The sequence below is a fragment of the Nuphar pumila genome, chromosome 8 (genome assembly GCF_984573655.1).
Source record: "Nuphar pumila chromosome 8, dmNupPumi1.hap1.1, whole genome shotgun sequence".
Taxonomy (NCBI): domain Eukaryota; kingdom Viridiplantae; phylum Streptophyta; class Magnoliopsida; order Nymphaeales; family Nymphaeaceae; genus Nuphar; species Nuphar pumila.
In genome coordinates this window covers 116,029,394-116,101,482 of record NC_143256.1, presented here as the reverse complement: position 1 = coordinate 116,101,482, position 72,089 = coordinate 116,029,394, and the positions used below count along the sequence as shown (strand labels likewise).

Genomic DNA, 72,089 nt, shown 5'->3' with positions numbered 1-72,089 from the left:
TAAAAACCCTTTTTTGACATTTTTATGCTAATTGTTTTCCTTATTTTATGTGTATTTCCTGTATCTATTCCATTTTTTTCCAAGAATTTTCCTTTGAAAAATCACATGTTCCGACATATGAAGAGATTTTTCCCGATAATGTGGTTTGTGGCAAAGGTTTTACTATATGAACTTTTTTTTAGTGGAAACGCCTTTATGTGTTCCTTTTATATAAAACCATGACTGAGAATTATAAGCGGCGGTTTCCTATTGATTTTATACATTTTAAGCATCTCTCTCTCTCTCTCTCTCTCTCTCTATATATATATATATATATATATATATATATATGAACCTTACACTTTCACACAACTCACATTGGATGCGTTTATTTCATTCAACAGTGGATGATAACCTGACTAGTCGGCAATGCAGAAATTCTCTAGTTTTTTTTGTGTGGTTAATTTTCTACTTTTTATTACAAAACACTCATGCGAGAAATTCTTTCCCCAGATATGTTATGAAGAAAATTCCCCTAGCAAGGCAGACGGAGAAGTGTAGACGTACTGCGCATCAAGAGGTATTTCATTCCTCAACTAAATGATAAAATGTATACTTGAATTGTTTGAAGTAAATCTCAACAATATGTAATAATTTGAAATCATTGGGTTGAAAACCATCCTTTCTTTTCAGGGAAAATTTTATTAGAGATCCACCTTTTGCTTAATATTCCAAAAGGAGTCATTTTTTAGTAGATGTTTCAGGACTCAACTTTTCATTGAAACTGCCAACCGGATGCCTGGAATTAATTTTTATGGCTTTTTTTTAATGATGAGAAAACCTGCTAGTGTAACTGCTCTAGGTGGGTTTGTAGTTTCTATCCAGTTGGATCGGCCCCCTTAGGTAATAGCCTTCTTAGTTCTTATCTACTGACAGGGAATCAATCGTGAGATGTCCAAAAGAGCATGGACCAATGTTGTCAGTATAGGTGCGAATCGGCCAGAAATCAATACGATACAAAGTTGATTCGGCTTCTAAAACTTTCCAAAAATGGTTGCAATAATTTTTAATATTTCAAATGTTATTTTAATAGTTTGTGACACGTGTTATTTTTTGGTTGAAATTGGCTGATTCATTTTGATTCAGATGTGAATCCGAATTCATCTGAATCGTTTTCAAAATGATTCAAGGCCCGATACGAAATTGTCAACATTAGCATGGACAATTACGTATGATGCTATGTAAGCTGGTGGTGGGCGAAGTTAATTTCATGGCCAAGCTCCATATAAAACATCATTTTATAATTTTTGGGTTGAAATTATATGGTAATATTTGCAGTTTAGGAATTTTATTATGCATACCTGACGCTTGGGTTACTCCAACTAAGGTCTCTATTTCAATTTCAGCAAAAATTGGGATCTCAAATGTCCTTTTAGAAAAATATGAGACTCGTTTTTTAGTATCAGGCAAAAATGAAGGGATACTAAATTGAAATTTGGGTTGTTTTGGGGCAATATAAATGTTAGAAAGCTTCATTTCTGAAACAAATGAAAAAAAAGAACTGCTATGGAGGATGACATGTTCAATCGTTGAATAAAACTCGGCTTTGATATTAGTCACTATTTTGTACGATTCTGCAAAATAAATCTAATTTTGGACATTTTAACTTTCCAAAATGGTATAGAACTCATATGGCTGGATGGTAGTTTGTAAATTCCGAGGAAAGTTCAGGTGCAACGTAATTGCACACTTTTGGTGTACTGCCGCACCTGACCACCCTCCATCTGCTGGGCCCACACCTGTCAGGCTTATCTAAAAGATGAAGGGTGATTAGTTGCAGCAGCACAATAAAAGTGTGCAATCGCATATTGCATCTGATCCTTTGGCAAATTCCATGTAGTCCTTCTATGTGACCAACTCTATTTATAAGCACGCTTTCGTTGATTAATTTTTTTTTATTCTGTTGTCAGATGGAACTGATTTCGAGGCTAAAGCATCCTTACATTGTGGAGTATAAGGAAGCATGGGTGGAAAAGGTAGGGCCCATTTGCATGTTAGGAAAATGGGATTTTCTGCGAAAATACCTAGGCACCCGTGCCATTTCTGTAGACCTCGCAATGCAACACAAACATGGGAGTTCCTTTCCTTGAGGAAAGTGGCTCCCATTTTTACATGCTTGGACCCCTTTCCACAGATTCAGTTCCCCGAGGCGGGGGAGGGGGATGTCCATATTATATCCGGTGGCGACCAATGTTATCAGTACCGGTGCATATTGGCCAATACACATTGTATCGGTCACATCTTATCGGCAGATAGTCAATACTATTGAATCGGCTATTTTTTAATAAATGCAAAAAATACTAAAAATAAAATTTTTAATATTATTTTAATAGTTTTAACACGTTTCATGTTATGATTGACAAGTAATACATTTTTATCATTTTTGGCTAATACAGAATGATTCACTGGAGTATCGGTATCGGCCTATACAGCTGAATCGGTAGCCAAACTATTCACGGCCGATACCGATACTGACAACATTGGCCGCACCCCTTCTTCTGTGACATGCGAACACCCCCTTAAGGCTCACTTGAAGCTCTGGAAATATCAGTTGATTTTTCAAAAGTCAAGATCGGGCTTGTAGACCAAACAGCCCACTTTACTTGGGAAGGGTCCATGATTCTCTAGTCTTGTTAGTCTGCGTTTGGATGGAGGGGAAAGGTGACTGCTGTTTCCATGAACATGTAGAAGAAAGTTCATGTTTGGAAATGAATTTTCCTACTGAAGCAATTGCAGGGTAACTAGGCCCAATTAGTTAGAATCATTCAAGTTTGTTTGTTTATCTGAACTATTACGTCGGTCGTTTTTAATGGTTTGTCCCAATTGGTTTGGTCTATAGCCGAGATAGCCAAAAAAAATGACCCCCTAACAGTGTCTCCTTTATTCTGCCAACTTGGGTCACTTGATTCTCAAGGTGTTACACTAATGAGCTGACACCTTTTTCTGTTTGTCACCAGGGTTGCTGCATATGCATAGTGACGGGCTACTGCGAAGGGGGTGATATGTGCGTTCCATTTTATGCTTTACGTTATAATATGCTTCATATGCTTTCTTTACAAACATCTCCTTAATTAGGTTCAAACGACACTTCAATTTTCCTGTTTAGGGTTTAGAGTTTAGGGTTTAGGACAATGAGTTCATGAACTTGCTAACGTTGAGCAGTGCCCAAGAGTTCATGAATCCCCAAGATCAATGATATAGCCGTGAATGAATTCAGGAGCATGTAATTTTTTCCATCATCCCACTGTTTTCAAATCGAAGATATCAAACTTTTAGGTAAAATGAGCGAGGTCACACAATATTAGGTAATTGAACCAGCTTAACATGTCATAATTTTTTTTTTTTTTTTGGGGTTTCAGGGCTGAAATGATAAAGAGAGCAAGGGGAAATCTGTTTCCTGAAGAGGTACGTATTCAGAGAATGTCACAAACGAATCTCTTATTGATGTTATCTGTCCTTTCCAACTAAGTAGATGAGCCTGTTTGCATGACCCCCACTTGAGCCCTAGTTAGGGGAAAACATATTCTCAGGGCAGAGTGAAACGGGCTTGAGTTTGGGAGCGTTTTGCTGTTCCAGACCTAGTTAGGGTTTAGGGTTTAAATGTTCTGAGGTCTTTTGTTTGACAAAATAATTGAAAAGATTTAATGGTAAACGTAACAGGTAACAGCTACACTGTTATCGTTTAGAGGGCCTATGGGCAGCGTTTACTTGAATGATTGGATGGGCAGCTTTTACTTGAGACCAAATTCATATAATGATTGGATTTACATTGCAGCTGAATGTTAAAGCCTCTCTCTCAATCATGCAAGCACATGAAAAATAGAAAAGAAACACATAAAAAACAATATGAAGCGAAGGTGCAAGTAAATAAGAAATAACATGAACACAAGTATAAAACGACACAAACCAACATACAAGCTTGTTGTAAATAGATTATTATTTTTTAATATTGAAAAATAAGAAGTGAGGACAAAGCGAGTGAGAAGTGATAAGAAGTAGAGAGAAACTTTAAACCAAAGAGAATTGATTTAGAAAATGAGGAAGCGAACTTCCGTTGAAGGGAATCGAGTTTCCAGGTATCCCAAAGCTTCTTCCCTTCCTATCTAAGAAGCGAAGAATTTTTCCGTTTCTTAAGCAAGCTTCCTCATGTAACAAGAAGCCTTAGGTAACTACGGTCTAATGTTTCGTTGCTGCTTTGATCACCAGAAGCTCTGCAAGTGGTTGGCGCAATTGCTGCTTGCGGTGGATTACTTGCATTCCAACCACGTCCTGCATCGAGACCTGAAGGTAAATCTTTTCGAAGTGTCGCACTCAAATCATTGCTTGTTGAGCTTGCAAGAAAAATGGCCAACGGTGGTCCATGGGAGCCATGTTGGTATGAATGAACCATGGGGCATCTGATGACCTGGAAGGACCACCAACCGCATGCAGTGTTTGGTAGGGTAGGTAGGAAGCCCCCCAATCGGCCAGAAAGAAGCAATTCATGCTTAGTTTCCTGTCCAGTGCTTTTGCATTCCTTAAAGCAACAGCATCAACAGCATACTCAAGTTCAATCGACACCTAACATATCTTTTGGTCAATGCAGTGCTCTAACGTATTCCTCACAAAGGACAATGACATCCGGCTCGGTGAGTGGTTTGATCTCCAAGAAATTATTCCTATTACCCAGTTGGGACTCGTGTTTAGGTGCTCGGACAGGGCTCTTATGGGGCGTTTGATTGCCACGGGTCTCCAAAGAGATCCACGCACATGTGGATCAAGGTGTGGGGCCCACACCTTTTTCTGCTGACCCATCTTCATATCCCTCTTAAATCTTATGATGCAAGTTGTTTTAATCAAATCTGAACTTATTGATAGAAGTCGATTTAATAAGAATAAACTATTTTTATATGTTTTTTAAATCACAAAATTTTTGTGTTTTGTCAACCATTGATTTTTTAAATCACCAAAAAGTCCTGCATACAAGTCAGGTTTCAGCAATTTAAATGTCAAATCTTCACTAAATGAATGACGTGTATTACATCTATGGAGTCCAATTTGATCAAAAGAACTTGTATCAATGAAATCCCAGGGAGGAGTATGAAGATAGGGATCCCATGGGGGATGAGTGGAACCGATTTGTTCAAAAAAAAGATCTCAGATGGGAGGATCTCCTCATTTTAGGCAATTTGTGCCCCTAATCCATGGATGTCTAGTTCCATTGGGGGGAGGGTGGGTGTCGGTTCACACTAGAGATCCTCGGATCTCTGGTATGAGATGCCTAGAACCTCGGATACGAAGGATTCAATTGCACCCTTTGGCTAGAAGGGATCGCTTAAGTGATCTGTTATATGCCATCAACCAATCACATGACAGCAGTCCATGGGCCCCACAACAATAGAATGCAGGGCCACTCAAAATGCCGTCATGCAGTTAAGCAATCCTGTGATCTCAAGTGACCCTTTGGCAGCGGGACGGATCAAGGCCATTTTTGTGTGGGGCACACAGGATCCAACCTTCCTCCAAACTAAAGGGTGCTAGATCCTCATATCTGAGATTCTGGTTAATTTTCATATGATGGCAAACAACCTAAATTGTGATGAGGACATCACCTCTACCTGAATAACCTAATTTGGTTGATCACTTTGACTGATTATAACCGCACTTTATTCTCTCATAAAACAGGTGATTTTGGCCTTGCAAAGTCTCTCGTTGCAGATCGCCTCGCATCCTCTGTACGTGTATCTTGTTGAGTTTTCAAACTCAATTGTTTTCTATATAACGGATGCTCTTCCAGTGGGAAGATTACATCTAGTATCAAGTCTCAAGTGGTTTTACCAAGTGGATCCGATAATCCAATTGTTTCGAAACAGTTTCGGTTTGACAGAGAACAAACTTGGTTCAGCGAGTGAGTCAAGTGATCAGTCAAGATTTGGATTTGACACTGGGACTGACTTGCGGGCCTCGGCCAAGCATTTTTCCTTATAGCAGCTGGAAACTCATGGAGCATAACCATGGCTCCTCTTAACCAACATCCAGTATCTCAAGTTTTAGTTTTAGTTGATGCCTATTCAGTTAAAACACCGCCAGGCCAAGTTTATAAAATTTCCATTCTTACTGCTAACAGAATTGTTCATGGTTATATTTATGTAGGTTGTGGGCACTCCCAACTACATGTGTCCAGAACTGCTTGCAGATATTCCTTATGGTTTTAAATCAGACATTTGGTCACTGGGTGAGTACCTTTTGGTGGACTTTTCTGACGTGTGATGTTTACTATTTGCATGTTATTAGCAAAACCTTAGTATTTAGGAGAAGGGTTAGTATTTGGTGCTATTGAAGGCCAAAACTATTGAATATAAATCACTTCTTTTCAAATTTTTAGGTTTCTTTTGTAGATTGAACCTTAGCGATGTGATCTACAAGGTTTATTTAGTAGAAAATGAGTTTTGAATCATGTGATTGTGGCATGTAAGCAGGTTTTTTAAGGGTTTCAAACATCAACAGCTCACAATTTACTGAAATTTCACAACTCAAAACTAATATTTTTAGATGGAAATAATATAATCCAAGTTTTGGTCCTTAGCAAACAAACCATACCGAACACGTCTATGTGGTTATACTGAGTGAGTTGATAAAGCTTGAGCCTGTGATTTCCAGCTCAATAGTCCCGTGCCTTCAATAACACCAAATATTAACCCTTAAGAGAACACATTTGCAATTGCATCATTCTTTTTCCTTAAATCTCAGGCTGTTGCATGTTCGAGATGGCCGCACATCAATCCCCATTTAAAGCTTCAGTAAGTAACTGCAGACAAATCTTTTTGATGTTCTTTGGCTGGTCAGACCATTCTCTTTCATTTGAAATTGAGCAAACCTCTGCTCTATATCAAAGTTTGCAGTTCAGATTTAGGAAGCATCTTTAGCATTTTGGGCAATGATCTAATCTCATGTTTTTGATTTGCGAAGAAACCATGGTCACACAGAATCAGAAATGTAATAAAATCTGACACAACATATTACAGTGCATAACTGATTCTGTTATACTCTTTGACTAAGCTGGGTCTCTTGCATGACTCCAGTCGGTTCACTAGTTATTTAGGCTTAGTTTCATTCTATCCGTCCTCAAATACATTTCTTTTGGTGGTAACAGGATATGGCTGGGCTACTGAGCAAGATAAACAGATGCTCCATTGCTCCACTCCCCAACATGTATTCTTCTTCCCTGTAAGTGTTCACATGTTAATAGAAAATGTCTTAAAAGTTCAGCTGTTTCTATAAAAACTGTCTGGGACTAATAACTGGTCCGACTCCATTAGGGCCTGAGCACAAGTTTCTACCTTTCAGTGTGTTTGATTGTGGCCCTACTGAAAGACTTAACTGGTTGATTTTGAGTTTCAGGAAGAAACTGATAAAGAGCACGCTGAGAAAGAATCCTGATCAGAGACCAACAGTAAGCTTACATTGTCCTGCCATCCTATAGATGCACTTAAGATCCAATATTCTTATACTTGGAAAATTATAGGCTGGAGAACTACTGAGACACCCTCATCTGCAACCATACATCTCCAAGTACTGTTGTCCACTCCCTCCCTCCCTTCCCAAGACAAAAAATGCCAACAATTTGCAACGAAGACTAGCTGGAGGTAGTTCCAGCAGCTACTCAAGCAGTGGCAGAGACAGTACCGGTCGTCACTGCGAAGGCGAGGACGTGGAGCCGAATGATGATGCTTCATCCCTTATGGTCACAGTTCACAAACAAAGAGAAGATGAGACCTCAATAGAAGCAGCAGCACTTGGCACACCTTGTGGTCACCTTGGCAGTGAAGCTGCTGGTACTAGCATCCATAGCCAAGCAAAGAAGCTTAACACAGAGGATCCTACAGGTGCAACTGTGGGCGACACAGCAGTACTACGTCTCTGTGGCTCACAAAGAAGGATGAATGCTTATATTGAAGGAATTGATATGCCTGCTTATGACAGGTCATCCTGGAAGAGTTCACTGAACAATATGAAGTCAGAAGCACATAGCGTGGGTACACCCAATGGTGACATGTTGGGCTTTCACAGAAGAGGAGAGGAAGAAGCCAAAGAAGAAGAAGAGACAAGTGTTAGTGGCACATATGAAAGCTTCTATCAGCAAAGGGCTGATGCTTTGGAGTATCTGCTTGAGGTGTGTGCAGAGCTGTTTGAACAAGAGAGACTTGAAGAGCTTGCTGGCATTCTGAGACCGTTCGGCCCAGATGTTGTCTCGTCTAGAGAAACAGCACTCTGGTTGACGAAGAGCATCCGAAAGACAGGGGACGGCATTCATCAGTAGCACCACATCTAGAGATATATCACCAAGGGGAAGTCGATCCAACTCACCTTGAATCAAGCACAGGTGCAACTCCATATCTGCTGTGCTCAGATGGATGAGTTGAGAGTTGCGTAGGCTTGCCTGTCAATCAAATATGGGCAGACTGAATTGCTGCAATTTCGAATTCCAATACAAGAATATGATATGAGTTAAGCAAGGCACTTCCTCTCTCTAGCAGATTTTGTATTGCGACCAATAAGAAGGTGATTTCCTTTTGTTGTGTACAGTAAGCACATGAAAAATGAAAAAAGCAAATATTGTTTTGGTGGAAATGATAATATTAAGCTCTTTGGCTTGATACTCCCCAACTGATCAACATTTTTTTTCTAGTCAAATAAATTTTGGACCCCAAATTTGGTACTTTTTAGGAAAACAATTGTAGTAGACACCTCTATGCAATTTGAAGACCAGAAAAGAGAAATATTTTCTTTCAAGGCCTTAAGCGTGTGCCCCAAGGGGTTTGTTGTAGTGGGATGGGGCATAGACCTACGCCACAGGCAGGTGGTTTAGGTTCAAATCGCATGAGTGTCACCCCTTGCGCAAGCTGAAGCCTGGTGACTCCTTAAGGGCAAGGATCTCATCCTTTGACATAGGATATAAGTGATCCTATGTCAATCCTAGCCCTCCACCTGTTGCATCTGGATGGCTAGGACCAGTCCACATCCAGGCAAAAATATGAACCAATCCTAACCACGACTAAGCTTGAGTGTAGGATGGAACTCATCCTAACAAATAATGGGGATCCGTATTCCGGTTCTAGCATGGTTTTAAAAGGATATAGTTTTGCTTTAAAAACTTAGTCCTTTAATCTCTCGGGGTATACCTCAAAAGCTTAAGCCTCTTTAGCAAGTAAGAGGCCTAAGCCCCAGAGAGCAGATCAGGTGATCCGTCAAATCACATCTTCACCGTCCATTGTTTCATCCCACGAGGATGCAATGTGGACGGTGAGGATGCCAAATAATTTTCCTTAAAGTGATTTGGCAGATCACCTGATCTGTTCTCTTGAGCCCCTAGAATTAAAAGTTAAAACCACTTAAAAAATGAGATTTTTATTTAAAGTCATACGCACTATAACTATTCTCAACGCTTCTTGTCTGCTGCAAATAAAGTAATTAAAAACATACAAAACATCTTAAAGCACAAATGTGATACTTCCCTTTTGTAACATGGCTAGAATGTACTAACTACAGTGAAGAAGCAAATATAATAATGGCTGGATTTTTAACTTGGGATCCATGGATCTCTCAAGTGATCCCTTGTGTGCCACAGCCAATCACATAACATTTTGAGTGGGGCCTGCATTCGCGGCCATGTTGATTGGTTGATGGCACACAAGGGATCACTTAAGAGATCCCAAGATCCTCTCTATGATTGCATAAAAATGTATAGCCGTTTAGCTTTATAACATTATTTAATTAAAAATAAAGAATTAACAACCTATAAGGGGACCATATTTGCTATAGTCGTTTGTAAGTACAAATGTTTTTTTATTTTTATTTTTTTCATGAAACTAACCTTACAGATCTACAGGTTTTTTGAGTGGGAATTGGTTTTTAAATTATCTAATTACTACACGTATGCAGGTTTTTATAATTCTTAAATCAATGGCCTACAATGTGTGATATTTTTTCGAAACATAAAATCATGTTTTTCATTGAAGAAACATGATTTAAAAGCCAACCCTCACTATTTTATACATGCTGAATCATCTGTGAGGTCCAATTGTATAAAAAAAACTTGCCCCATGGAGATCCATGTACTCATAAACGTCTGCAATAAACATTACTCCCATCTATAAGAAACCACTAGAAATGGGTCGAAGTTCCATGTAAAAATTCTTCTCAAATTGAATGACATACGATAATGTCTCTAGCAGTTCAATTTTTTAGTAGTATTTAGTTCCAAAACATTAAGGAATAGAAGTGTTACTCTTGTGGCTTTTTACGTTTATTGGGATTTATTTTAATGGTAAAAATATAAATTAAAAATAGCACCTAACTTTTTGGCACAATGCACTATTTCAGTTGATATTTTAATTTTTGAAAAAAACACCGATCATTTCGTTTTATTTTATTTTAATAGGCAAATTTGGGTAACCCTCCATGGGATTTGAACCCGAGACCTAGCTCTCAATTATGACAGTGTACCTAACCATAATCCAGCTATCTCACTCAATTGCCCCACGAAAATTTTGTTCATGTAGATCGAAGACAAACTTTTTTAGAAATTAAATGAACCTATGTTGGGTTAATACAAAAATATTACCATTAGAATATAATCTTGGTCTTATATGCTGGCATGGCATGTGTTAGGGTAGTTTATTATTTTGGTTTTGATTTGACATGTTTCCCCTTACTTTGGTTCTATCATTTTCTATTTATTTTAAAAAATGTGTGGATATCTAAATCATCTGAATTTAGGTCAGGTGCAGTTGGGACCCACAACTCACAGGCTATGTCTGAAAAAATGGATGGTGGTCAGGTGCAGTGACACATACATTTTGTGCAATGTGATTTCACCTGATCCAGCCTCAGATCGCCTCAACAAATTTTGTCCAATGGGTTAGCCCACAGAGTTTTACAGCAAGTAGAGCCAGTGCAGTGCGAAAGAATGAAAGAGAGAGAAAAGATCTCATGATAAGTTAAAAAAAATTGTTTCCACCAAATATAAAAAATATATATAAACTTCAAACTATAAAAGATATAAATGAAAAAAGTACTATCAATCATTGTTTACATTTAGAATGATGGCACAGTGCAAAATTTAGTGACCATTTTTTATCAACCTTGGATAAATTGGATCCAGATTCATCTCTACGCCGTTGGATTGTATTTGAAAATATGAAAAATTATGGGAAATTTAAAAGACACACACATATGAGCACTTAATGGATTGGCTTTTAAGTTGTTTGAATGTGATTGTATTTTTTGCAAGACATTTTTAAAGGGTCGGTAATATCTAAAACCGTCATTAATGGAGTTGATTTTTTTTTCTCTTTTATGACAGAGAAACTGCAACCGGGATTAGAGACCTAGCCGCACTGATCTTATAGCTTGCTATCCCAACTATCGCCTTCTTGGCAACCTAACTTTCTGTCAGCGTCCCCTCAACCAAGGGATGGGAATGGGTTTGATCTGGAACAACTAAATACATGGAAGAGTTGGATCTGGAACAGCAAAAAATTACAAAACCTCCATCCTGGATTCGACCCATTTGCAACCGTACCTCAATCCCTAAAGGGCTTTTAAAAATTACAAGTATGCTAGCTATGCAGGGGTGTCAACTGGTCCGGTTTGGTTCAGAGCTAGGTGGAACCAGACTTGGTCCCAATTTTTGGGATATGGTATTGGGTACAGACCCGAGTCTAATTGGACCCACCATAAGAAAAACCATACCCGATAAAACCATATATATTTTTTTTTACATTAAAATTTCACAAACTATACCCAGGCCCATGTATTAATCGGACCTTTGGGTCTGGACCTGGGTCTTAATCGTGTCTTCATATTTATCGCCGTAAAGGGTTTGGTTCAGGTCTTGTCTGGGTAACCCAGATCCATTGACACCCCTAGTAAGTTACAATTTAATTTTTAATATATACATGCCCAAACAAATAATTAATTACATTCATAGAACACATATCGATCTCATTTAAAGAATATAAAAACAAATTTTTTGGTACGGGCTACCCTTGTTTCTGCTTTTATATTATTTATATATGATTATGATTATGATTATGATTATGATTATGATTATGATTATTATCGGCTAGGCAGGTTGGCCTCCATGACATTCGCTTTTACCCATATATTGACTGGGCTCATTTACTTCAGATTCGGCTTGGATCCTGTCAGATCTGGTCTGAAATGCAAACAGTAGATCCAAATCTGGATCTGAATCTAGATCCGAGGATGTTAATATGAATCTGAATCCGAAATAAGTGTGGTAATACTGGATCCAGAAAAAATAGAACAAACAAACTATTTACATGGTAAAAATGCGTTTGGATCGGATTTTGATTAGGATCAACTTTAGATCTAACTTTAATTAAATGCTGATCCAAATATGACCCAAATCTGAAATAGATCATATTGAACAGACCAGAATTAATCCGTATCTGAAAAAACATGTCGGACTCAGATCAAAAGTTGCACATATAGGCCAAAATCTGGTACCCGAACCCATGTCCACCTGCATATACAGGTTAGAGTCCTTTTTTTTTCCGCTAGGTTAAGAAAATAACGTCCCCCAAAATCACTGTCCATAGATTGACATCCCTTCAGTTGGAAAAATTCTACCCTGCACACTGGGGAATACACTTAGCTTTGGACCTTGCTGTGAGAGACGCCCGCCCCCTGTGAGTTTCGAACCATGGCCGTCCCACGTTCGGTGACAAACCATGGGTGTCCCTAGCCAGGAAGGTGGAGTGCCTGAGTCATTAATTAAATTATAAAATAAACCACCGCGGGGTTGCTGGCTGGTCAGCAGAGTGGTTGCCAGGACTTTGAGATGAAGACACCGGATCAAACCCCGGGCACGAGTGTGTCCATAGCAGTAAGTCTGGGTGATCGTGGAGCTCCACCCGGAATTTTCCCTCGCTTAGGCAGGACAGGAGTTTCTCGTCAATATATATATATATATATATATATATATATATATATATATATATATATATATATATATATATATATATATATATATATATATATATATATATATATAAACTAAAGTGATAAACAAATGGAATTCTTAATCTAATAATGGGATACTCGAACAGAGCTTTATTGTTGCACCAGCATGAATGAAACAAACAGATCCAAGTTACAAATTGTTCACGTCCAAAACAAATCTTAAGGAAAAGGAGATGAAGAATTACATGACTCTTATTTCATCCTCAAGACCATTGTTTTTCTTTTTCTGTGCCTTCATCTTCACACTTCCTCCTCTTTGATGAGTGCTGTGAAGTTAAATTACTGCAGGTAGAACGCGAAGAAAGACAGGAGAGAGGCTCCTACTAGAGACCCCATGACAGGCGCAACATTCATCGATCCGCTGGTGGGTGACGGCGCCGGCGCGCTGACATCCCTGGCGAGCGCAGAGGTGGCCGCGGCAGCGGCGACGAGGAGGGCGCAAGAGATTTTCCTCATGTCCATGTTTGGGAGATGGGAAAAGCTCCTGCGCGGGGAAGAGAGAGGGTGTTAGAGAAATGAAAAGCTCTTTGTGATCTCTAGCAGGCCTGGAGGAAAAGGGAGCCGGTGAGGGGGTTTTATACAGGGAATGCATTCCAATTTCGGGTGGTTGTGACCGCAGAGGTGTCCTTACGTGCTTGCATGGCGCCAATCAAAACGCAACGGCGACCATGCAATATTGCACCATGACCGATTCTCTAGGAGGAGGGGGCTTCCCTTATTCCTGCAGATTGTCAACTTTTAAAACAATAGGTATCCGACTCTTCTTTTATCTCTCAAACCTATCTAATAAGAAACATTTATCAGTTTTTTGGTATTTTTTTAAATTTTAACCTTACAGATGTGATCTATGTGCTTGTTTTTATAAGAATCGGTTCTTGAAACATTTGATTCCATGCATGAATATGTTTTTATATGGTTTCAAAAAATCAACGGTCTACAATTTCATAATTTTTTGAGGCTCCAAATACCATTCTTTTCATCCAAAATGCATGATCCAAGTGCCAATTTCTAGTAAAATAAATCAATCATACTGAACACATAAGTAAGGTCAGAATTAAAAAAAAATACTGAAAATCCGATAAATGTTTCTTGTTGGGTAGGTTTGAGATGATTTGTTTTCATTTTCACACACACACATATATATAGGGCATTTTGTATGCAGCGATGCTGCTGCCACTGACAGCCATCCATCTCAACATTTCTCAAGACAGAGATCACGCCCATCTCGAGAAATGCCAAAACAGGGTGGCTGTGTGGGGCTATGCATGTTGCAGCATAGCTGCATATATATATATATATATATATATATATATATATATATATATATATATATATATATAGAGAGAGAGAGAGAGAGAGAGAGAGAGAGAGAGAGAGAGAGAGAGAGAGATTGGTCCCTCCTAATACCTTATGGTGCCGAGAAGAATAGAGTTTTAATTTTCAATGTTTTAACATATATATGTTTGAAAAATCAAATCCCAACAAATGCAATCTCGACAATTTATTTACTGTAAAACCATATGTTAGATTAGAGTCTTTTTCATTTATATATACTTATAAAGGAATCTAAAATCAACGATTCATATGGCATTTAAATTTTATAATAAAAACTTAAGCAAGTCACATTTTTTTGGCAGATTTTGTTAGGAAAGTTTTAAAATATTGAATCTTGATGATGTTGTTTACTACCAAAAGTGTTTTGAAAAAGTTTAGTCCTATATCTAAGAGAGAAAAGTTTTCAAGAGGTTTAAACAGAGAGTTTGTTATCTATTCTTTACTTTGGTAAGCCTTGAGTCTTTAGGTGGATTGCGGAACGTTCGCGCACACATGCACACACGCACGCGCGTGTGTGCGCAAGGGCGCAATGTGGTTTTTTGATGGCACACTTTGCACTTCGCACGCTCGCAGTGGTGCGAGGTGCAAATGTCCGTTTTGGATTTTCGGTTTTGAGATATCTGGCTGTTTGAAAGGTTTTAATAGCATTTATATTGAGTTTATGGCGTTTTGTGATTGTTGGACGGTTTTGAAGGCCTTTGATTGACCGTCAAAGGTGGGTGACCGTTCAAGGACCTTTTCGTCCTATTTTCAATCCATCTGGATTATGGCCATTAATCTCATTTATCTCAAAACGTTTTGGTTTTTCTCACAAGTCTATAAATCTCTTCCTTTTCCATCTTTTGAATTATCAAAATTTCTGACTCTTCAGTTTTCTTCTTTCTTTCTTCCTGATTTGGCTTGCAGAGTTCATGTGTGGGAGAGGTCATCTGTTCTTGCGAAGCAGTGACTCTCTTGAGGTTCAAGCCTAGTTGTATCCTGGGAACTCAGTCGTAACAAAACCCTTTTTCGCATCTTCGGAATTCCTGGAGTGGGGCGATAAAAGTTCTAAAGATAGCGATCTTAAGAACGTGCCTCTATGCTTGAGATCTCCTTTCTCAAATTCTTTTTCTTACAAGGTTGGAGTAACAATTTTAGAACTTCATTACGGCCTCTGGTTCAACATCCAACTCCATCAATCTGCTTAGCTGCGACCTTGAAAAACTAGATCAATTTGATGGGTCAAACTTCAAGCGGTGGCAATCAAAGGTCTCTTTCTTACTGTCCGAGCTGCATATTGACTATGTTCTAAAAAAGCCCTGTCCCACTGTCGCTGCTCAAGAAGTTGAGACAGAAGAACAGAAGAAAGAGCGAGAGAAGTGGCATACTGACAACTACCTATGCAAAAGGCATATCCTGAACACTTTAGTCAATTCTCTCTTTGACCTATATTCACCATTGGAGTCGGCTGGAGAGTTGTGGAATACTCTCGAGATCAAGTACAATGCAGAAGATGCTGGTAACAAAAGGTTTGTCGTAGATCAGTATGTTAATTTTTCTATTGTTGATGATAAGCCTATACTTGCTCAAATTCATGAGATGCAAATTCTGACCTATAAGATCAAAAGAGAATGTATGTATCGTGATGATGACTTCCAAGTTGTTGTCATCATTGGAAAACTGCCGGATTCCTGAAAAGAATATAGGAATCACCTAAAACATAAAAAATGAGAAAATTACTTTAGATGGTCTTCTTAAGGACATCTGAATTGAGGAGGAGACTCGTCTTCGTGACAAAAAGAATTCGAGTCCTAAAGAAGGTTATCCTAAAGTGAATTTTGTTAGTAACAAGGGTGGCAAAATCATGAAAACTCAGAAAATAAAAAAGAATTTTGTGAAAGGGAAAAAACCAACTGATAAAAAGAAAATTAGTTGCTATGTTTGTGGCAAGTTTGGCCATTTTGCTAGAGAATGCAGAGAACGGAAGAGGACTGGTCCTAAGCCAAATGAGTCAGAAGAGAGGCTTGTTGTTGTAATCTCTGAAACCTTTATGGTGACTGCAAATAAGGACTTGTACCTGGATACTGGAAGCATTGTTCATGTGGCAAACGACAGGAACTTGTTCAAGTCGTATGAAGTAGTGGGGGAGGGATGCAATCTCTTTATGGGAAACTCTTCCTCAACTAAAGTGCTGGGAAAAGGGAGTGTGGAAATTAAGTTTACATCCGGGAAAGTTCTAACACTTGAGAATGTACACTATGCTCCAGAAGTACGGAAAAATTTAATCTCTGCAGATCTACTGCCACGAAATGACTTTAAGATTGTTATTGAGTCTGGGATTGTAACTGTGACCAAAGGAAAAATCTTTATAGGAAAAGGGTTTGCCACTGGTGGTATGTTCAAGATGAGCATAAATGAAGCTACTACTTCTGTTTATATGATTGACTCCTATTTTCTTTGGCATTCACGATTAGGACATATAAATTCTTGTTGCATTCATAATATGAATAACTTTGGTCTTCTTCCTTGTCATGCTAGAATAGAACATAATCATAAGTATGAGACATGCATTCAAACAAAGCTAACTAGACTCTCATTTCCTAGTGTAGAAAAGAATTATAAATTGCTTGAATTAATGCATTCTGATGTGTGTACGATGGATAATGTTTTGAGTCGTGGTGGCAATAGGTACTTTATTACCTTTATAGATGATTACTCAAAATTCTGTTATGTTTATTTGATGAAACATAAATCTGAAGTATTTTCCAAATTTCTTCTTTATCTTGCTGAAGTACAAAATAGGTTTAAAACAAAAACTGTATATTTAAGAACAGATAGAGGAGGTGAATACTTAGGTGGAGAATTTGATAAATTCTGTGAAGATAATGGTATTATCCATCAAACATTAGCTCCTAGAACTCCTGAGCAGAATGAAGTAGCAGAAAGAAAAAACAGAACACTTGTAGAAATGATGAATGCTATGCTTCTTAATGTAGGTTTGCATTCCAACTTATGGGGAGAGGCTATACTTTCTGTTTGTTATATTCTTAACCGAGTTCCTTATTCCAAATTTGAAAAATCACCTTATGAATTGTGTTTTGGTAAGAAACCTAATCTTAGTTATTTTCATGTTTGGGGTTGTTTAGCATATGTTAAAATTCCAGAAAATAAAAGAAAGAAGGTTGGATCTAAAACATTTAAATGTGCATTTGTTGTGTATGCTAAACATAGTAAATCATATAGATTTCTAGACATTGTTAATGTTGTTATTATAGAATCTAGAGATGCATCTTTCATAAAACATAAAAATGCATTTGATTCTCTTCTTGATGGCAGCCAGATTATAGTAGATGAACATCTTGTTAATGAGATGATTGAATATTCTAATGATTGTGCTGATGAACCAGAAACTGAAGTTAGACACAATAAACACATTAAAAAACCAACTAATTTTGGTTCTGACTTTTATACATTTCTAATTGAGAATGATCCTGTGTCTTTTCAAGAGGCGATATCTTCTCAAGATGCTTCCTTTTGGAGCAAAGCTATTAATGATGAAATAGAATCAATTATGTCTAATAATGTTTGGAAATTAGTGGATTTACCTGTTGGTTGCAAAACTATTGGCTGCAAATGGATTTTCAAAAAGAAATTAAAAGCTGATGGTACAATCGATAAATTTAAAGCTTGTTTGGTTGCAAAATATTTTAAACAAAAAAAGGTATTGATTATTTTGATACTTTTGCTCCTATAACCAGAATATCTACTATTAGAATTCTGATTGCCATGGCTGCCATATATAAGCTTCAAATCCATCGAATGAACGTGAAAACGACCTTTTTGAATAGAGAATTAGATGAAGAGATATATATGGAGTAATCTGAAGGTTTTGTAATGCTAGGGCGAGAGTGCAAAGTTTGCAAACTTGAAAAATCCTTATATGGATTAAAGCAAGCCCCTAAGCAATGGCATGAAAAATTTGCTAGTGCTCTAGTACATAATGGTTTTAAAATTCATGATGCTGACAAATGTGTCTATAGTAAAGTAGATTGTAACTCAATTATTATTATCTATTTATATGTTGATGATATGCTTATTTTGGGTAACAATAGTAAATGCATAAATCAAACAAAAAGATTTCTATCTTCCTTGTTTTGTATGAAAGACTTGGGTGTTGCAGATGTTATTTTAGGAATCAAAATTGTAAGAAATAATAATGACATTGTATTATGTCAATCACATTATATTGAAAAAATTCTTACAAAGTATGAATATCTTAATAGTTCACCAGCATGCACCTCATATGATCCAAGTATGAAATTGACTCTTAATGTTTGGTGCAAGTGTTCAACAATTAAAATATGCCAGTGTTGTAGGTAGCCTTATGTATGCAATGAACTGCACAAGGCCTGATATTGCTTATGCAATGAGTAAAGTGTGTAGATACACTAATAATCTTGGTCATCAACACTGGAATGCAGTGAACAAGATTCTTAGATATCTTAAGCATACTTTAGACTATGGAATTCACTATACCGAGTTTTCTGCTATTATTGAAGAGTATAGTGATGCAAGTTGAAATACCGGCTTTGAAGATTCCAAGTCTACGAGTGGTTGGGTTTTTACCCTTGGTGGAGGAGCAGTTGCGTGGGGGTCTAAGAAACAGACCTGTATAACTCATTCTATAATGAAATCTGAGTTTATTGCTTTGGCATCTGCTTGTAGAGAAGCTGAATGACTTAAGAATATGCTAGTGGATATTCCACTAGGTGAGAAGCCTATACCTGCTATTTCAATATTTTGTGATAGCCAACCAACTATATGTAAAGCAGGTAATATGAAATATAATGAAAAGTCTAGACATATTAGTCTAAGACACACTTTTATAAGATAAATGATTGATGACAATATTATTTCATTGAAATATGTGAAGTCATGTCAAAATTTGGCAGACCCATTTATGAAAGGCCTTTCGAGAGATGTCATCAATAAAATATCGAGGGGAATGGGAATTAAGCCAATTAAGTCATCACCTAAGGATACTCAACCTAGAGCACTGTAGATCTCACATGCATAGGTTCAACGGGAAACGAATTAGTGAATGACAAATATTGAACATATTTATGTAAGCCCATTACTGATGTGTGCTCATGAGCTGTAACTAATATGAGGGTTGAGCTAATAACTCTTAATGAGTTTGTAGGTCGTAAGGCTAGGGTGTATGTTACAGTACACCTAGACAAACTCACCTATATGAGTGTAGAAGTGTGAGCCATTTCTTATGAAAATTGGCAATTCTCTAGAGCACTCATGAATCCAGGGAAGCACAAGGCTCTAAATGTGTCAATATGAAATCCACACAATTAAACTTTTGGAAACCTATGTATGATTGAAAACTCCGTTAACAATATAAGGAGCTAAGTTCAAGGTAAGTCCACCTAGCACCTTGGTTAATTTAGGTTTTCTTTCAAATAGTGGGGGTTCAAGTCATGCAGGCACTTTCACTGATGCATAAGTTTATATGCAAGCCAAATATATTTTAAAACTAGTGGGGGATTGTTAGGAAAGTTTTAAAATATTGAATCTTGATGATGTTTACTACCAAAAGTGTTTTGAAAAAGTTTAGTCCCATATCTAAGAGAGAAAAGTTTTCAAGAGGTTTAAATAAAGAGTTTGTTATCTATTCTTTACTTTGGTAAGCGTTGAGTCTTTAGGTGGATTGCGGACGTTGTTGCGCATCGTGCAGCAACGGACGCACCGTTCGTGCACATGCATGCACGCGCATGTGTGCGCAAGGGCGCTTGAGGCGCAATGTGGCATTTTGATGGCGCACTTTGCACTTTGCACAGTGGTGCGAGGTGAAAATGTCCATTTTGGATTTTGGGTTTTGAGATATCTGGCCATTTGAAAGATTTTAATAGCATTTATATTGAGCTTATGGCGTTTTGTGACTGTTGGACAGTTTTGAAGGCCTTTGATTGACAGTCAAAGGTGGGTGACCGTTCAAGGACCTTTTCATCCTATTTTCAAACCATCTGGATTATGGCCATTAATGTCATTTATCTCAAAATGTTTTGGTTTTTCTCACAAGTCTATAAATCTCTTCCTTTTCCGTCTTTTGAATTATCGGAATTTCTGACTCTCCAGTTTTCTCCTTTTTTTTCACGGTTTGGCTTGCAGAGTTCATGTGTAGGAGAGATCATCTGTTCTTGCGAAGCAGTGACTCTCTTGAGGTTCAACCCTAGTTGTATCCTGGGAACTCAGTCGTAGCAAAACCCTTTTTTGCATCTTCGGAATTTCCGGAGTGGGGCGATTGAAGTTCTAAAGATAGCGATCTTAAGAACGTGCCTCTAGGCTTGAGATCTCCTTTCTCAAATTCTTTTTCTTACAAGGTTGGAGTAACAAATTTATGACTCAATTCCCTATTCATGATTCATCTAATGAAGCAAACTGGTCGATGAAAACATTTCCACTTTGTTTTCATGGGGGCATTCCATATGGGCAGATAATTGCCAGTTTGAAAAAGCAAGGTCATACCACAACAAAGCAGTGGATTAGCGATGACCACATTCCGTCGCTAACCGGCTTAGCGATGGATTAGCGACGACGAGGCGACAATATGCTTACATCACAAATTTTTCGATGCTAACTGGCGACATAATAAATTCGTCACCCGGCCCGTCGCTAATTGCGATGAAATAACAAGTGACGTATTTCGTCGCCAATCCGCCGGTACTAAACGACGACCTCGGTTGGCGACGGATTTACATCCATCGCTAAGCCGTCGCCAGATTTATATGCATAGCGACGGAAACATCCGTCGCTAATCCATCACAAACACGAAAAAAAAAATTTTTATTTGAAAATTAAATACCGAGAACGGTACAATTTATATTTCCTGTACAATTTATATTTCCTGTAAATAAAAAACAAACTACACATAAAATTTCATATAAAAGGAATCTACAACAATTAATCGTTCCACCTTAAAATTAACAAGTTTAATTATTTACAATTCAACAATTACAATTTGAAAAAAAAACAGAACTTCTTCAACACAGTTCTCTAATCATCGCCAAGATTTTGTGCGTCTTCTTGTTCATTGCCTTTATTTGTCCCTTCAGCTCCGCTACGATGATTATCGCTAGCAACCTACACAAGAAAATAACAGTCAGTATTGATAAACAAAATATAATGAAATAAATTACACACTATATATGATTCTATCATGTGCTCATATGTGTTCTAAGGCAATAAAAAAACTTTATATGTGATTCTATCATGCTCATATGTGCTCTAAGGTAGACAAAAAACTCTATATGTGATTCTATCATGAATTATATGTGTTTTAAGGCATTAAAATTTTTTTATATGCGATTATATCATGCTCAGATGAGTTCTAAGGCAGCTAGAAAAACTCTATATGTGATTCTACCATGCTCATATGTGCTCTAAGGCAGGCAAAAAGCAATATATGTGATTCGATCATGCTCATATGTGTGCTAAGGCAGTCAAAAAATTGAATATGTGATTATAGCATGCTCATATGTGTTCTAAGGCAGACAGAAAAACTCTATCTGTGATTCTATCATACTCATATGTGCTCTAAGGCAGGCAAAGCAAAAAACTTTATATGTGATTCTATCATGAATGATATATGTTCTAAAGCAGTAAAAAAACTCTATATGTGATTTTGGCATATTCATATGTGTTTTAAGGTAGTCAAAAAACTGAATATGTGATTATAACATGCTCATATGTGTTCTAAGGCAGTCAAAAAACTGAATATGTGATTATAGCATGCTCATATGTGTTCTAAGGCAGTAAAAAAACTTTATATGTGATTCTATCATGCTCATATGTGCTCTAAGGCAGACAGAAAACTTTATATGTGATTATAGCATGCTCATATGTGCTCTAAGGCAGGCAAAAAACTCTATATGTGATTCTGTCATGCTCATATGTGCTCTAAGGCAGATAAAAAGTTATATATGTGATTTGATTATGCTCATATGTGTTCTAAGGCAGAAAAAAAACTGAATATGTGATTATACCTGAGAGGGACCTACAATCGAAGATCACCTGTTCAGCAAAAAACTGTTGAACTCATCTCAGAAAAAGGGGGCGACGGTGTCATGGAAGTAGTCATGCAGTGTGTCCTTAATGATCTGGCGTACATCATCACCGGAAAGAATAGGTTGCTGCTTGGAGCTTATGTCGGCGGAAGAAGTCTGTGAGCCGTAACTGGAAGAAGCAATAACTGGTGAAGTGTTTATATTACTCCCAAACCCGAACACGCGAGCTTTTTTGGGTTCACCAGCTGCAGTCACCTATGCTGCAGGATCAAATGATGGATGCTGAGTAGCGTCATCACCATATTGCTCTACCATCTGTTGCTCATATGTCTCCTACAAAATAATGTTTAAAGTATGCATTAATAATTAATGATAACATTATGATAACTTGCATATTGCAATGATTATTAATAGAATAAATACATACCGTTGTCGTTCTCGCCTTCTCTGATACGAAGTCTCCCGTGGTCTTCTGTTTATGTGTTTCAATAAACACATCCTTATATGGTACAATGCCTCCTTTTTCTGCTTCCTGCGAAGTTAAAGGACAAAAGATTTAGTTCACAAGTTTGTAACAATACTTATAAAATTAATATTATATATTAATGAGTTACCATTTTCTTCAGGTGGCTCCCAAATGTCTTAGATCCAATTATGTGTAGATGGGCTTCGGGCATTTTCTCTCGATTTTGTGCAGCCTTCGCAGAGCGATTTTGAAATGCATCTCCCGCCCACTTATCGCACATTTCATCCCAATAATCTCTCCTGATAGTAATAGGGTCATGGCTCTTCCACTGTAGTGGATCATCTATTACGCCAGATGTTTTTTTTGCTGCAGTCTTCATATTGTGCAGCATGTCTGCAAATCGATTGGCAGCCGCCTTCTGCCACACCTTTCTTGCATCATTTTCTTTCACCGTAGTTGCGAAGCGATTCGAAACCTACAAATATTTTCAAAAAGTTAGTAGACATGACTTAAAAAAATTAAATATGAAACACATTAACTATGAAAAACAACTGTATACCGTGAATGAGAACCACAATCTGTCTAACACCTCCTTTGGGTACTCTTTCCATTAAACAACCGGTCCTGGTAGATGTTGAAGAAGTGAATCCTAATCTCCCGTACTACTTGTGGCTCAAACCTCGTGCTGCACATGAATTGATACACAGTAAATATCAATATAAAATATTTATAAGATATGCAATAATTGAAAACGAAATACTTATGGTCGATTATCGATATACACTATTCGAATGAGTCTTCTTGTGCCAGACTGAGAAGACCCTGCTTCTTGTGTTGGCTCCTGACTTGTGTGATCAACTGGTGTAGGTGGGTCGTGTATAGACGGAACATCATCTGTAAAAAAATACGTTAGAAATTCTCAGAATGCGCATTTGAACTAATCAAGCATCCAATTAGTTAAATGATAAACCTATCACAGAAGCCCGTGAAGATGAAGACTGGGCCTGGCTACTACTAGATGAGCGACCACTGTAACCTCCATGAACCATATTCTAACAAATAACATATGTCATACAATACATTCAAATAATTCACATCAAGTATTACAATACATTCAAGTCATTCACATTAAGTATTACAATAATTCAAATCATTCGCATCAAGTATTGCAATACATTCAAATGATTCACAACAAGTATTACAATACATTCAAATCATTCATATCAGGTACTGCAATGCATTCAAGTCATTCACATCAAGCATTGCAATGCATTCACATCAAGTATTAAATGCATTTAAATATATCAAATCATTCATATCAAGTATTGTAATAATTCAAATCATTCGTATCAAGTATTACAATACATTCAAATAATTCAAATCATTCACATCATTCACATCAAGTATTGCAATGCATTTGAATCATTCATATCAAGTATTATAATATATTCAAATAATTCAAATCATTTACATCAAGTATTGCAATACAACTCATTCATTCGCATCAAGTATTACAATACATTCAAATAATTCAAATCATTCACATCAAGTATTACAATGCATTCAAATAATTCGTATCAAGTATTACAATACATTCAAATAAAATTTTTAATCATTCACATCAAGTATTGCAATATAACTCATTCATTCGCATCAAGTATTACAATATATTCAAATAATTCAAATCATTCACATCAAGTATTGCAATACATTTGAATCATTCATATCAAGTATTACAATATATTCAAATAATTCAAATCATTTACATCAAGTATTGCAATACAACTCATTCATTCGCATCAAGTATTACAATACATTCAAATAATTCAAATCATTCACATCAAGTATTACAATGCATTCGAATAATTCGTATCAAGTATTATAATACATTCAAATAAAATTTTTAATCATTCACATCAAGTATTGCAATACAACTCATTCATTCACATCAAGTATTACAATACATTCAAATAATTCAAATCATTCATATCAAGTATTGCAATGCATTTAAATAGAGGTTTGTATTACAAGATTTTGCTCACTAGCTTGAGAATTCTTCCTCGTCACTTGTTTGACTTTCTTCTTCTTCTTCATTGTTTACCCATCCACTTGGTACATCATTTGGATCACATTCCTCTATGAATGTTTCATCGGCCAATGAAGATATGACATGCATATTATGCGCAACATCGTGACCATAAGCGAAGTCATAGATATCATCTGATTGATAGTAATCGCTGTCTTCAACTAACTTATCTTCCTGTAACTGATCATACTCAGGGTATAGTTTGAACTTCACCTTCAAACTGCCCACCATTCATTTCTATCTGACTTTTTTATACTCGGATATGAAGTATAATAAACTTATTGAGCTTGCGAGGCTAATATGAATGGTTCATATGTTCCAAACCTAGATTTATGATTCACCTCCACAATGCCTGAAGCTTTGTTGAGTCTTGTTGCAGTTGGATTAAACCAATGACACTTGAATAAAGTTACCCTGTTATTTATGCCTAAGTAAGTCAACTCCATTATTTCCACTATAACATTGTAGTAATCATGTTCATTTTCACCGTAGCTGCTATCCTTGACACACATGCCACTATTCATCGTTGATTTGTTTATACCGTAATCTTTTGTATGAAATCGATAGCCATTTACAATGTACCCGTTGTAGCATTGCACAACTTTGGTCGGACCATTTTCTAAATCACATATTTCTTGATCTTTAACATCACCATGGCGGACCTACGCACAGACAAAAACAATGATTGTGATCACGACCAATTAAGTAACTTAGTGTTGTTTACAAGTACAAAATTTATGTTAGCTTCTTTACCAACTGTTTCAACCACTCCACAAACTTAGTTTCACGTTCTTTTTGTACTTCTGCATTAGTGAGATGTGAAACTTCTCTTTGCAACTCCAGATCAAATCGTCTGCAAAGCACAAATACTTATATTACCGAGCCATGTATCCACGTATAGAACATAAAAGGATTTATAATTGTGTTGCGTCTACATATGCTTACTCAATGTATGGGTCGATCGCTGAGCAATTAAAAAGAATATAGATGTGTGCTGCGTCTTGCTCTCGATTTGTCAAGAGCCTTGATCGACAACTACCAAATGCATGCCCAAGTGGTTGAAATATCGACATCGTGTCAACTATAGTTACTTATTCTCTATCATCGTTACGGGGCGGGCATGTGTAACGTGTTGAAATATGAGGTTCGAAGTACATAGATGAGAAATTTGAAATCTCTTCTAAAGTGTACGCCTCACAAATAGAGCCTTCTACTCTTGCTTTATTACGAACCTTTTTTTTGAGGTCGAACATGCATCTGGCAAAAATATACATTTCAAATTTTAAATATCTGTCATATACTTTTCAAATGGGTACATCCATCGATATTGCACAGGGCCACCAACCCTTAGTTCATATGGCAAATGTATGATCAAATATTCCATAACATCGAAAAATGCTGGTGAAAATATCTTTTCTAGCAGACAAACAGTGGTGATGACAGAGTCCTCGAGATTCTTTATATCTGATACTACGACCTCCGATGCGCACAATGTTCTGAAAAATCCGCTCAACTCAGACAATACCCCCCATATAGGTTTGTCTAACATATCATGGAATGCTAGGGGTATCAATCGTTGCATAAAGATATGACAATCATGGTTCTTCAACCCATATAACTGTCCATCGTCAATCTTCACAGCCCGAGCAATGTTAGAGACATATCCATCTGGAAATCTCAATTGCCTCAACCATTGACATACATGTTTTATTTGATCAGGTCTGAGCACGTACTTTGCCTTTGGTTTCAGTACTTTGCCATTATACTCTTTGAGTTCCAATTCTGGTCTTTTACATATTAATTTTAAAACCATACGGGCCTTCGAATTATCCTTCGTTTTCCCTTTAACATTCATTACTGTATTGAACACATTATCAAACACATTTTTCTCCACATGCATCACATCCAAATTATGTCGTATCAATAGGGTCGGCCAATACGGTAGTTCCCAAAAAATAAATTTCTTCATCCAATTGTGATCCTTCCCAAATCCACGAAAGGGTGTAGGACTGCGGGCATCTGTTAATACATCTGGAAAGTATCACAATCTTCTTAGAATCTCTATGTCAGACAATCTTGAGGATGAACCTTCCATTTCAGTTGTGCCTGCTTTAATTGCATTCTTTTGTCGTCGGAACGGATGATCGCTGGGTAGAAATCAACGATGGCACTCAAACCAGCAAGGTTTCCTTCCATGCCTCAATCTAAAAGCTTTGGAATCCTCCATGCAGTACGGACATGCCAACCTCCCATGTGTGCTCCAACTAGATAGGATACCATATGCAAAGAAGTCACTGATTGTCCATAGAACAACGACCTTCATGTTGAAATTTTGTTTTTTGTGGGCATCATACGTGGTAACACCGTCATCCCATAATACTTTTAGTTCATCAATCAATGACCTTAAATATACAACAAGATTTTGGCCAGGTGAGGTCGGACCAGGGATCAACAGAGACAAGAAAAGATTTGGATGTTTCATACACAAGCTTGGTGGAAGGTTGTATGGAGTTACAAATACTGGCCATCATGAGTATAGAGTTGATCTACCCCAAAATGGATTAAATCCATCTGTACATAGACCGAGTCTAACATTTCACAGTTCCATTGCGAAGTTCTGATGAGTACGATCAAAGTGCTTCCAAGCTTCAGCGTCAACAGAATGCGTGATCTTGTTTTCATCGTGTCAAACTTTATTTGCATGTCATTTCATGTGTTTAGCTGTTCTTGAAGACATATACAATCGCTGCAATCTAGGAGTGATAGGAAAGTAGCCGAGCGACTTGTATGAAACTTTCTTTGATCTCGTGCTACCAATGCCTCTTGTCTTTGGCTTGAACCGAGGATGCCCACATGACGGGCATGATATGTTGTTTTTCTGCTCCTTGAAATACAACATGCAGTGATTTGGACAAGCATCAATCTTTTTGTAACCCATACCTAGAGCGTTGACCATAACTTTTGCACGATAGAAATTTTGTGGCAATTTCTCATCTTTGGGCAACATACTCTTCACAATCATGCACAAACTGTCAAAACATGATTGACTCAAATTATACTCGGACTTCAAATTCATTAGTTGAAGAACTGCAGACAAGATAGTGTGACTCTTACAACCGTTCCAAAGTGGCTCATCAGCATCTCTAAGTAAATCATAAAATCTACTAGCTGCATCGTTTGGTGATTCTTCATCTACGGCAGTTCTTACATCACTAGAACTCATAGCAGAACCTAGTTCTGTTCCTGCGACATCAAATATCAAATCCGTATATGGATTATCATGCACTACATTCACCCGTGCATCAAAATCGTTTCTAAATTCTTCTCCATGAAACATTCAGTTATGATAATCACTCACAAAACCCTTCCTGTATAGGTGATGTCTAACCCTATGAGGTTCTACAAATCGATTATTCATACAAATCTTGCAGGGACACCTAATCTGACCTGTGGGATCCACTGTACTGACACTTGCCATTGCAAATTCAATAAAACTTTCAACACCATCCATATAGTCATGCGATAACTCATTGTCCATTATCCTACGATACATCCATTCACGGTTTGCAGTCATTTTCTTATGATGTTATGAATAATAACCTAACGAATTAAAAGAAAATAATCAAAATGCTACGATGAAGAAAATATCAAATTTATCATGCAATATATGATGTCATACAATAACAAGAATTTTGATGCATGCATTGATAACTTAATATTTTCATGTGCAAACTATTAATGACACGATACAATCATTTGAAGCATGCTTTCATTATACAATTTTACATGAAAGTCATAATCGAATTGAAAGTAACTACATGCAAACATGGATACAATTACATCAAACATTGCAATACATCGTAATCATTCATATCAAACAAATGACAAACATGTACCTACAGCAAACACACTTCAATATTTCACTAACTACTACCATGCCTAGCATGGACTCCGTACTCCAAAAATAAGAACACTTCCATATTCATACATTAAAATCATGCTCAGCATGATCTCCGAACTCTAACAAAGCAACCTTAAATATCAACAACTAAGTGAGTGTGTGAACAATAAAGTGTTACATCTAATAAATTAAATAACATGTGATATGCTTGCATCACTTACTCACCACGGGTATTTACTCGATTTGCATTATTTTTGTCACTTACCAAAGGTGGCTGAGCACAAGCTGGTTCCGTTGAAAAATATACACAAAAAATGCTGTTTTAAAATGAAGTCACCACAAAAAAAAGAGGCTGTTCCGGCAGGGGGTCGACCCTCTTACGGAACATAGGGGGTTAACTGACCCCTATTCCGGCAGGGGGTCGACCCCCAGCCTTTTCGGCAGTGAGTCGACCCCCTACCGGAACAGCAGAGGGTCGCCCCCCTGCCTGAGCAGGCAGAGGGTCGACCCCCTACCAGAACAGCAGGGGGTCGACCCCCTACCGGAAAATGAGGGGGGGTCGACCCCCTCGTTTACCTGTCTCCGGGCGGCGGCGAACGGCGGGGCCTGCGGATGGTGGGACCGGTGAACGGCGAACGACGGGAGTGGGCGAACGGCGGGAGCGGGCGAACGACGGGAGCGGGAGCAGCGAAAAAAGAAAAGAAAAAGCTGTCTGGGATTAGGGTTATTCGAAAAGTAGCGACAGCTTAGCGACGGATTAATTCCGTCGCTAAGCCAACGTAAATCAAATTTACGAAAATAGCGATGGAATATAGTCCGTCGCCAATCCCGTCGCTAATTAGCAACGGAAAATCTTTTGTCGCAAACGTCGTCGCCAAATGTTTCGGCCGTTACGACAAAACAATATGTAGCAAAATTCATCGCTAATTAGCGACAAATGTTGCGGCGGAATATATTCCGTCGCTATTTTCGTAAACTTCATTCATTATAGCGACAAATTTTTTTCGCTCGTTAATCTGTCGCTAATTAGCGTAGCTAAAGTCTGTCGCTAACAACGTATTTTCTTGTAGTGTCATGAGATGTAATATTGTTCTCTCTTTCCAAGATGCCTAAACTTTTATGAGGATCCAAAGGAATTCACATTTTTTAGTATGTGGCCTCGTCCATAATATGTAACATTGCATATGTTGTCTATCAATGATATTATCCATTTCCAATCTCTATGTTTGGTTAAAATTTTCCTTGAAAAAGCTGTCAGATGCTACAACTACCCTTGAAAGTCTAAGATGAAAATTTTGAGCCCAAGGTAGCTATCAATCCACATGTAACTCTAGGCTCTCCTCATGCTTGCACACTACCATGTAAAAATACAAATTCATTGCAATAGTGCAAGGGAACAAATCAATTAAATGTAAACTACTTTTTCTTGCACAAGTGAAATTTCTGCCAAAAATGTAAAAACACAATAGATACGTTTCCGTGGAGACCAATAAATGTGCCTTGCAGGGAAAAAGTCCTTTCTCTTCTACTCTTTAACCATCACAATAAAATTCTGAACAAGAAATAATGAAATAAAACAACTTTGCATGATAACGGACCATCAATCTCCACAAGCTCATCTCCTTCATGTATACCAGCACGTGCAGCAGGACTTCTACGCAAGATTTGGATTAAGAATTATTAGAACCTATACACATTAACAGAACTGAAGAGAGAAACAAGATTGATAATATAATCTGTTACCAACCGCAACAGACATAGTAAGCAAGAGTGTGCAAAATGAAGAATAACAAATTGAACAAAAAATAAATAGATAAATGAGCTGTCTGGTTTGAATGATTCAAAGTACATCAAAATCAAGAAGAGTGACCACACTCGACTAGTTGATACTGACTCTTAATTGTAGAGCATCTACTTTCAAATAATTGATGAAGCGTGAAGTTAGAGCCATGACATCTCTTTTTGATGGTCCTTTTCTTCTGCTATTATTTTTTTTTCGTTTTCTTTCTGATAGTCAAACCATGACATCTTAATTCAAATTAAGATTGATTGGTATGAAACTGCTACTGACAAAAATTTGTACTGTAAGAAATTTATGGGTCTTCGTGTCACAAAAAGATCAGCATTCTCCGCTCAATCGAAAAAATTGACAAATATATAGCCATGGTCACGTAGAATGGAAATCACAACCGTTAATTCGTAATAACACAAAAATATGAGGCCGTTCTCAAGAACCGATTATCCTATAGAATAAGTCATGTGCTTCAATGCTACAAAAAACGTCAACATATTAGAGAGCAGGGAATCAGAACCGGTAGAAAGATTGTAACTTTTGAAACTTAATCATATGGAAGAACAAAATAACAGATCAGATGTTAAAGTTCTAAACAATATATCTGATGCCGGAAAAACTCTCACTGCTTGAACCAGTTAGCAAAGAAGAAGAAAAGTGCCCAAATTTCAGGGCAAAGTAGCAAAGAGGAGAACTGCCATAAAGGAATTCCATATATGGCATGTCACGCATAACAGTGTTAAAAATGAAGTAACAAATCATTCAATTTATAGAATCAATCGCAAAACCATCGATAACCAACTTGAGAAAAAAAAAAGTTCAAGCAGTGGTGCTCTCACTTACGAGATGCCCTGACGTTGGATCAGCATTGATGAAGAGCCCAACCCCTTGCAGGTTGTCATCACTTCCTATTATAAAGCTTCGGTACTCCTGTTAGGACAAAAAGCTCACAAGAAAACATGTCATTCAACTTCAAATATAATAGGTTGTTGATGTGCACTATGGAGAGAAATGGCAATGGTGCTGATTCAGAAAAGAAATTATGCACGACATGCAAAAGGCAAGCTGCATGGTGACGAACCCAACATCATCATGTCACTCTTGCTGGGAGAATGTTTGGTGTTATGTGAGTAGCTGAAACCAGTATGTTGTAGGGCGGATGATGAGCTAAAGACATGATCATATGCAGGCACCACTAATTCTGTTAAAATATGTGATGTATATACAGTGTATACATATATGTAGTATATATATATGTATCATGTATGTTAAAGTATGTATATATATTCTTAATATAATGAGTATATATATATATTCTGTTGTAATAAGTAATGCCCAACAGGGGCATTTTTGTCATTTCATATATTGTAACAAACCTGTCCGATAAGAACAATTTTGTTTTTTTATAAATGCAATTATTACTGAATAGAAGGGCTCCATGGTAAACTACCATAGACTCGTCGTGATAGCTCCCAATAGCCATAAATATAACCCCAACTGTTATAGATATAGCCGATGAGAGCTCCCAACCATTCCATGAGAGTTCCCAAGGTTATTTTGCCTCTTGTGTAAATAGGAACAACTTTTCCCCCATTCTTTTTATGCTTTTGCTAAGCATATTGTCAATAATAAGCTCTTTAGGTTCTTTGTATTGTCTTTAGTGAACTTGTGATTGTGCACACTTAGTAAGCACGTATTTATCTTCCACTCATTTTATTACACATGTATACAAACATATGATGGCAGCGTGGTGGGAGGGAGTCCTGAAAGTAGGAAAGGAGAGAGAGAGAGAGAGAGAGAGAGAGAGAGAGAGAGAGAGAGAGAAAAGGAACAGGAAAACAACAGGAATTTACTTTTTAAGAAAGGCTTGTGCTAGCCGTTGGATACTAACAGAGCCGTACCTGTGTTTTATGGGGCCTGAGGCGGAGGGGAAAAAATGGGCCCCCTATTAATAGTAGGAGTTCGGGGGCGCCTCTGAATTTTTTTTAAAGAATCAAAATAACAATAAAATTTGCATTCACATTAAACAAATATAATATTTCAAATATTTATATTATATTAAATAAAAATATGGGAACTCGAGCCTTAAAAATGGGCCCCTAAAATTTTTTTGGGCCCACGGGCCTGAGGCCCAAGCCTCATTGGCCTCTTTACAGGTCCGGCTCTTGATACTAATAGGATCCAATGGCCAGACTGCACTCTTGCACTCCTAACAATTGCTCATCTACTCATTTCTCATATATATATATATATATATATATATAGGGAATGAAAACCTCCCCAACGAAACCTTTTCAATGAATTTTTTTTGTTATTATTTTTATTAAATTTTGACCATACATATGTGTTTAGCATGATTGATTTACTATAAATTGGCACTTGGATCATCAATTTTGGATATAAAAATGGTATGTAGAGCTTCAAAATTTTATGAAAATTGTACACCATTGATTTTGAAACTTATAAAACCTTGTCCATGCATCAGAATCAAATGCTCCAATTCCTATAAAAACAAGCATATAGATCACATCTGTACGGTCAAAATTTTGAAAAAAAATACCAAAATCCATTTAGGAGGTTTGCATATATATATATATATATATATATATATATATATATATATATATATATATATATATATATATATATATATATATATGCACACACACAGAGAGAGAGATTGATAGTTGCCTACCACTTTTTTGGACTATTGTGAGTGAACCAACATTTTCGGGTTGTTTTTTGCAAATATAACCTCGAAGATGTGTTTGGCATAGTCGATTTGCTAGAAAATGGTACTTGGATTATTTTTTTAATAAAAACTATTTATAAAATTTTAGCTTGTCGATTTTTAAATCTTATAAAAACCTACCTGTGCAGGAATCGGACGATCCCAAAAACCAATCATGTAGAACACGTATGTATGGTAAGATTTAAAGAAGACATGGAGAAAACCTTTCAAAGTGGTAAGCAGCTACCACCTACCATTTATGAAATAACAGCAATATGAAAAGGGGTTGAATTAAATTTTATCATTCGTTTAATATTTTATGATTTTAATGCCATAAAAAAACTCTGTCAATTCATCCTCACATTTGTTATGTGGGAAAATTTTCACCAAAACTAAGCCATTCCTGTTGCACATTAGCCAGCCAACCCAGGCTCTTACCTGGCTTTTCTCCAGTTCTAGTTGGTCCATGGGTCCAAGCCAGCCAAGCCCGGAGCCTATCAAGGATCCAAATCAAGATTCCTAGATCCGGACGGATGGAGGCACAGGAGTGCCGTTGGTCTCAGTGCAACCTGTCTCGGTTCTTATCAAGCTCCAGTCTAGAACCAAATGAAGCCCAGCTATACGTGCATCACAGGGACACGCTAAGTGTGGTCCAGTGTATATGGGCAGGCAACAGGACAGAGACACACCGCATGGACACGCTGTGCCTGACACGGGTATTCAGGAAGAAGTTAGTCCAGCTACTAACTATAATTTTTAAGTATTTTTGCTCACCATTATTTACAATTATATGTATATCTTAATAATATTGAGGATATTTTTAAAAGATATATCAAATATCTAAAAATATGTGCCCTCGTGTTAGTGACAATCACGTATTTGTGCCTCCTATCCGTATCGAATCATGTGACCCGTGCCTAGGTCCAGTGTGCCATCCGCATCGAATCATGTGACGCAGCTACATGTGATTGTTCCGTGCCTAGGTTCAGTCTGCCATCCGTTGAAAAAACTTCACCAGAGCTCCAGCCTCTGACACCACCTCATGGGCCTGGCCTAGCCCTAGGTCGCTGGGTTCAGGTCCAAAATTTCAGCCTGAGTCCTGAAAGGTCCGAGCCAGGTACCCAAATAAACTCATGATCTGACCAGGTTCACCCATATATACAGCACCTGTAAGCTACCTGAACAGAAACAGATCATTAGTTGGCAATTTAGGGATCATATACCTGAACCCACCAAAATAACAAATCGCTGGGTTCGGGTTTTGTCATGTCAAGAAAATGAAATCCCAGAACCAGATCGACATAATTTCAGAAATTTGTTTTTATTAAAATACATAAAAAATACTTGGGTCAGGTCGGGTTGTGTACCTGGCAAAAATCATGACCTAAAATCCAGCCGGCATATTGCTTGGGTAGGTGTTTTTCATGCCCATACCCGAGAATTCAGGTTCAGGTCAGGTCGGATGGCAGATACAAACCTGACCCATTGACAGCCCTAGGCAAGCTCCAACCTGGATTAAACCCACTGAAAGTCTAACAGGACCAAAGCAAACCTGGCGTTAAACCTACAATAGGAGCTACTGGATCATTTGACTAGAAACTGGTCAAGTCAATATCTAACTTCTGCAAAAATATCATGTGACGATGGCATTTTGGTAAGGACAGAAGGATGCAATCCATTGTCATTCAGATAAGGCCAGTACCACACCCAACCAATCGAAGCTAAAACATTGATCACATGAAAAAAAAGAAAAAAAAGGGAAAGAGAATAAGTGAAGGAATAGCAACCACATCCAAGCCTTGTCATGGCTACCATCTTCTCTCCCTCTGCCATACTCCAGGCTGCTTCCCCAAAACCAGCTCCAAATCCTCCCCCTCCAAAGCAAGCCACCCTGCAACTCCCTACCAAACTCAATGCCACCTCTAAATCTTATGCTGTTGCCATAACTGCAGCAGCGGCGGCCATCTCTGTTCTCATCTCCACTCCCACATTCCCATCCCTAGCAGAAGAAGCATCCACATCCTTCAGTGTTTACTATGGCACAGCTGCTAGTGCAGCCAACTATGGTGGCTATGGTGGCAACACCAGCAAGAAAGACTCCGCCGAATATGTCTATGATGTCCCTGATGGCTGGAAGGAACGCCTCATATCAAAGATTGCGAAAGGAACCAATGGAACCGATAGCGAGTTTTACAACCCCAAGAAGAAGTCTGAAAAGGAGTACCTCACCTTCCTCTCTGGGTTCCGGCAGCTAGCACCACAGGACACGGTGCTCAACAACCTTGCACTCTCTGATGTCGACCTCCAGGATCTGATATCAACAGCCAACAATGTTAGGTCTGAGGAGAAGAGAGATGAAAAGGATCAGCTTTACTATGTGTATGAGATTGAAGGGGCCAGTACCCATAGCTTGATTTCAGTTACTTGCACAAAAAACAAGCTGTATGCACACTTTGTTAATGCGCCAACACTGGAGTGGAACAGAGACAAAGAGATCTTGAAGCATGTGCATCAGTCCTTCAGAACTGTTGGATCATGATGATAGCTGTCATGTTTTTGTTTTCTCATAAGATGAAATTAGCTAACACGAGCATATTTATCCTTTTTTCCTTTAAAGATGAGCATGCTTATCTATTGAAATCTAAATTGTTTGGTAATATCACAAGTTCTTTCCTATAGAAGCTGATCTATGTAACTCCACTCACTGGATGCTCCACTGATGAGAGAGAGAGAGAGAGAGAGAGAGAGAGAGAGAGAGAGAGAGAGAGAGAGAGAGAGAGAGAGAGAGAGAGAGAGATTGTCCATTCCATTCACATAAAACCATATACAGATGAAATAATTTTACAGTTGAATATGTAACAATACATGTAAAGGAGGAAGCCTAAGCTTCCAAAATAAGGCAGCAAAAAGGGAAAACAAAAACAAAAATAGCTTATAGAACACAAAGCTCATACAGAATGAAGCACAAGCAAACCCTCTGAAAATGCTGATTCCCAAAGCATATCTGTAAGAGCAGACACTAGATATCCTTGCCCTTACTACACATTAAACATGCTGACTCCCGAACCAGTGTGCTCATAAGCCTCAGCATTATTACAACAAATTCACTTGTTCATAACCGAAGCAGTCCAAGACATATCAAGTGGCAGATATGCATCTTGCTGACCAAGGCTGGCATTGCTGCTAGCATATCAATCAAGCATAAGCTCCTCCAGCCTTGAAAAATGACTAAATGATAACTGTCACTAGGTAGATTATAATAAGAGAGTGATCATTGGGCATAAAGAAGCTGCTCATAGCAACTCCTTGTCATAAAAGACCATCTGAAGCTGTTTAACATGATTCAGCCAGGCTGCCACATTTTGGCCATCTACACTTATCCAATCAACTACAGTTGCAGCTGGTTGATCCCACCACTCGTCAACCTGCACAAGTTATGGACACAACGATACACATCAGTGCGTGTTGGACACCAAAAACAGTTCAACTTTTAGGATAAATAGAGGTAACAAGAAATATGGTAAATTAATTGTCAAAATGATTGCTTTAAAATCCAATTTCAGATTGGAAAATTTTAGCAGTGGTTCACAAGATTTGAGCATGATGCCAGGATAATTCAGTCCATCAGATATATCAAATATACAGCCTACAGAAGATGGAGTTATGTTGAACACTGACATCAGGAATATCTAAGGTGATAATTTCGCATGGAAACAGTCAAAAGTGCACAGAGGAAGCAGAAACACAACCTATTTCAATAGGACTCTGCAACTTAGTCCCACAAATGTAGATCTTTATCCGCAATTTGACATCAGAATTAAATAACCATCAAATTCGTGTTACTCACGCAAGTACCAAGTTATCCACCAAAATCACCACATTATCCCTGATGCTATTACCACCATGAGAACAATTGGGAGTTGTATCCCTTTCCGGACAAAATGATTAAAGAAATTTTCATTGTTATTTATATTAATAAGCACACTTAGTTGGTATTTACTATTACTATGAAATATTATGTTAATTATGTTTAATGCATGTAATGAATGTCAGATATTAGTGTTTGTGTTTGCACAGAGTTGTTAAGTGCAGGTATTGGGTCTCGAAAAAAAGCTACTTAAGAGCTCGGTCGAGATGATCCTTAGTGATTGTACGAGGTTGTTTGCACTTAGGCCAATTATTATTTGGTTTAGATATATGGTAACACGGTCAGAGACACTAATTTGTGACCTTGGCAATATATATTGCAGATATTAAATCATTCAATCTTGAAACAACTCCATGAGAAACTGGTGAATACAATAGTACCGTAGTGGTTAGGTTAGTTGTAATCCTATCCTCGTGGAACCATGAGGAGGTGAGGTGGTTATACTTGCAATATATTATGTAAACTATGTTAATGACTCAAAACCACACGATTGTCTCATTGGCATGCCATGGGAGATGACCGGTCTGCACAAGTATTCACTTGTATAAAGTGGTGAATAACCTGGGTTAAAAGATGTTGGGAGGTTCTGTTAATGGAAGTCAATGAATCCACTTTCTTTTTTTCAGTAGTCTCATTCCAAGTTACCATTTATATAACCAAAAAGGGTTTGCACAATGGAAAGCAGGATCATCTTTTCCTGGTTATTAGATTCTTTTGGAATTTAGTAGTTCTTGGTGTGACATTAACTGAAGTGAAAATTTTGCAGCCATTTCACTTGTAGATCTCTTGGTGAGTATTCACACAGACATCTATACCAATTTCAACCAAAATTTTGAGATGTGTTACCACTATTTGACATGACACCGTCATTGAAGCACATTTTCACTAGCATATCTTGAGCTCCCTTTGAACCTTCATGAAGTTTTCTTCTTATGGTTTTCTCTCAGCTGACCCTGATGGAAATCAAATCACATTACAAGAGAAGGCAAGCATCTCAATAATAATTTTCCTCAAAAGAAAAGGACTGTCATTGTTCATACTTCTTGTCTGATTGCTTAATTGTTTTGTTCAGCTTCTCCCTCTGTGTACGGCTGGCAGCCTATTGAGTCCTCATGTTGTAAGCCAGCATTGTCCATTCTTAATGTGGACCTAAGCTTACTATCTACTCATACTACAAGCCTTGGTATTTACCTATGCTTTCTCCTATACAGTAGAATCCAGTTAATATACACCACAGAGCATCAACATTTTGAAATATTTTTATGTCAACTTGATCCGTGTGAAATACACATAAGTCCAATAACAATTTCTCTTAGACCTTACATGATTATCCCCACATATTACTTTTAGTTGTTTATCTATTTCTAGGTGAATTAAGAGCCCGGTGCATTCATTCACCTTTTGTATCTCATCCTGATGACAATCAGTAATAACCCCCTTCGAGTTGCCACTTGCAATGCTTAAAAAAGGTTCACCAGCTTGTTTCACCAGGTAGAAATGGGAAATTATTGGTAACTATTGTTAATGCCATGCTATCTAGTAGATCATACCAGCTTTTGAATATGTTTTGGAATGTTTTGTGGATCAGCTCTATGAATGATCTGCATAGTTTATTTATCAAGGGCTTCATAGATTAAAAGCTCATAATGCAACTAAATTTCGAGATAGAAAAATACATTTTTTATATTCAAACAACTTAATCAAAACTCCAAAGGGTGTTTCCTAATAAAGGGACCATGTTCAGTGCATCTATATGTTCAGCTTAAGCTGATAAAGCTTGCACCTATGATTTTCTGATAGACAATATGGTGCTATTTATAGTAGTAGATGTTTTCCCATTTTGAACTATGGCATATGCAGTAACCTATGATTAAGGATGAATGTAGTTAATACTCTTGTTAATGTCAGACTTTATTATGGATATCTAACCACAGTTTCCTTCTTATCTCTTCCATCGGGTTACATAGACATGAAATTTCTTGACCCGTCTGCTTGTTGCCATGTGAAATGTAATGAAATTCTTTTATAGATATAACCTAACGTTTTGTTAATTCCAAAATCACCCTAAATTGTCCAGCTGGCAGCATTGAATGATGGGCACTCGATGTGTGGGAATGTTCGGATTTTATTTGGTTCAATAGCATATGGCCAGATATCACAAATGTTGCCTTTTTTCTAAATTTCTTGCAATTTCATCACAAAAATTCATAAAACAATAAATATTCAATAAAATTGCAATGAATTCAAAATGCTATGGTTTTTTAAAACATTATGCGCTTAATATGAATTTTAGCTTTTTTATGTTATATATTTTTCATATTTTCCTTTATATTTTATACTAAATTTTTAATAGTTACATGCATACAGAGAATTTTCCAATATTTCTTAAGAAAACACTTTTTTAGAAAAGTCTAGCGAGTTTTTCCTTGCCAAGAGAAACATGAGAATGAGGTTTGCGACATTATATGGGAGCTGTTAACTTTCATGACCATACATAGATGTCAGTAAGCTTACCACAAATTTATGATCATAACAATTTTGTAGATGAAATGGTGGTGGAACAAATTAGTCATAACCACCATGAGCATTTCAATAATTTTCATAAGAAATCAAATTAAAAAACAATATGCATTTCTTCTTTCAAAAAAAAATGAAAAAGAAGACGATATGCATTCCCAAAGTACAGCTACATGTCATTTTCTCTTTATCTACGTTAGATAAACCTGCCAGCCAGCTATTGTGGCCCACGTCCATGTTTTGACATTTAGCTACATCAACAATGGCACGAACATATTTAAACACTCCAATTTTTAATAAGTTTAGTGTTCAAAACTTCAAATCTTCTTTATAAATGTACCTGAATTTTTAATAAATTTAGTATTAAAAACTTCAAATCTTCTTTATAAATGTACCTGTAGGCTTCTTTTAATTTTAAAATACATTTTATGATTAACTTATCAATCAGACAAAAATAATAGGCATCTTCATATTATGCATATCTTAATGGTTTTCTTTGAAACATCAAGGAGAAACTATGAAATTACATACCAGTATTGTGCTACTCATATATTGCAGAACCAATCTGACACACTATGTAATTTAGTGGGGAGACATACCAAACCCTCTCTCTTTGTAGTTTGGTGCCTGACGCTGGTACACATGTTAGACATAAATACATTAGTTCTTTGTAAAATTACCAAATCCCCATTGTGGCTATGTAGTCAAAAGCGCTACGTGGTGCCTAGTCAGTGGAACCCTAAAAAGACTAGGTGGGACTAGTCGGTACCTTAATAAAAAAATTTTAAAAATGCAAATAAACTGCTATAATTAATAACAAACATGTATGCAACATAAAATCAATCAACAATAAAAGATAAAAAAAATGTCTAACAGAAATGTATATAAATGAAAGAACGAAAGAATAAAATGTATATAAATGAAACAATCAAAGAACCTAAAATAAATTAGAATCAAAGAATCACATTATATATATATATATATTGCATTTGTATTGCATTAGGAAAATTCAAGTTGAGATTGGTGAATCCATCTGTACATTCACATAAAAAGAATAATAAAATAGCATATGCAGCAGAGAGAAAGAAACACATTAACATGTGGCTCATGATATAAGATTAGGTACATGTAGGAGCTGACTTATAGAAAATTATGCATTTGATTACTATCATTGATATAGAAATATAAGAAATAGAGAATAACAATTAATTTTCCACAACAGAATGTGCTTAAACAATAATCTAGGAAGAATAGGCAGAGCAGTATGCTTAATAGAACCCCTGTCAGGAACAACTATACATACAAAATTGAATAAAAGAAAAAATCTCACAAAGAGAAGATGATAAAAGCCTCAATGACACTTAATCTATAAGCAGAAGAAGAAAAAGAAGAAGAAGTCGCAGAGGAAAGGGGAGAGAAGAAGAAGAGGGGAAGGAAGAGAGAGACAGAGAGAAGAAGAGGATGAGGAAGGGGGAGAGAATAAGAAGAGGCAGATTGAGAGAAGAAGAAGAGGCAAAGGAAGGGGGAGAAAGAGAGAAGAAGATGAAGCAATGAAAGGGAGAGAGAGAAAGAAAGACAGATAGAGGAGAAGAACGAGAAGAGGCGAAGGAAGGGGGAGAGAAGAAGAAGAAGAAGAAGAGGCGAAGGAAGGGGGAGAGAAGAAGAAGAAGAAAAAGAAAAGGTGGAGGAAGGGAGAGAGAAGAAGAAGACGAGGCAAACGAAGGGTGAATGAAGGCGTACCTGGAGGCGGCAATGAAGATCAGCCGTCATCAGATAACTCTCTCTCTCTCTCTCTCTCTCTCTCTCTCTCTCTCTCTCTCTCTCTCTCTCTCTCTCTCTCTGTGTGTGTGTGTGTGTGTTACTCAGAACCTCATCGGTTGGGACTTTGTTATAAAACATATCATGCGATTCAAAATCACATGTAATTCGGACGAAGCGTCTCCAGGGATGCACCAAACCGATTGCATTACCGTTCTTCTTGGCTTTTTTTTATTCTTGGCCGAAATTTGGGAGTTTTGTGAGGTTTTGAGTGAGTGTGAGGTTCGATCTTGAATGAGAATGTGGCTCTTGATTCTTGTGTCACATGTTTTTCAAGGGGAATGAATTTGTGCAAGTTCACTGTTTTCTTTTTCCAATCGTTGGTTGATTGCTTGCTTGAATATGTGTTTTGTTCACGCATTCATTGGCTACTTTGGTTGATTGCTTGCTTGAATTTGTGCTTCATTGGCTACTTTTGTAATGAAATGTGATTAATACAAACAAGTGCCTCTTATGGGCAAGAACAACATACACAAATGGAGACCGGTCAAGATACAATTATGAGCACAATGCCACTTATGGGCAAGAGAAACAACATAAAAAAAAAATATTATTGAGAAAATGCTCGAGAACAAGCTTAGAATACAAGAGGGGGTTCACCCCTATTTATACACAAAAGAAAGCAATCTAGAGCCATTGGGAGTGCTCCCAATGGCTAGAAATATAGTCGTTGGGAGCTCTCCCAACAGCTCTATTTTAAAGAGCATTATAAGGACTATAACACCTTAATCAAATGAAAAAAATACAAAAAAGAACAAATCCCTAAAGTGCCCCTAATGGACACAACTAATTACATATAATGAAATGATGAAAATACCCCTAATGTGTATTACTTATTACATCAAGAAATATACATACATATTAATGTATATAATATGTACATACACAAAATCCATAAGTATATATATATATATATAAACTTTAACACTCCCCTTAAACTTATGGTGTAATCATTGAAAGTTTGTCAAGCAAAAAATGAAATCAGAGAAAAGGAAGAGCTTTCGTAAAGAAGTTGGCCAACTGAAATTTTGATGCTCCATAAGGTAGGATGATGGTATTCTTCAAGTACTCTTCACGAAAGTAGTGACAATTCATTTCAATATGTTTTGCGTACTCATGAAATGTCTGATTGTCGGTTATGTAAATGACGCTTTTATTGTCACAGCATAACCTTAAGGGTGATTGCATATGCACCCCAATGACATCCAATAATCTTCTTAACCATACTATTTCAGATATTGCGGTGGCCATGACACGATACTCAGCTTCTGTACTTTCTGTTGCTGCTTACATTTTCAAGACACCAAGAAGTCACTTACAAATATACAGAAACCTGTAGTTGAATGTCTATCCAGTCAGAGTCAGTATAAACAATTAATTCAAGTGAGAAGGAGGAAAACAAAACAATCTCCTTAGAAACAAAATTTTATAAATATCTAATGACACACATAACGACACTCATGTACATAGTGGTAGGGGAATGATGGAATTGACTGACATTATGAATTGCATGTGAAATATCAAGTCTGGTAATGGTCAAGTATGTAAGGGCTCCAATCATTTGTTGGTAAGGAGTAGGATCATCCAGAGGTGTATCATCATCTATCTTCATTTTTGTATTTATTACTTTAAGAGTGTCCACCCTTTTCTCATTTGTTATTCCAGACCTATCTATGATGTCAGAAGCAAACTTGATTGAGTTAGAGAATAGCCACCTCAATTCTTAAAAAAATATCTAAGAAAGCCTAAATCAATCATTTCAAAACTTTGTTTTAAAACATTCTTGATGAAACTAACTTCATGTTTGTCTCCTCCAATGAGAATCATATCGTCAATATAGTAAAGGAGGATAACAATACTTGTATCAAATTTCTTGATAAACATAGTAGTGTCAGTATAACAGGAAGTAAAGTCTAGTTTCATCATAACAAAACTAAAACGATCATAACAGGCTTTAGGCACCTGTTTCAAACCATAAAGGCCTATCTTAAATGAAGCACCTTTCCAACAGGAATCACATATCCGATGGTGGATCCATAAACTTCTTCCTTCAATTCACTATTGAGAAAGGCATTTTTGACATCTATTTAATAAATATGCCAACATCTAATGGCAACTACTGCTATAAGAGTTTTAACGAAAGTCATCCTAGCTACTAGGGCAAAAGTTTCATCATAATCTATACCATATTCCTGAGAGTAACCTTTGGTCATTAATCTAGCCTTATGTATTTCTAAAATTCCATCACTCTTTGTTGTAATTTTAAGCATCCATCTACCATCCTATTGTCCAATAACTTAGTAGCCTTGACATCTATGTCACAGGGATTCAGCCAGACACGTGCCACACCCGCATTGACACGATGCGGGTGCAAGTGCGGCACCCGGTGCGGTCAACCCGACCTTGGGTGCGGTCAATGCACCCAGGGTCATTTTGGTCAATTTTTGGATTTTTTTTTAAAATTTTCCCTATGAAACCTCGTGGAAGGCTGGAAGGAGACGACATGGAGCCCTCGACTCGGTAACTGCCATGGAGCCCTCACCTTCATCCTCTTCTTTGTCGTTTTACCTTACTGGTTGGACGCCACCGTCGATCGCCGGTCCAGCTAGACTCAACCTCGCCAAGGAGGTGCGGTTCACGAGGAGCCACCATCATTGGATGGGGCAATTCGCTATTCCCAACGTGGTGCCATTGGCTGGAGCTACCCAGGAGATTATCATGCCCCTCTCAACTTCCTTTTTTGAGAGCCAATGAGAGGCAAAGTAGCCCCTTAAATAGAGGAGTCATTATGGAATATTATGTGGATGCTCTCAATATTATTGGCAACAAGGTTGAGCCAATCAATGCTCTCTTTTTTTATAACGTGTGAGACTGCCCTTTATTGCCCTCACCCTATCACCAACGGTTTCAAGGCATTTAAATGGCCTCTCACGCATGATTGGTTGGATCTTCACATGGCCCCACTATTACTATTGTTGATTCAGACCCATAATGTGTAACGGTTCTAGACCCTCTTTATGAAGTTCATCCGGACCCAGAACCTGAAGTGGGCCCAGACCCAGTACTTGAAGCAGTCTTGGACCCAGTACCTAAAGTGGATCCTGACCCGGTTTCTCAAACTGGACATGACAGGCCAGATTTGCCCAACTCTTTTGGGTCGACCGGAGCCAACCTGCCCCATGACTTGGATGCTCACCACCACCTTCTTCAAGGTGGCATTGAAGGGGTGCCTCCTCCCTGTACGTTTGACCCGCATCGGAGGGACCCCCCTTCTCTCTCTCTCTCTCTCTCTCTCTCTCTCTCTCTCTCTCTCTCTCTCTCTCTCTATATATATATATATATATATATATATATATATATATATATATATATATATATATATATATATATATTTTGCCGCACCCCCGCACCCGCACCCATGTGACATAGCTTGACATGTAATTTTACAACAGAATGCACACACCTGAATGAACAAACCTAGGTGTTTGTAAAATGCACAAACATCAATCATAAAAAGGAACACCTATTGGCAAAGTGAAATAAAATAGAGGATATTTTTCAATGTTTTATAATGGAAACCTACAAAAGCCTGCATCCTTTCTGAAATGAAATGGGGATCTTCAAAACACGAGCTTTGATTAACAAGAGCAAGTGTCAAGAATGACACTAAAGCATAACCCTTAAAAAGGGTATAACTGGAAACAAAATAAAAATAAAAATGTATTCTTTATTGATATGAAAAACCAATTGCTTAAGAAGCATTGGAGTGAAATACAAGAGGGGCTGCACCCCTTTATATACACAGCTGAAAGAGGACTCAATAGAGCTGTTGGGCACAGTCCAACAGCTCTATTTAGAGCGGTTGGAATGTGTCAGTCCAACAGCTCTATTGCTAGTCAAGTCTGGACAGGACTTGACTAGCAACAGTCATTCTAGTTCAAACTGAACTAGATGACATAAAGACAAAAAATAAAAATAAAGGAAAAAAAATACAGAAAAGAAAGAAATTAAAAATGTATTTATATATATAATAATATAATATTATTATATATACATATATATACAGTTTTACATTTTAACACTCCCCCTCAAACTTACGGTACAATGAGCGAAAGTTTGTCTAAGAGAAAGTGAAATCGAGGAGCAACGAGAGGCTTTGTAAAGAGGTCTGCTAACTGATATTCTGAAGTGACATATGGCAGATCAATTATCCCGTGTAGATATTCCTCTCTGACGTAGTGACAATCCATTTCGATGTGTTTGGTGCGTTCGTGGAATGTTCTGTTACTGGCAATGTAGATCGCACTTTTGTTGTCACAACACATTTGTGAAGCCTTTGTTGCTTCAACTCCCATGTCAGCAAACAGTCGTCGGAGCCAAACTACTTCCATGGTCGTGGTTGCCATGGCTCTGTATTCAGCTTCGGTGGATGAGAGAGATACCTTCTGCTGCTTTTTACACCTCCACGAGATTAATGATTCCCCTAAAAAGACACAAAAGCCAGTGGTTGAGTGTCTGTTATTGGGATCACCTCCCCAATCAGCATCAGTATATGCAATTAAATCAAGAGAAGAGGAGGAAGATAAGAAAAGTCCTCGTGAAAGAGAGGACTTGATGTATCTGATAATACGCACGACTGCTCCCATATGAACAGAAGTAGGAGCATGTTGAAATTGACTTGCTGTATGAACAGCATGTGCTATATCTGGTCTGGTAATGGATAGATAGGAAAGTGCCCCGACAAGCTGTCTGTAAGGAGTAGGGTCTGCAAGAAGTTCTCCATCATCAATCTTCATTTTAACATTAACAACTTCTGGAGTGTCAACTTTCTTATCATCAGTAATACCAGACCTGAAAACAATATCAAAAGCAAATTTAGTCTGAGATAATAAATATCCTCTAGGAGAATAAGCAACTTCAATGCCTAAAAATATCTCAACAAGCCCAAATCAGTCATTTCAAAATGAGATTTAAGAAGTGTTTTGATTGTTTCAACTCCCTGTTTATCGCTTCCGGTGATGATCATATCATCCACATAAAAAAGAAGCACAATGATTCCTGCATCAGAATTCTTAATAAACAAAGCAGTGTCAGTTAAACAGAATTGAAAACCAATATCAATCATAACACGACTAAACCTATCATACCAAGCTTTTGGTGCTTGTTTAAGTCCATAAAGAGCTTTTTCTAAGCGAAGGACTTTACCCTTAGGAATACTTAGACCAGGAGGGGGTTCCATATATACTTCTTCAACTAGCTTTCCATTTAAAAAAGCATTTTTGACATCCATTTGAAAAATAGACCATTTTTTGATAGAAGCTAAGGCAATTAAGGTTCGGACAGTAGTCATACGAGCCACCGGAGCAAAGGTTTCTTCATAATCAATCCTATATTCTTGGGCATAACCTTTGGCTACTAAACGGGCTTTATATCTTTCAAGAGTACCATCACTCTTGGTTTTAATTTTATAAACCCATCGACATCCTATAGTTTTCTTCCCTGGAGGAAGATCTTGAATATTCCATGTAGAAGCCTTTTCAAGTGCATCTAATTCAACTTTCATGGCTTCTATCCATTTGATATCATTTTTTGCTTGAAAATATGTGGATGGTTCTTCATATGAGTGAATTAATGCAATAACTGCCCTATATGTGGGTGAGAAAGACTCGTATGATACAAACTTTTCTGGAGGCCTCGAGATTCGGGATGATTGTCTAGTTGGAATGTTAGAATATTTCTCAAGTGCACATGGAGTATTAGACTCTTGTCGCCTGGAATATTGAATACTAGTATCTCTATGAACTTCTTCATTTTCAACATTAAGATCAATAATTCTTGGATCATCATCAAAGTTACAATCAAGGTCATATTCATCAGATGTTGATGTTAGATCTAGCAAAAAGGAGTACTCAGTGACGTCTTTTAATTTTCTAAAATCAAAGAAGCTCTCCTTTTCAAGAAAGGAAACATTTCTAGACACATATAGTTTATTATTTTTGAAGTCAAAACATCTATAACCTTTCTGGTTTTCAGCATATCCTAAAAAGGCACAGGGAATCGCACGAGGGGAAAGTTTATCATTTTTGTCAGTAAATATGAAACATTTGCACCCAAATATTCTTAATCTAGAGTAGTCTGGAGAAATGTTCATAAGTTTTTCAATGGGAGTGATATTTTGTAACGAAGAAGATGGCATCCTATTAATGAGATAGGTGGCAGTTAAGGCAGCTTCTGCCCAAAAGTCTTTAGGGACTTGATTTGCTATTAATAAAGTTCTAGTGGTTTCTATAATATGACGATGTTTTCGTTCTGCCAGTCCATTTTGTTGAGGTGTATAAGGACAAGATCTTTGATGTGTGATGCCATGCAATTTAAGATAATTTTGAAAATCTGTGGATAAAAACTCTCCCCCTGAATCTGTGCGAAAAATAGTAATATCATTTTGAAATTTGTTTTTAACCATATTATGAAAAGTTTGAAAGTATGAAAATACTTCAGACTTATGTTTGAGAAAGTACATCCACGTATGTCGGGAGAAATCATCGACAAAAATAACATAGTAAACAAATCCTCCTTTAGAAATTACTGGTGCAGGACCCCAAACATCCGAGTGTATTAATTCAAGTGGTCTTGAAGAGAAAAAGGTTCTGTTCTGAAATGGTAATCTTTTCATTTTGCCGAGAATACAATCTTTACAATCAAATGATTCAGAGTTACAAAATTTCCCTAGATTTGGAAAATGTTGGATTTTGGCTATATGTGGGTGACCAAGTCTCTTATGCCACAGTTCCAACTCTATTTTTTGAATATTATAACAAAAAGCTTTCTTCGGCATTTCCAAAAAATCCATGTAATAGAGTCCTCCTTCTCTACGGCCTTCCCCAATCAGCTTGCCTGACTGGCGATCCTGTACCCAACAACCATGAGAAGAAAAAGAAATATTACACCCATAATCAGAAATTTGAGATACAGATAAAAGATTTAAATTTAATTTGGGAACATGTCTAATTTCTGGAATAAAAAAAATTTTTGTTTTATAAATTTTTTCAAAATCTCCTATTCCTTCTATTTCAAGAGAAGTCCCATCAGCAGTAAAGACCTTTGACACACTTGTTTTATTTTTAACACATTTGGATAGACTTTGATTATTTGGAGTCATATGAAAAGATGCACCAGAGTCAAGAAGCCAAGAAATTTTACCTAAATCAGAAAAAGATGAGGCTGCTGCGCCGGTTGAAGCTTCAGATGAGGAAGAGGCACCTTTGATGAGAGGCTGAAGGATCTCCATTAGTTGGGCCAGGGAAACTGGTGCATCCTGATCTTTAGGCTCCGATCCAGCAATTGCAGCTCTTTTTTCTCTCAGCTCCTTAAGTTTGGGACATTGTGGCCTGTAGTGTCCCGGTTCATGACAGTGATGACAAATAACTTTCTTCTTATCATAGTCACCATTTTGTCGGTTAAAGTGAGGAGGCCTATATGATCGAACATGATTCCCTGGTCTAGACACGGCTAAAACGGAATCATCTTCAATTTTTAAAGAACTTTTCCGGAGACGATTTTCTTCCATTGTTAACTCTTCAATAGTTTCCACAATAGAAGGAATTTTTCCCCGGTGAAGTAGGGCCGATTTAGTGGTTTCAAATTCCGGCCTTAATCCAGTGATAAACTGGTAAAAATGTTCAACATCGAGTTGTTTCTGACGAAGCTCGATGTCTTCGGCACAATGCCACTTTGGTTCTAAAAGGGAAAGTTCTTCCCAAAGTTCGGACAACCCATTGTAATATTCACGAATAGTTTTGTCTCCTTGTGTCATCATTCGAACTTTTTCTTGGAGGTTGCACACGTGTGCAATATCTTTAAGGGAATACATATTCTTAAGGTATTCCCATGCCTTATCGGCATGATCAAATTTGGCAAGACTTGAGCATTTTTTAATGTCAACGCTATTGATAAGCCATGACATTATCTTTGCATGAGATATTCTCCATTCTTTCCATTTCTTCTCGTATGAGGCAATAGCCTTGATTTTCTCTTCTTCCGATAGAGGGACGTCTTTATCTCCCTCCTTTTTAGTAAGAGATAGCTTAGGTTCCGAATCAGAACCATCCACAATCCCCCATAAGCCTTTTCCCCATATATGGTGCTTCATGATTGAAGCCCATGTTACATAGTTCGTATCGCTTAGTTTCATAGGCATGATGGTAACTTTATCATTGTCATTCATCGATTACAAGGAGAGAAAGAATAGGGATAGAAGAGAAACAAGAAGGAAAATGAGAAAGAAAGAAAAAAAAAAACAATACAACAAGATGTGAAATCTTCTCCAATGAAGTGATAAAACACTTCTCTTCAAGTGGCGAACACTTTTGCAAACGGGCACGGAAACCGAGGCAGCTTTTCCTCAAGATTTAGTACTTCCGCGGCTTTGATACCATGAAATGAAATGGGGATCTTCGAAACACGAGCTTTGATTAACAAGAGCAAGTGTCAAGAATGACACTAAAGCATAACCCTTAAAAAGGGTATAACTGGAAACAAAATAAAAATAAAAATGTATTCTTTATTGATATGAAAAACCAATTGCTTAAGAAGCATTGGAGTGAAATACAAGAGGGGCTGCACCCCTTTATATACACAGCTGAAAGAGGACTCAATAGAGCTGTTGGGCACAGTCCAACAGCTCTATTTAGAGCTGTTGGAATGTGTCAGTCCAACAGCTCTATTGCTAGTCAAGTCTGGACAGGACTTGACTAGCAACAGTCATTCTAGTTCAAACTGAACTAGATGACATAAAGACAAAAAATAAAAATAAAGGAAAAAAATACAGAAAAGAAAGAAATTAAAAATGTATTTATATATATAATAATATAATATTATTATATATACATATATGTACAGTTTTACATTTTAACACTTTCATGCCTCCAATATCTTCTTCCAAAACATCCTTTGAAAAAAAATGGAGTTTGGAACAGAAACTTTGCAAGTAACTTACATGAACATGATAGTAATGAGGTGGACACACCGACTATTCTCACATAAGTAATCAGTCACTTACCAAACCTCTCACACGCTTGCAATCCTCCAAGCATTTTTGAGCATTCAACACTGCCTTCTTAAGTTCTGGCAACCATTTTTCCATCACAGTCCTTTCTTGCTCAGAAGCTAAAGTAAGGCAGAAGCTAGCAGCCCTGTGACATATCCAAAATAAAAGGGCATTCAATTTCTAATATTCTATGTAACCAACATAAAACAAGCACAGACTATTAAAGATATAGAGATGATGATGGATGAGAATGTGATCAGTAACCATGCAATCAACAAAAATACATTCAATAATAACCATTTCTTGCACACAGGACCCAAAAATCCGATAATAAAAAGAAAAGAAGCTCCTTACCTCTCATATTCTTGTTTTGCCCGGTACGCATCGTTCAGCAATGAACGGCCGCTGTCAACAAAATCCTGGTGTATGTGGACCCGGTTGATTGCATTTGACAGGTCTTCTAGAACACTAGCCTCGGAACCCCGAAGTTTCAAGCAGAATTCAAGCGACTCTAGTACAGATGCTAAGCCAACATCTGACCCTTCCAGGCCTGCAAAGTAAAACTTATTATACACCACAGTAACATCTGACCCTTCCAGGCATAGCAATGTTGTGTCCTTTCCATGTGTATGCCTACATGACAAAGGATCGTAGTTTCAAGGATCTTAGGTATTTATAAGAATCTATAAATTTGAAGCCAAAACTCCAATACTGGTTCATTGATTGAAAGGTTTAGCTGCAGAAAATTATGCAATGTAAGGAAAAGAAAACAATCTAAAGCCGCCAGGTTGCATATTGTGCACACGCAACTCACACATTGCATTTTCTAGCATATCTTGGCATTTGCAAGTGCCATAGTAGCAAGCATTATCTATTTCTACACATTGTCGGATGGCAACCTGAGTGGTACTGAAGAGCAGCTGAAACACGACAAATAGATGGAATTGCTGATGGGTCTCGTGCACCAGCCCTTGCAGTTAATATAGCAGCATTCTTTTCTGCAGCAGCAAATGTTTCTGGTCCTGCAGATCCAGCCCCTCCCATGGACTCTAAAAAAGCCTATTCACAAAGGAAAAATCTAAGCATGAATACACAACTAAATATTGAAACTCCGATTACTACAACAATGCCAACTCTTGGTTCTGCATCATCAAAAGCCACACATCTGTAGCTTCACATAGAAGCCCCATGCAGGTATGGTAAAGTAGTGTAGGCAAAATATCCTAATTAGTAGATGACAAATAAAAAGAGCATTGGACAGTTTGAATGAAACATAAGTTGGTGGCAGCTAATACATTTCTCTGATAAATTTTCATCATTTATAATCACTATATCACACATAAAGATGGAAGCATAATGAAATCTGAACTGGTATGCCTTTGCTTAAACAGTCAGCAGTCAACCAATAATCTCACATATGCCACCAGGAGACAGGAAAACCAAAAATTTAAGAGGATATTTCTGGGCAATTCCTGACTATATTATTATAGATTTATAGTAATGCACCACCACTAGAAGTCATCAGCTCAGTGTTGATTTCATAAAGCGTAACACATGTAGCTGAAGTACCTTAGTTCAACGAACTTGTATCCAAAAACATGAAGATCAAAGACCTCCAAACAGACTTTTTTTTTCTGTATCCACATGCCGATGCAGACCGGCAAGACGAGAAGAAGAAGAAAATTAATCAGAATCTGAAGATAATAATGAATATCATCAAGAAGACTTTTCATGGAACTCGAGTAACCTCCTAGATCTAGTGATCCACAAACTATTCTTTGGTTTCACCCCACAGACCCTTCAAAGATAAAAAAAATTACAACACCACAGTACAATTACGGATTTTTCTCAATGACACCCCTGGAGATGAACCACAGGCAGAACAAAGGAAACCCCAGAAGGCCACAACCAGCACACTAGACCATCCATCCTTTTCCAAAATTTCATGAATAAGTTAATACAAACATAAATACATACATATGCAATTGTATACAAGAAATCTAGGAATCACATCTACTTGCACATAGTGTATTGACAGTAGTACAACAACAACAACTACGCCTTCATCCCAAAACAATTGGGGATAGTGTATTGACAGTAGTATAATAAAAAAATTAGTTAATAATACTGACCTGTGGAGTCGATGGCAACATGTAAAGCCTGTTATCTGGACTTCCGCTGAAGGCAGACGCCTCCTTTTCAATCAGATCCTTGGCACTACAAGATTTTTCTGCAACTGCTGTGCATGCAGGAATAATGGTGCTCAGGGCATAACTTCTTGCAGCTACTGGCTGCTGGCTCCAAAATGCAGCAGCATCCTACAGAAAAGAAAACTGATGAAAACTATTTCAACTCAAAGAAGGCTGGATAGTTCAACATATATAGCAAGAACATGCAAAGAACATGAAAATACTATAAACAGAATATTGCCTCTCCACTAATTGATAATATATGTTTGTGTATTATAAAAAAACACAATTAGGTAAGTTGTAGGGACAATCAAATAATTTCCTATGCAATTTGTTCAGTTTGATATTCAATATTTGAAATAAGATCCAAGTAAAAAATCACGGATTTCAAAATGCCTGAAAAGTTACGTTCATATAACATTAAAAGGTGGAAATGAAATTAGAGATAAGATGCAAATAAATGACAAACTCCCAAATTTTCCTAAAGCAACTCTTTCATATGATTCTCAATTTTCTCATCTGTGCTTATAAAGAGTATGAAATTATCTTCATAACCATTCTTTCTTCTTTTCTAAAACAAATGAGCATATATATATATATATAAGGTACTAGATCCCAAATGACAAACACAAGTACCGACTTACATCCTAGGCAACCAAATATATATGAACATTAACTCATCCTTTACCTACCTTTACATCATCCTATAAATAATTAACTCATCCTTAATCTACCTTTGCATCTCCCTATACAATATTAACTCATACTTTATCTACCTTCAAGGTTTACAAAACAAATGTCAAGAGATACATAAATTACACTGTTATCACTATTGGGAAGTCAAATGACCAGAATGCACTTGTCAATGTCAAAAATCCAAAATTGCCCTGATGGACAGAATGACCAAAATGCACCTGGTCGGCCTAGCAAAGACTAGTAACTGTAGACCATCACAAGTTGTTATTTATTGACACTATTAAACTGGACAAGCATCTTTTCAACGTAACTCATTACTCATTAGCATTACGCACTCCACTATTTTCTAAATCAACGGAGAAAAGTATGTTCTTCAAATAAATATCCTTTTTATCAAATATTGAAATCCTCCAGTCACTTTAGAACCCACCATATTCACTGATATCGGCGATATTTTGAAAATATAGCAACAAATTCTGATATTTTAAGGTAGCCAATAATATCAGGAAAAACTCGAGATATTTTCAAAATATCACTACAATGAAAATGTCATCATAATATCATGATGTTTTTGCAAAGTTTTTTTTAAATCTTATTTTTATATATTTTAAGTTCAGTTTTTTTATTTTTTTGTTTCTTTTGTATTTTAAAACTTGTTTCTTTATATTTTTGTCAGAAAAATAATAGAAAACCTATTCTTACTTACTATTATTTATATTTTTCAACTTTTTAAGCTTCCAAGATTTTCCTAAGACTGTCCACCTTTTGAGAACATCTCCGGCAAAAACCCTCACCGAGAAATTACCTTGAACGATATAGGTGACTATGGTGTTAAAATATATATATACATTCTTTATTATATACCCAAAAACCTGATAGGGGTATTTTGGTAATTTCTCTGTACCATTTTATTTTTTAGGTTTTTTTTTCTTCCTCTTAACTCCACCTGTGTATAACTGTTTAGTTATACACTGCCGGTCCCAAGCCCGGATAAAGGAGGAAGGTTGCGGTAGGCCAGTGACAACCAACATAAAAACTTAGTCATACCTTATGAATATGAACCAATATGAGAATTTCGTTGGGGCGTTCCCTACTAAGCGACGCGCTGTACTCTATAGGCCCGAAGGCAGTGATAAATGGGCAAGGGTTGCTAGGTCGTCGCCCGGAAGCGACGTGTCACACCAGCGCCTGGGTGTGGTGTCAAATAAGCAAGGGTTCCCTCACTTTGTTGGACGGGTGGGGGTAAAGAAGTTAGTCCAACACCATAAAATTAGGTTAGCCACTTGGAACATAGGGTCTTTAACTGGTAAGTTGGTAGAGTTAGTAGATGTTATGTGTAGGAGAAAGATTGATATTTTATGTCTACAAGAGACCAAATGGGTAGGTGAGAAAGCAAAAGTGATAGAACCTTGGGGATATAAGATTTGGTATACAGGAATAAATAGGAATAAAAATGGAGTAGGGATTGTTATGAGTCGTGAGTTTATAGATAATGTAGTTGAGGTCCGTAGGAAGGGTGATAGGATTTTACTTATTAAATTAGTATTAGGTACGGATATTATTAATATTATTAGTGTTTATGCACCTCAAGTAGGTTTAGATGATTCCATTAAGCGTCAATTTTGGGAAGATTTAGATGGAGTACTACAAGGGATATCTTATGGAGAAAAGCTTTTCATCGGCGGTGACCTTAATGGACATGTAGGCATTAGTAGGGATGGATTTAAGAGTACCCATGGAGGCTATGGCATAGGAGAAAAAAACGAAAGTGGAGAAAGGATTTTAGATTTTGGTTTGTCCTATGATACGATCTTAGCAAACACTTGGTTTAGGAAGAGGGAGTCTCACCTAGTAACATTTAAAAGTGGGGTTAATATGAGTCAGATAAATTTTTTTCTACTTAGAAAGAGAGATAGGGGTTATTGCATCGATTGTAAGGTTATATCGGGAGAAAGCGTAGCTACACAACATAGAGTCTTAATTTTAGATCTTAGAATAAGACAATGCCGCAAAAAGGATAGACATAGGATAGATCTTAGAATTAAGTGGTGGGCACTGAAAGGAGCTAAACAAGGTATGTTTGTAGAGCAGGTAGTTAAGAAAGTTGATTGGTGTCTCGAGGAGGATTCAGAATCAATGTGAAATAAGATAGCGGGTGGCATGAGAAAGGTGGCTAAGGAGGTATTGGGTGAGTCTAAAGGCAATGCACTGCTAGGTAAGGATACATCATGGTGGAACGAGGATGTCAAATTAGCTATTAAGGTTAAAAGAGAGTGTTATAGAAATCTAAGTAAGAGTCGTGATAATGAGAATTTTGAGAAGTATATGATAGCAAAGAAGGAAGCTAAAAAAGTAGTTCGAAATGCGAGGGATAAGGTATATAAGGCGGTTTATGACAAGTTGGATACCAAAGAGGGCGAGAAAGATATTTATAGGCTTGCAAAGATGAGAGATAGGAAATCGAGGGATCTGGATATGGTTAGATGTATCAAAGATGAAACACAAAGGGTTTTAGTCAAAGATGAGGAGATTAAGGAGAGGTGGAAAGATTATTTTGATAAGCTATTTAATGGAAGTCATGCTCAGGATCTTGGAGACTTCTCCATTCCTTTTCATGAGATGAATCGTGACTTCATGCGCAAGATTCAAAAAAAAAAATTGTAAAGGCTTTGAAGAAAATGAAATCGAGAAGAGCAGTTGGCCCAGATGGTATACCTATCGAGGCTTGGAAATGCTTGGGAGACAAAGGTTTAGAATGGTTCACAAAATCTTTTTAACAAGATTTGGCGGACAAATAAGATGCCTAATGAGTAGAGGAAGAGTACTTTGGTGACTCTATATAAGAATAAGGGTGATATACAAGATTGCACAAACTATCGTGATATAAAACTCATGAGTCATACTATGAAACTTTGGGAGAGGGTGCTTGAGTCTAGGTTGAGAAAGGTTGTCATGATATCGGAGAATCAATTTGGTTTTATGCCTGGAAGATCAACTCTAAAAGCTATACATCTTCTTAGACAACTTATTGAGAGATATAAAGAGAGGAACAAAGATTTGCATATGGTTTTTATTGATTTGGAGAAGGCATACGATAGAGTACCTAGGGACGTTCTCTGGTGGACAATGATAAAGAAAGGTGTTTCTCTCAAGTACATTAGTATAATTAAAGATATGTATGAAGGAGTAGTAACCAATGTCCGCACGTGTGGAGGGGTGACAACCAATTTTCCTATAACGGTTGGGTTACATCAAGGATATGCTTTAAGCCCTATCCTATTTGCTATAGTGATGGATGAGCTTATGAGATCAATTCAAGAAAATGTGTTGTGGTGTATGTTGTTTGCTGATGATATTGTTTTGATTGATGAGTCTAGAGTTGGGGTTAATGCTAAGTTAGAATTATGGAGACAGACATTGGAAGCAAGAGGTTTTAAGTTGAGTAAGAGTAAGACAGAATATATGGAATGTCGGTTTAGTAAGCAACGAAGTAGTGATGGGAATGTAGTGAAGCTTGGTGAACAATAAATACCGGTGGATGATTGTTTCAAATATTTGGGATCTATCATTCAAAAGTATGGAGAAATTGATGGAGATGTAAATCATAGGATAAAGGTTGGGTAGATAAAATGGAAAAGTGCAACTAGAGTGTTGTGCGATCGTAGAATGCCATTGCGGTTGAAGGGAAAGTTTTATAGGACGACTATTAGGCCTGCTTTATTATATGGTACGGAATGTTGGGCTGCCAAGAGACATCATATTCAAAAAATGAGTGTAGCTGAGATGCGTATGCTTAGATGGATGTGTGGAAATACAATAAAAGATAAGATTCAAAACGAGGAGATACGTAAGAAGGTAGGCGTTGCACCCATTGAAAATAAGATGAGAGAGAATCGTTTACGGTGGTTTAGACATATTCGGCGAAGGCCTAATGATGCTCCAGTTAGAAGGATGGAGAAATAGAAAAATATATTAGTTAAAAGAGGTCGGGGTAGGCCTATAAAGACATGGATGGAGATGATAGGAAAGGATATGAATGCTTTGAACCTCACCGAGGACATGGCATTGGATAGAAATGATTGAAGGAGAAGGATTCATGTGGAAGACCCAGAATGATTTTCTTTTTTGGTTCATATCGCCGACCCCAATTGTTTTGGGATGAAGGCGTAGTTGTTGTTGTTGTTGTTGTCTTTTTTTCTTCCTCTTCTTTTCTTTTTTCTTTTTTATTTTTATATGTAATAAGGACCACATGGGGCCTCACCCATCTAGTCGTTGGGCCCAACGACTAGAAGGGAGCTCCATGTGGTCCCCTCTCTCACTTTTCCTCCTCTATAAAAAGAGGGCTCTCCCTCTTGTAATGTATTGGCTTTTGAAGCCTTCTTGTTCCCTTCTTGAATAATATTTTCTTTGCCTTTTAGGCACTTTACCCCTTAGTGGGTTATTCACGCATGTTACGTGCTTGTGTTCTTGGCTCTTTGCTTGCCTCCTTTGAAGAATTCTTTACATCATTTGTGCTTCCGCTCTTTTCATTACATGGTATCAGAGCCATTGGTTTTTTACTAATCTTGGAAGATCTTTTAGAGCTCTTCATATTCTTCTCCTCATCAATGGAGCACGAATCAAGAGTTGAGCTCTCCTTCAAACTTAATGGCGCAAACTATCTTATGTGGGCATCGACTATGAAAAATCATCTAAGAGGTAAGAAATTGTAGGCTTTTGTGATGGGCACCACTCTTGAACCCTTTTTAAAGCTCACCAAAAATGAAGGAAGTGTTGAAAAAGCTCTAGATGGGGAAGACCACATTAAGGCGGTTAATGAGCACCAATCCAAAGTTGAAGATTGGGAAAGTAACCATGCCAAAATGTTGGCATGGTTCATGAACAATGTTGATATTAAAAATTCTGCCAACATTGCGAAATTTAGGAGAGCCAATGAAGCATGGTTCTTCTTTAAGGGTATGTATACCCAAAAAGATCTAGCTAGACAATTTTTTTGTCAAGAAAAAAATAGATTTACTAGACAAGCGGATACGAGTGTTCGTGATTATTTTAGTGCTTTAACTCTTCTTTGGGATGAACTCGTTCTTCTTAGGCCCAAGTGGGTGGCTCCGAAAGATATTGAGTTAAGAAGAGAACAAATTGAAAAAGAACATTTCTTTCAACTCCATCATGAGCTTAGGCCGAAATTTGAACAAGTTAGGGCATCTTTTCTTCATAGAAGTAAAGCCCTACCTATTGAAGATGCTATTGCCGAAGTATGTCAAGCAAAAACTCGTCTTGGCATAAGTCTCAAGAATGATGAAATTTTGGCCGTTACAAGACCGTGAACAAATGTAAAAGCATATAGACCTCCCCATTTTTCAAAAAACAATGGGCATAGAAAGGGAGTGATTTGTTACTATTGTAATGAACCGAGGCATATTAAACTGGTTTCTCCAAAACTCAAAGGAAAGGTGGCCACGGTTGGAGAAAATTCTCCAAAGAAGGAAGAAGAAAATGTCAATGGAGGAGATATCAAAGAAACTCTTAGTCATATTTCCGAAGTCCTCCAACATCTTCTCAAGACTTCTTCAATATCAACTTCAGGAGCCGCCAAAGCTTATTCATCATCACCTCCAGGTACGTGGATACTAGACTCCGGTGCTTCTTTTCACATGACATCTCATAAAAACTCTCTTTCTAATATTTTTTCGAACCCATATCTTCTTATGTTTCAACGGTCGATGGGACATCCTTAAAAATTGAAAGTATTGGAACATTTGATTTAAAATCCTCTCAAAATTTTTTTGTCCCTAAAGTAAGAGTTGTTCCAAAAGTTAACTTAAATCTTTTCTCAGTTTCTCAAATTACCCATCATGGTTGTCAAGTCTCTTTCTCACCTAAAGATTGCACCGTGCAGGATCTCCAGTCAGGGAAGCTGATTTGGCAAGGCCATAGGAGGGGCAATATTTATTTTATGAATTTTTTGACTCTTCCATCCAAGTCATTTTGTAATTTTGTAAATGTCAAAAGTATTGAAGTTTGGCATAAGAGACTTGGGCATCCGAACTTTTTAAAGATGTTTCTTTTTCCCTTTTTGTACAATACTTGTAAAAACAAACATATGACTTGTAAAGATTGCATTTTTGGGCTAAAGCTATTCCATTTTCTCAAAGAAATTATGTTCCCACACGGCCGTTTGAACTTATTCATTTCGATGTATGGGGTCCTTCCCCTGATGTATCTAAAGGAGGTTTTTCTTATTACGTAGTCTTTGTTGACGATTTTACTCGATTTACATGGATTTACTTTCTAAATCGCAAATCCAAAGTTTTCTCTTTTTTTTAAAGAATTTCATGCAATGGTCAAAAATCAATTCTTAGGAATCCTATCCATTCTTAGATCTGATTTGGGAGGAGAATACATGTCTAATGACTTTCAAAGCTATTTAAAAGAAAACGAAATTTGTCATCAACGTTCTTGTCTAAACACTCCACAACAAAATGGCCTTGCAAAAAGAAAGTATAGACACATAATAGAGACAACAAGAACTCTATTAGTTTCCAAAAATATTCCAAAATCTTTTTGGCCGAAGCCGTTCTGACTTCAACATATTTAATTAATAGAACACCCTCATCCTCTTTGAAAAATCTTTCTCCGTTTGAAAAGCTTTACAATATGTCTCCCGACTATAAAAGACTAAGAATTTTTTAATGTAAGTGTTTTGTTCTAACTCACAAAAACGATAAACTTTCTTCAAGGGCAATTGAATGTACTTTCTTAGAACATGGCGAAAAAAAAAAGTTACCGATGTTTTGATCTATTAAATAACAAACTTTATATCTCAAAAGATGTCACCTTTCTTGAAGAAGAAAATGGTTTTCGCATAACCTAAATGAAAATATTGATTATTCCTTTTTGTTTGACTTGTTACCTCAAGAAAAATGCATAGATGATCATGTTGAATCGATTGAATCTCTTATCGAGGATCATATTGAACCTCCAAATGATGAACAACATGACCTACATGAAAACTTAATGAAAATGTAACAATTCACACACAAGTTTATTCTAGAAGAAATCAAAATAATCTCCCTTGTGCCCTTGAGAAATTCTCTCAAAACGAATCGATAGAAGAATCCTCTCAAAGAAGATCAAATCGTATTTCTAAAGTACCAAATAGATTTGTATCTTATGATACCTTTTCTCCAAATTTTCGAGCGTGTTTGTTAGCTCTTCACTCTTTCCATGAACCATCGCATTATAATGATGCCAAACAATATGCCCATTGAAATGAAACAATGGAACTTGAACTTAATGCCCTTAATAATGCACAAACTTGAGAAATCGTTGATCCCCTTAAAGGCAAGAAACCCATTGGATGTAGATGGATTTTTAAAGTAAAAATTAAAAGTGATGGTTCATTAGAAAGATTTAAGGCTCAATTAGTAACCAAAGGATATGCCCAAGAATATGGGGTGGATTATGATGAGACCTTTGCTCATGTTGCTCGAATGACTAGTGTTCGGGCTCTTATTGCAATAACTTCTATTAAAAAATGACATATTTTTCAACTTGATGTTAAGAATGCCTTTTTAAATGGAGATCTGGGTGAAGAAGTTTATATGGAACCACCTCCTGGCATGAATCTAAATGGTAAAATTTTGAAATTGAAAAAGACATTATATGGCCTTAAGCAAGCTCCCAAAGCTTGGTATGACAAGTTTAGTAATGTATTAATCAATTTGGGTTTTATTTCGTGTTACACTGACACTGCTCTTTTTGTTAAGAAAACAGGTGACTCCATTGTTATTCTAGTTTTGTATATTGATGATATGATCATCACTGGAAGTGACAAAAAGAGAGTAAATAAAGTTAAGACTATGTTAAAGAAAACTTTTGATATGTTTGACTTGGGTTTTTTGAGATATTTTTAGGTATTGAAGTGACGTATTCCCCTCGAGGATACATTCTATCTCAAATGAAATTAGCAGCAGACATATGTACTAAGTCAGGGGTTTCAGATGAAAAGAAAGTTGAAACTCCTGAAGTTATAAATGCAAAACTGAGACTTGAGGATGGTGAAGATCCTACTCCTTACCGGCAGTTGATTGGATCCCTCACTTACTTATCCATCACCCGTCCGGATATAGCTCATGTGGTTCATGCTGCAAGTCAGTTTCAGCATGCACCTACTTCAGTTCATATGGCGGCTGTGATGAGAATTGTACACTACATCAAGAACACCATCTCCAAAGGGTTTTTCTTATCCTCATCTTCATCTCTTAAATTAACTGTTTATATTGATGCAGACTGAGGAGAAAATCCCAATGATCGAATCTCAACTACTGGTTTTTGCATGTTTTTAGGTGAATCACTTATTTCTTGGAGATGTAAGAAGCAGCAAAAAGTTTCACTATCATCCATTGAAGCTGAATATCGAGCCATGACGATGACAACTATGTAAATTGTATGGCTCAGAAGTCTTCTCTGTGATATGGGTGTTCTCATTTCCTCTTTCACCAAGATGTGTTGTGATAACAAAAGTGCAATTTACATGGCAAGCAACCACACCTTCCACGAGCGTACCAAATATATTGAAATGGACTGCCACTATGTGCGAGATGAATTTCTTAGAGGAACCATTACTTTATCATATGTTACTTCAAAATATCAGCTTGCTGAATTCTTCACCAAAATGCTCCAACTCCGCGATTTATGTTTCTTCTTGGCAAACTTTCGGTCTTCTCCCCGTAAAGTTTGAGGAGACATGTTAAAATATGTATATATATATATACATTCTTTTTATTATATACCCAAAAACCTGATAGGAGTATTTTGATAATTTTCCTATACCATTTTATTTTTAGGTTTTTCTTTTATTTCTTTTTTTCTTCCTCTTCTTTTCTTTTTTCTTTTTTATTTTTATATGTAATAAGGACCACATGGGGCCCCACCCATCTAGTCGTTGGGCCCAACGACTAGAAGGGAGCTCCATGTGGTCCCCTCTCTCACTTTTCCTCCTCTATAAAAAGAGGGCTCTCCCTCTTGTAATGTATTGGCTTTTGAAGCCTTCTTGTTCCCTTCTTGAATAATATTTTCTTTGCCTTTTAGGCACTTTACCCCTTAGTGGGTTATTCACGCATGTTACGAGCTTGTGTTCTTGGCTCTTTGCTTGCCTCCTTTGAAGAATTCTTTGCATAATTTGTGCTTCCACTCTTTTCATTACATATGGGACCAGCCCTGTTTATATATTTTCATAGACCATTCATGATGACAATTTCCTGTGGAAGATGACCAAGCTGAATACTTGAACCCATCCAACTCGTACTTCTAAGAGAGTAAAACCAAAATCTCAAATAAGATACAAGATAATGCACCAAAATAAACATAGATATTATAATTCCCAGTCAAGTAACATTAACACATGGTTCAAAATATCATTGTCAAAGAAATAGAAAATCGAAGGTCTCTATTAAAACAACATATAGAAGTGGTTAAAGAAAGTGCAATGAAGCCAAATAAGACAAAACCACCATACCAAGCTTAAGATGTATATCACAAGATGGAAGAAGCGAAAAATTATAACAATACAAGCAACAAGATGAAATTGTGATGCTATAAAAATGTGTGGACTATACATAATGGACTAAGTTGATTAAAAACAGATCAAAAAGATCAAGCTAATCTTCAAATTTCATGATTCTGACAAATAGTGACAAATGCTCAAGCACATATTGTTGATGTAGGAAAATAGGGTTGGTAAGACATACAGAATAAGCAGAAAAGGCACTACAATGTGAAAGAACCATGATATGAAATGCTTTGATGAACAAACTAAGCAGAGAAAGTTCTTAAAAGAAAAGCCTAAAATAATCCAAGCAGTTTGCGGCAAAATGCTGTAACAAAAAATAGATCTTGAAGAATGAGAATAAGAATATTCAATAATGGCCACTTTACCAAGTTAGCATGAAGCAGGGAAGAATAAATCACTTCAAGTTCGGACCTCCGTGCATCAAACTCTTCAATCTTTTTCCACTTTTTTCTCAAGGAATCTTCTGCTTCTTTCCATTCAGCGCACAACTTTTGCAGACGTTGAACCTCAGATGACAATGTATTCAAACCAGCCCTCAAGCCAGCTGCTTCCCTCTCTTTGGCCCACACATCCAACTGCCAAAAAGAAGAAGATAAAATGCACCATTTCAGCAAAAGATATACAATATGAAGACCAAATAGTGTCATGCCATATGCAATTAATTACAACATTGGAGAAACTTATGTCGCCGACCCCAATTGTTTTGGGATGAAGGCGTAGTTGTTGTTGTTGTTGTATTGGAGAAACTTATGGTTCCAACTTCATTGCAAAAAGACGATAAGAATATTAGTGCATAACAAGCTTTAAAAAGTTATGAAAGATGGCAAATCTAAATACACCACTGAACATAAGGAGAAAATCAATTTTATTATTCTTGCATGAGAAGGTATTATGTGCACATGCCTTGGCTTGAATGGAGGCACTCATGAGAGACTAGATATAGCCCACAAAATACAAGTAATAAAGTCACTTGTTCACTCATAAATCTAATAGCCTTGCATGGTTTGAAGTTGTTCTATCCACGTCTTTGGTTAAGCACTCTCATACGGCCATGCAGTGTGCCATCACCATTATGACGAAACTAGTGCAGCACAATGACACATAGCACAATTCATCCAAGAATCTATTCCAGAAAGCCTCACAAATTGCACAAACAGTTCAGTATAGAAAACCATTTTCTTAGGCATAACTTAACCAGCTTGGTGACTAAGCCAGTTTGAGAGATGTATACTGAAGCGTAAATCCGCATATTCACCCAAAGGGAATATAATTCCATGTTCCTTTATAGTCAATTGAGGTTCACACTGGTCTTACAGATAACATCCATAAAGTTACTAATCAATTATCATCTAATGCTGGAATGTCAAACATAAACACAAGCAACAGGTGGACTCCAACCTGCTTAAGATTATATATAGTTATATACATATCTATAATCTTAAGAAGGTTGGATTCCACCTGTTGGTTGTGTTTGTGTTAGACATATTCCAGCATGATCAGTTAATTTGATTAGAGATGTTGTTGAATATGTACGTGTATATATAAGTATGTCTATTATTCTTCATATTTTATCAAAACAGTTCATTACAAGCCTCGAGCAGTAGCACATATGATCAGAGCGGTAAAAAATATTGATCACTTAAGTATGCTTAAAAACAAAATTAGATCTTTGGTTAAAAGAACTGCTACAAGAAGAAACTTTTCACCAACAGTTAAAAGCCAACAACATGTGTATTTTAAATAACATGTACACCTGATCAATGAATCCTCTAAAATGACTGTTCAAGTAGCCATGGTCTAACTGCATAACACTTTACATGAATATGAAAGGAGAAAAAAAAGAAAGAAAAGAAAAAGAATGCAAATGAACATTATAGAAAATTGAAACAATAAATGCAATTCATGTCTTATATACACACATCACATGCACACAAAAAGCAAAAAATCAAAGCAAACATAAGAATAGAAAAGTATATCCTCAAGTTGACTGAGAAAAAGATCATACCTCAAGATGTCTGAGACTGCCAGCGTTCTGTAAACTACCACCTGCATTAAATGCAGGTATGGAAACTCCATCCTCACTTCCATGAAGACGCTTTAATAGCTTTTCACTCAAATTTCTTGCTTCTGAAGCTTTGTTCAGGGCATCTTCTGTTGCCAAAAATTGCTGCACATGTGCTTCCTGGAAGCAAGAAAATATTAAAATTATAGATAGAAAGAAGAAATAGGCAACCTGCAATTTGCTATAAGATCCGTATTTAAACACTTAATTGATAAATTAGGAATAACTATTCAACTGAAATTTGCATATTCTCTAGAAAGATATGGAAGATAATGCTGAGAATGAAGTTTCATAGCATTACAAAAACATTTGATATAAAAACCTTCCAAGTTCCAGCATCACCAGCACTTTGCTTGTTTCTGCTTATTATAGAAAAGTAATATCAAAATAGCAGCAATGCGGTGAAAATGTTACACAGCTGACACACCAAAGCTTTTTTTAATAAATGAAAAGTTTATTAAAGTAAATAAGGGTATATAGAAATCAGAACCAGACGATGGATAACAAGGTGTTCTCTGGCGCAATCCAGTACTGTCAAAGTACAAGGTCCACATACGGGGATCAGAGACGACTTATTAGTCTCAGGCAATCTAGCTTTAGTGCACATAAGCACATCAGTCAGAACAAGCTTGTGAGCAATAATGGCACAAAGAGAACACTCCCTAAAGGTCTTGTTATTTGTCTCTCTCCACATAGTCCATCATCCTGTGAAAAAAAAAACAGTACCTCAAACAAAGTTCCAGTGCTTACTCTTTCTCATTTGCTTTGGTTGAAGAATTAAATCCTTTATGCAGGAGATCTTGTTAACTTTAAGCAACAAATTTGGCCATCACAGAGCCCCCACTCTATGGAAAAATTCGCAATACCAGAGAAAAGTGTGAGAGAGACTTTTCATCCTTATAGCAAAGGACACACCTGCTAGTGCCTTGGAGGCCTTTCCTTTTTAGTGCTTGTGTGTCCGAACTCTATCCATAGAGACCAACAATGCAATTGTCATGGATCTGGGAATGGGCTGGAGCCCCAAATATTACACCTGGGAAATAATTGAACCCTCGGTTCAACCATAGAATGGTGGAAAGATGCTATTGAAGAAACACCATCACACTTCCAAACCATATTACATTTTGTCCTCCCCAACATCCAGCTTGGCATCTACCATTTGCATCAAAAGTAAGCAATCATTTAGCTCAAGCTGCTTAAAGTTTCTTCTAAACTGAATTAACCAACCTTCACCACACTTCCAGCCCCCTCACTGTGCTACTGGGAGATTTAGCCAACTTATACACTGCAGGGAAAAGCTCAGGCCAGTGTATCATTGTTAACCCATCTGCCAATTCAAAAATTTAGAGAAGCTCCATTGCCAAGTTGTTGTTTAATATGAAATTTGAAATCTTCCCAATTTTCTATTACCTAACAGAGATTTGGGCCTTTTATATATCTAGATGCTCCAAGAATCTCCAAGACTATACAACCTAGTTGCCTTGTTACCAGTGTTGGAAAACAAGTGAATTATTGAAATTGATAAATAATCAGCATGAATTGCACGGTGAAAAAGCAGACAAAAAACACAATGTGAGGAACAAAGATAATGGAATATGAAATCTTGTTGTACTAGGTGTCCAACATCCTCTGCAAAAAGGAAGAATTTACAGCTTGCTACACAATATCAGGACATTTAGAACATAGTGTGAAAAAAACAGTAATGAAACACAAGCCAAAGAGGCCACAGATCAAATCTATGCTAAAACCACATTGGATGAGAGAAACAACATTATCAAGGAGAAGAATAATAGCAAAAGTTGTCTACAAACTTTTATGCCAGTCGGTTTCACTAATTGAAAAATAAAGAATTTGGAAGTCATACAGAAATGAAGAAAAAGGTTTGCTTGAAATTGAAATATAAAACAAAGCAGATTATGCACAGGCCTAGATTTTCCTTCAGCTTTCTGCAGGTAGATATCCTACCTTCCAGCTCCTAATTTTTTATCCAATTCAGGAATTAGATTGGGATTGGAGAGTAAGAGAGAGAGAGAGAGCATTGTAGCGAGAGAAAGATGGGCGGGAAAAGAGACAAAATAGCCATTGGCGCTCCTTTCAGGCTTCACTCGACGAGTTGCAGTCTTGCATAGTTTGCCCATTTGCACCTTTGAGAAATGAGAATCAAGTAGTAAGGTTTAAGGAGGAATAATGAAATCAGGGCTGAGGAGATTAATCCCACATCGATGATGCCATGAAATACTCCTCCCTCCTCACCTATAAAAGACCCGCTAACGGCTCAAAGAGTTCATTGTAAAAAGCAAAGGCCTGAACTGTTTTGGGATTTTGAGTTTTGCTCCAGTGTTTTTAATGCATTTCTTTCAAAAAATCATGAAATAAAAGTGAGAAATTAAGTACAAGCATTTTTTTTCAAAATAGTGTATAAAACGGGAAATAATATATTTTTCATGTTTATTTTGTGAGAAATTCAACGTCTCCTCGATATTTGTCACTATGCATAAACATAATGAAATTTTGTTCCCAAAAATACAGCCACTTTTTTGGAAATCCTAAAAGTGCCTTGTATTTTTGTACAACTAAGCAGCATGAAATGATAGAGACATGATGCTTGGCTCAATCTGGATCATGGTATAACTGCTCTTAAGGATTTGGGATGCTTCTCGCTTCAAAATTGTGTTATAGATATTTATGTTATTCGACATTCATTATGTTCATATCACAATGGATATACTTTGCATACCTTGGTGTCTTAATTTTCTAGCAATATCCATCTATAGGAATGATTTAAAGCTTCATTAGCACCCATCTTAAGAAAATTGATCATTACTGGCACACTCCTGAATGCATGCACATAGAATACAAAAAATTGTATGAAACCATCAGTTTCAAGCAATGCTTTAAGAATGCATCCCGCTACCATTTTAAAAGAAAAAACACATAAAAAGATAAATACCTGTCTCTCAAGTAGTTGGTTAGATGTGCCTTTGGCAGATACATTCATCCCAATCTTCCCATCACCGTAGTGCAGACGTGAACTTGAACCAGGAGATGAAGCCTCGATCACTCTATTGTTCTCATATTTATATCTGGAAAGAAGAAAGACCATAAGAAGTGAGTCAATGCAACTTTTTTCTGATGAGTGCAACCAAAATAAGAATCATGATGAGTGAAAGCTTTTTTCTACATTACAATGCCAGCCTATACAACATCATGGATGCAACTAGGGCTGGTAAATCAGCCGAACGAACCGAACAAGGCATGTTTGGGCTTGGCCCATTTACCAGAGGACCGAGCTCAAGACTCGGCTCGTGTTTGTGTTTAGCTGAGACAAGCTCAAGCTCGGCTCATCACTGAACAAGGTGAGCCGAACACGATCTGGAATATATATTCTATATATTACACTTAAAACATAAATTTTTTATATATTACACTAAAAACATAAATTTTTTATATATTACACTTAATAGTTCATACTTTTCATGTATCCTCTTCTTTCTTCTTTATCTTTATATATTACACTTAAAATATCACACACACACACACACACACACACACACACACACACACACACACACACACACACACACACACACATATATATATACATATACGTGCTCACCCAAACAAAGCTGAGCCGAACACCCTGTGTTCAGGCTCAACTCGTTTAAGCTAAATTAGTTGCCCGTGGCTCTGCTGGCCAGCTGTATGATCCATTCACAAACGAGCTCATGAAGAGCCAAACCGAGTTGAGTTGCGAGCTGCTCGGTTCATTTACCAGCCCTAGATGCAACCATCATCATCAAGCCTTGTCATCCACATAAGCTCAGCTGTACAGTCCTGTTTCTCCATTCATTCACATCTCAGTGTGCCCCCAGCCCCACAATCTTCATTGGTGTCCCCTTTTTTCTAGTTCTTTCAATCCATATCATGTAACCTTTTCATGTAGGTACTGTTAAAGGATTAGTTTGTTAAATGATTTACTTTACATATTAAATGATTTTGGACCCTCTTAATTCTCTCTTTTTTGCTGCTAATATGAAAAGATAAATGTATCATAATTTCAAGGGAATTTGTTATGTCTTAATTTAGAAAAGCTTAAATACTAACTTATGAAAGATATAGCAGAATTTGCAAGCAACAAGCAAAGGCCTTCCAATTATTTGTTAGATCAACTTAGATGAACTATTTTCTAACTAGTACAAAAGCCCATCATGTTAAAATCCATAGTCACCATCAGGAAAAATATATATATCATAGACAAGAAACCGATGAAAAGATCATGCTTAGCAATTGACAAGATGCAAGCTTGTATCAATAGATGTAGGGTGATGTATGTGACAGAATGCAGAGGTATGATTAATGAGAAGGAATTGAAGTATATAATACTGAAGAGAAATACAAAATTCTAGCGAAAGAAGTAGACCTTAACAATTCTGCATCAGCCCTGATGTCAATCTTTTCTGTTTCTTTATTTATGAGGGTTTTCATCCTTGAAGTATATGAAGTCATTGCCTGGAGAAGTTGAATTGGACCCTTCAGTTCATGCAACACAACAGTCCTAATGTTGTCAGGTATTTCCCCATCAAAATCCATGCTCAAATTGGCAGCCTCCAGCTGGGGATTTGTGTGAATGCCTGTGCCCTCATAAGATGGAAAAACATTTCGGATCTTTTCAATCATATGAGCTGAAAGTGTTTCACAAGCCTTTCGGACATTTTTCTCTCGAGCCGTTTCAATAAGAATGAGATCATCAGTGGATTTGTTGCCCTTAATGGTGGAGTAGACTGTGGCTTTCTCACTGCCAGCATGTATGTCATCAACAGCGTTCTGAGTAATAGACGACCTAATTCTCTGTGCATCCTTTGCTTGCTCAACATAGCGCTGAATGTGCTTGTGGTATTCTGTGAATATTTTGGCGGCCTCTTCACACTGTCGATCATAGGTTTCCAACAATACCTGCTTGTGCCTGAAAGAGAAGGATGTTCTCAGGTAGATAAGAATCACAATCTGCTCGTGTTAAAGCTTTAAACTTTTTACACCACACTGGTGTGTTTAGACGCACCCATGCATCCAGATAAATTGAAGTAGAGTGGTGTATCAGGTCAGACCTGCCTCTGACAGTAATCCATCAGAGGTGGCTCTGATGCCATTCATCCATGTGATGAACAGAATCCAAAACACCGTGGCTGGATTCAGCATCTCCTAGATGGGTCCCACGTTTTTTTCCAGAGCCATTGATGCTCCAGATGAATGGCATCTAGAGTTTGCCAAATGAACAGCTGAAAACACAGTTCAGCCATGGTGTTTTAGATGCCATTCATCACATGGATGAATGGCATCAGAGTGACCCCTGACGGTAACGTGTCAGAGGCAGCTCTAACCTGGTAGTCATTGAAATAATTGAAGCGCTCTGTTTTCCCAATGAAATTTCCCCACTTATCCTATTTATCCAGATAAAATGGTGCATAAAAAAGAGTCTAAAAGGAAAGCTCCCAACTTCAAAATTGATAATGCTAGCGATCGAGTTTCATTCAAACAATTCAGTCTTATATGTACACGAATTTCAAGTCAATCACACACTAAAATATGCTAAACTTCATCAAGAATACATTTCGCTTCAATTCACCAATTTGGTATTCGTGCAAAGGGTCCCATCAACCCACATTCTTCATTTACAGGATTAGGAAAAGAAAAACAATCAAATTTTGTTCTTTCAACTAATTCATAATCTCGTGAATAGATGAATTCCAACTCAATCAGAAAATCAAATATGTTGAATCTCATCAAAAACCCATTTTTGCTTCAATTCACCAATTTGGTGTCTCCGCAAAGGGTATCATCAACCCACATTTACGATTTACACTATTAAGAAAAGAAAAAATAATTAAAATGTGGGTTTCTAACAGTTTTCCGTGAAAAAAGTTAGAAGAATTCAAAAGAAAATCCTCAGATAGATTTGTGGAACGCAAAAAGAAGAAGGGAAACAAGAACCAACATTTCCAGAATGAAATCCAGTGCAGAGATTAACCGAAAAAGAGAGCAAAAAGGAAGTTGCCAACCGACCTGTACCCCGCCCTCTCTTCGAGCATCCGCTTCCTCTCGGCCTCCTCCCTCGCGACCTCGAGCATCCGGGCACGGACATCCTTCCGCTGCCTCCGCACAATGTGTCGCAGCCTCTCCACCTCCTCCTCCGCCAGCTCCCTCTCCCTCAGCGCCCTCTCCCGGCTCTCCGTCCCGCTCTCCAGACCCGGCCCCGACCTGGCCCGCCTGCCTCTGCTCTTCCCCTCCTCGGTCCTCGCCGCAGCTTCGCCGCCGTTTCCGTGGACGAGGATGTTCCTGCGGATGTTGCGCACCGTCTTCTCCGACTTCACTCGCCTGAGGAGGAAGCTCCAGACGGGGATCATGTTCCCGCGGCAGATCTTCTGCAGGTTTTCCGCCGAGGGCAGGGGCGCGAGGTAGCGGTAGCCCATCTCCTTCTGGAGCCACTCCAGTATGGACTCCGGCGTCGGCGAGGGCCCGCCGGGGCCCTGCATCTTACCAGATCCGGCCACGATCTGGCCACGATCTGGCCACGATCTATCCCTAACAAACAGAGAGAGTGATTATGAGAGGATCGATCGATCGAGCGGGAAGAACTCTGACTTCTTTTAGCCTGAGAACGTAAAACCCTACCCCTAATTTGAGGGAGACGTCTCTCTCTCTCTCTCTCTCTCTCTCTCTCTCTCTCTCTCTCTCTCTCTCTCAGAAACGGGAACGGGAAACGCGAACCGTGGGGATGTCGCTGCTAGTAGTGCTCGAGTTCAAAACTCGGGCGCGGGAACATACAAGC

General features: G+C 37.3%; 2 protein-coding genes, 1 long non-coding RNA gene and 1 pseudogene across 4 annotated transcripts in view; 3 read left to right on the top strand and 1 right to left on the bottom strand.

Annotated features, from left to right (window-relative positions):
- The window catches only part of LOC149830333 (uncharacterized), a 3,230-nt gene extending 2,591 nt beyond the window's left edge, over nt 1-639 (top strand). The window contains exon 3 of the long non-coding RNA XR_016433659.1: nt 493-639. This is a non-coding gene — a long non-coding RNA (uncharacterized LOC149830333). The remainder of the gene's footprint in view (nt 1-492) is intronic.
- A 1,323-nt stretch (nt 640-1,962) lies between these two features.
- LOC149830332 (serine/threonine-protein kinase Nek6-like) lies at nt 1,963-8,338 on the top strand. Its single transcript, XM_090015427.1, has 11 exons — nt 1,963-2,015; nt 2,997-3,043; nt 3,399-3,444; nt 4,246-4,326; nt 4,625-4,667; nt 5,704-5,753; nt 6,172-6,253; nt 6,769-6,818; nt 7,172-7,245; nt 7,420-7,471; nt 7,544-8,338. Coding segments are annotated over exons 2-11 (1,275 nt in total). The 5' UTR covers nt 1,963-2,015; nt 2,997-3,041.
- A 26,842-nt stretch (nt 8,339-35,180) lies between these two features.
- Nucleotides 35,181-36,109, top strand: LOC149830331 (thylakoid lumenal 19 kDa protein, chloroplastic pseudogene; annotated as a pseudogene). The gene has a single exon (XR_016433658.1). The product of XR_016433658.1 is annotated as a thylakoid lumenal 19 kDa protein, chloroplastic pseudogene (transcript).
- Nucleotides 36,110-36,222: 113 nt separating this feature from the next.
- On the bottom strand, nt 36,223-71,860 carry AUG5 (HAUS augmin-like complex subunit). Its single transcript, XM_090015790.1, has 10 exons — nt 71,324-71,860; nt 69,684-70,226; nt 68,214-68,346; nt 65,207-65,383; nt 63,567-63,776; nt 52,875-53,060; nt 51,642-51,801; nt 51,097-51,292; nt 50,755-50,887; nt 36,223-36,858 (listed from the first exon to the last, which is right to left on the bottom strand). Exons 1-10 carry the CDS (start codon nt 71,791-71,793, stop codon nt 36,727-36,729), a joined length of 2,340 nt encoding a protein of 779 aa, XP_089871916.1. The 5' UTR covers nt 71,794-71,860; the 3' UTR covers nt 36,223-36,726.
- Between the last annotated feature and the right edge of the window lie 229 nt (nt 71,861-72,089).

Bases quoted from the DNA above. Each gene is read 5' to 3' on its own strand.
- LOC149830332 (XM_090015427.1), top strand. The intron at 4,668-5,703 runs GTGAGTGGTTTG...CTCATAAAACAG, and splicing joins GGACAATGACATCCGGCTCG to GTGATTTTGGCCTTGCAAAG. The intron at 5,754-6,171 runs GTACGTGTATCT...ATATTTATGTAG, and splicing joins CAGATCGCCTCGCATCCTCT to GTTGTGGGCACTCCCAACTA.
- AUG5 (XM_090015790.1), bottom strand. From the start codon at position 71,793: ATGCAGGGCCCCGGCGGGCCCTCGCCGACGCCGGAGTCCATACTGGAG. The intron at 70,227-71,323 runs GTCGGTTGGCAA...CTTCTCTTTCAG, and splicing joins GAAGAGAGGGCGGGGTACAG to GCACAAGCAGGTATTGTTGG. The intron at 65,384-68,213 runs GTATTTATCTTT...TCTTGCTTCCAG, and splicing joins ACCAACTACTTGAGAGACAG to GAAGCACATGTGCAGCAATT.